Source organism: Apium graveolens, chromosome 4, assembly GCF_009905375.1.
Source record: "Apium graveolens cultivar Ventura chromosome 4, ASM990537v1, whole genome shotgun sequence".
Lineage (NCBI taxonomy): Eukaryota > Viridiplantae > Streptophyta > Magnoliopsida > Apiales > Apiaceae > Apium > Apium graveolens.
Window position 1 is genome coordinate 4694886 of NC_133650.1, and position 72089 is coordinate 4766974.

Here is a 72089-nt window from a genome sequence, read left to right on the forward strand (position 1 = left end):
AGGAGGGCTAATTGTAAATATTTCATGCCTTGTAATTTTGTATAAGTGAAGAAGTGTCAACGGATATTGAAGACCTTCAACGGATAAGAAACTAAGCTTCAACGGATGTCTCTAATGCTTCAACGGATAATATCCATCAACGGATAAAGCTTCAACTGCTAGAGCATCAACGGATAAAGCCATCAACGGATGAAAGCTTCAACGGATGCACTGCTAGAGCATCAACGGATAAAGCCATCAACGGATGAAAGCTTCAACGGATGCTCAATCTCATAGCAGTTGATAGTGACAGTTAACAAAGCTGACAGAGGCACATGGATTGACAGAGATGTGGTAGCCTATTTCAGGAACAACAGAAAAAGCAGCCGTTTTTAGTCTGGTTCATAATGGAAAGTCAACAGATAATTCCATATTACACTGGATAAAAATGGAACAGAAACAAGTGGAGAACTATTGTCTTATTGTACTTTATCTTTGTCTTCACTTGTAAACTTGGTGTTATATAAACCAAGTAGTAGCTAGTAATTAGAGCAGAATTTTCCCTGAGCTGTTTAGAAATATCAAGAGAGAAAATCATCTAGTTTGTACTAGGAAGCAGCTGTGATTTAGTTTTTGAATCACAGATTTTCTGAAATAACACATCTCTGGTGGAACAACAAATCCACCAGAAAAGTTTTTAAGTTCTTTGTGTTCAGTACATTTGTGTTTGAATATATATCTGTCTGCATCAGCTCCAAGCAATTCACACACATTTGATCACCCAAACACTTAGTCTTACAAACTGCTCAAAACTTGAAAAAGTTTTGAGATTTACATTCAACCCCCCCTTCTGTAAATCTCATTGTTAGTCCACTGGGAATAACAAACAGCCCCTTGTAATCGCACAGCGGAACAAAAAACTACCGGAATTGATTTCCGATCACACATAACTATTACAAAATACCCGGAACAATTACAAAAAAAATTGATCTAATACAAAACTAATTTTGTAAAATCTATTCTAACACGATCAACCCTCGTGTAAATTACAACCACGATTAAACCACGTGGAAACCAAAACAAAAATTAACCACGATTAAACCATGTGGGATCCAAACACATAATTAAAATATACATGGCCATAATAGTGGATTAACAACCTGCATCAAAACCAATACAAGCAAAACACTATATACACGCATATATAATTACGACATGGACATTATATCATAAAACGTAGAACCCATTACCAGGCTCTGATACCAATTGTTGGGAACCACGGACTTAGGGTGTTACTACGTTTTACGATAAAGATTACGAAAAGAGGATTACCTTGTTAATGGTTGATTCCACACTCTTCTATTGTATTCCCAAATTCCCTTGAGCGAAGTGTGGCCTCCGTCTTCTCAAGTTATCCTCTCTTCTTGCTCCTTGGTGGTTACAATATGTTTTCACACAATTGCCAAGCAAGAAGAGAATAAGAATATATATAGGCTACAATAGGGACCATGGATAATTAGGTTGGGCCTTCAAATTATATCTTGAGCCTAGCCCAATGTAATTAAATATTAATTCAATCCACTAAAGAATTAATATTTGCACTACCTTTCCTAATACCGTAATTTAATTAATTCGGTTCCAATATTATTTGCTTATTAAATTCCCCATGTTTAAAATATCATATGTCCATTAATTAAATAAATTACTGATAATTTATTTAATTAGTATCTTTTATCCTTGATCATCCACTCAACCTTTATTTAATTATGCCAGAATAAATTCCACCTGCAGGGTTTCACATAATTAAATCTTTTTGAGCTTTCAAGGGGACATCATTAACCCGAATATTATCAGGACATGGATTCCTTCAATAAATAATATCCACCATGTATATAATTCCATCACCCAAAATATAATAATATAATTCAAAAGAATTATTTCATATATAAATCAAAGCATGTAAATAATATACACGTGTCAATTACTATTTCCGGATTAAGAACCTAAGCATTAATAATAATATAGAATCTTAGTTCTCCTTAATCAGTATTAAGGGAACAATTCTAAATTTGATCATGTTCAATATACACAAAGTATACTAGCATTATTTATTAGTCAATATAAACTAATCTAAATAATACTACAACCATAACAGTGGATTGTCCAACACCACATGTGCTGTGACCTTATTATATTATATAACCGTATTTAACAATCTAATATTCTGTATCCCATTTGATACTAGATTGTTCAGAATATATAATATTAGACAACATGTAAACATTCAAATGATTCTCAAATAAACTGGCCAGAAATAAATGTACATACTTCAAATAAATATTTTCAGTATACACTAACAGTTCAACCTTCAGGAAAGCAAATCCAGGCAAGTAACTCTGATTACTTGTGTAAACGGTTATAAAGAGAATGTTGTTCATACCATGTAGAGTATTGAACTGTTTAAGTATGAAACCCTTGTTTTATAAAACCCTGACATTGATTTGATGTACCCTTGTTCTTGATAATCTGTTATTGATAAGCCTATTGATTTCACCCTTTGATAATCTGTCTTTTCCGTTCAAGTTACCTATTAAGCCATGAATTATATTGGACCCTTTGATTATCCTTGTTAACCCTGTTTAATGATACCATGTTTCTCTTGATCACCCTATTGATCCCTAAATCAATGATGATCCTTCTAATTTAGTGCCTTGTTATCCTTGATACAAAATTCTTGTGAATTGTTCCTTGCGTATCTTTGAATTACTCCCTGAACTTTGTTTCCTTAAAATCTGATTTAAGAATGAGTTTCGACTTGAAAGAGTCCGAATGATTTCAAATGCTTGGTAATGATAAAATGAATTTTAGAAAACTTATTTGTTTTTCCAACTCAAGGTTTTCCAAATGAATTCCTGATGGATTGGATTGGGATGTAAGAGGCTAGTGGGACTAGTCCAGTCATGGTAAGAGGCTAGCGGGGCTAGTCCAACTTAAGGCTGAAATTATGCCGATTGGTACCTTAAAGACCGGAATGGAGGTCGATACGGGCTGATCACCCGTATATAATGAAAAGGAAATATAAAGTGATCCAATCAAGGGTTCTAAATGATTATTTAAAAAGGGAACTGAAACTTTCTGTTCAGTAAATTGATTCTTGAAAATGAAAATGGTTTATATTGCTTTGAAAATAGTTGATTATGTTATTGTGGAGCTTAAAGCTCGAGAACCCTGATTCTTGAAATTGTTGATCATATGATTGATTCTATATATATTGAAATACTGTTGCTTTCCTCTATCGAAAGATCTATTCTGATCCTTTAATGATTTGTGATGAATGTCGGCTTTCGTCCTTCTTTGAGCCTTGTTCCTTGAAAGCACTTACTATTCTCCAGATACCTTTCCTTAACCCAAATGCTGGGAATCTGCCACCTAGATCAAATAAAGTAGAATGCCCTGAGTTTGTTAAAGCATATTGTGAAATTGATATTGTAGAACTGCTATATAGTTACTTGCTGAGTTTTATACTCATTTGTTTTGTTTAATCTAACCATGGCAGTTAAGCAAGAAGATGGCCAGGCTTAAGCGCACTGCTCGTAAGAGCGTACCTGGTGGTCCCTACCGTGTTGAGGGCTTCCGGTTGCCAGAGCAGGTAGTGGTATTTATGAGTGAACTCGCGCCTAGAAAGAAGTGTATAAAGATACAATGGGTTATCTGTCGGTTCCTAGCCGGAATCGATGTTGGTTATTTAATAATATTTTGGGTTTGTAAGATATATTTTGTGATTGGTAGTTGTAATCTTGTCTCATACTTTATCCTGTTGATCTTGTTAGTATTTAATCGGGGTTTATGCATATTTAATTATTAGATTGGAGGTGTGTGAGTCCTCATTTTCTAACCCCGAGATTGAGGGCATCACAAGTTGGTATCAGAGCTACAAGATCTAGTCCCTGAGACAAGTTAGGATTGAAAAGAGGGTATTTTGGGAATATATCTATATCACGAGAGAGTTCGACTCATATAGAGTTGAGTTAGACTATTAGGTATAGTCTAAGGAAAGTGTTGATTGGTAAAGCGGAAACTAGAGTTAGGGTGTGAGTTAGATGGAAGCTTTATTTAACTCTAACATTGTTTATTGGTTGTTGTTTTGTGTTTTCTCTCAGGATCCTAGTAGTGGTAGTGACTCAGACTCAGAGATTAGTTTGACTGGTACCCCTGTGGACCCCATTCCACCCTCTCCAGAGGAGCCTGTGTATGTTAGTTCAGACCCAGAGGAGGACCCTTCTGAGAGTAGTGAGATCCCCATGCAGATTTCACCCTTGAGGCCTGATTCAGAGACCCCTGCCACTGAGCTAGAGTCGGAGATGCCTAAGACTGTTCCTGTCAGTGTTGGTGGCAAGTTAGCCCAGGATCGAGACTTTGTGTACTCCCGCATTCCAGAGTTGGGAGCTTTGGTAGATAGGTTGATTCGAGATTCTAGGCAGAGGACTTCAGTGGTGATGGAGGGGTGGAGAGCTAGGATTCAGTTGGTGGAGCAGGTTGCCAGGAGGAGATTGGATGATGGACCATCCATTAGTGATGCTGATGCTGAGGCCTGGAGGCTGCATAAGATCATTCGCTGGATGTTGGTTGTGTTGAGAGAGATTCTAGATGATTAGACGGGACTGTTGGTTGAGCCCGTAGACTGTTGATTTCAGCGCCGGTAGGCTTTGGGATATTTGGTCAGATGTCGGGATCCCTTTTTCATTTGTCTTGTTGTATTTCAGACCAGTGTTGTAGTAGTAAAAGTAGTTGGAAGTTAGGGGTAGATAGGGGGATGTTTTCCAGTTTTTCCTCTGTTTAACCCTGCTATTTATTGTACCTTATCTCAGAACTTATGCTATCCAGAATTATCTCTATGTACCCTTTGTTTAAATAAATCCATTATCTTGCTTTCCTTTTGCACCTTGATTATCTTATAAACTGTTCACAATACCATGTTTTCGTATAACCATGTTTTAAAGCTCATAAAACCCTTTTTGTGCCATGATAAAACAACACTGATATGAGAATTATGTAGTGATAAGGATTGCATGTGCAAAATTGGGTAAAACTTAAAACCCACAAAAGAGATTTCATAAAAACTGTTGTTATATATACATGTCATGACATCGTATTGCTAAATAATTGCTCAATCAGGTTTGTAAGAAATGGCCAACTCACCAGATCACCAAGAAGAAGAAATTCCCACCCAAGACCCAGAAATAAACCCAGAAACCACTATGATGAGCAGACTTGCTCAGCTTTTACAACAACCTGTGGCCCCTAAAGTTGGAAATTTCAAGCACTTTCAATCTTTTCATCCCCCAGAGTTCTTAGGTTTGCCAGACCCGATTAAAGCTCAGTCATGGTTAAGAGAGATGGAAAAAGCCTTTGAGTTAGCAGAAGTTAAGGACGACAAGAAAGCTCAGTACGCAAGTTATTACCTGAAAGATGAAGCAAGTTTCTGGTGGGAGTCTTCTAAGGCGTTGTTGGAAGGCAAAGACTTATCTTGGGAGAAGTTCACCGAGATGTTTCTGGAAAAGTATTTGCCAAGTTATATGCAAGTTCAGTTGGAGATGAAATTTCTGGATCTTAGACAGGAGGAAATGTCGGTAGTAGAATATGAGGTGAAGTTTTCGGAATTGTCAAGATTCGTACCTGAGTACGTGAATACGGAAGCGAAGAAGGCTAAGAGGTTCCAACAGGGACTTAAGCCGTGGATTAGGAGTCAAATAACAATGTTGGAGATTAAGAATTATGCTGCTTTGGTTCAGAAAGCAATGATAGTGGAAGGTGAGTGGGAAGTTGCTCGAAGAGAAAATGAAGGAAGAAAGAGGAAGTTTGAAAGCTCTGAGCAAGAGCAAGGAAGCTCAAAGTTCAGAGGAAAGTTTGGGAAGAATGGCGGAGGTCAGAACCAAAAGTTCCAAAAGTTTAGACCCGGTAATGGAGCTCAGAAGAACCGTTTCCAGAAAGATGGACAACCGGGGAAAGATAGCAGACCCCAGATGCAAGAATGCAGGAATTGTGGAAAGAGACACCCGGGGAGGTGTAATAAGCTGGATATAACATGTTTTAAGTGCAACCAGAAGGGGCATTATTCTTCAGAATGTCCAAGTGGAGTAAGGAAGCCTGATTTGGCTTGTTTCAAGTGTGGCAAAGTGGGCCATATGGCCAAGAATTGCAAGGAGCCTGTTTAGAAGGCTAATGTTCTCAGAATTGCTGGACCGCCGTCTCTACCAGCACCATCAGCTCAACCCAGAGCTAGAACCTTTAACATGACAATGAAAGATACGGTGCAAGATATGGACGTGGTGGCATGTATGCTTGTTATAAACTCAGTAGAAGTAAAAGTTTTGATGAATTCTGGAGCAACTAGATCTTTTATCTCTGAAAGTATTCTTGATAAGTTAAACTGTGTTGCGTACCCTCTTGAGCCTAATATGATTATAGAGGTAGCAAATCAAGAGAAAGTTGTTGTTAATAAGATTTGTCCTGATTATGATGTGTCTATAGAAGGTCGGCACTTTTCTGCTGACTTAATTCCTTTTAAGTTAGGAGAAGTTGAGGTTATACTAGGAATGGATTGGTTGTCAAACCATGAGGCGCAAATAGAATGTAAAAGTGAGAAGGTGAAGTTAAGAACCAAGGATAGTGAGGAAGTGATATTTAAAGGAAAGAGGCAAGAGAAGAAATTTTTAACGACTATTGAGGCAAGAAGATTAATACGTCAAGGATGCGAAGTTTATTTGGCACATGTCGTGGACGTGGAGAAAGAATCTGTGAAGATCAAAGATATTCCGATAGTAAGGGATTTTCCACATGTGTTTCCTGATGAATTGCCTGGACTACCTCCAGACAGAGAGATCGAGTTTACGATTAATTTGGCCCCTGGTACGGAACCAGTGTCGAAAGCTCCCTATCGCATGGCGCCGGTCGAGATGAAGGAATTGGCAGCTCAGTTGCAAGAGTTGCTGGACAAAGGAGTAATTTGACCGAGTGTATCCCCGTGGGGCGCACCGGTGTTATTTGTAAAGAAAAAGGATGGAAGTATGCGGTTGTGCATTGATTACCGTGAACTGAATAAGTTGACGATCAAGAATAAGTACCCTCTACCACGGATCGACGACTTGTTTGACCAGTTAAAAGGAGCTTCGTATTTTTCAAAAATTGATTTAAGATCTGGGTATCATCAGTTAAAGATTAAAGCGGAAGATATACCCAAGACAGCGTTCCGAACGAGATACGGACACTATGAGTTTCTGGTAATGGCATTTGGTTTGACGAATGCGCCAGCTGCATTTATAGATCTTATGAACAGAGTATTCAAGCAGTATTTGGACAAGTTCGTGATTGTGTTTATCGACGATATACTGATTTACTCAAAGACGGAAGAAGATCATAAGGATCATTTGAGGATTTCCTTGGAAATTCTGCGAAAAGAGAAGCTGTATGATAAGTTTTCAAAGTGTGAGTTTTGGCTAAAGGAAGTGCAATTTCTTGGTCATTTAGTTAATAAAGAAGGAATTAAAGTGGACTCAGCCAAGATATAAGCTGTAATGAATTGGGAAAGACCCAAGACTCCGACGGAAGTCAGAAGTTTTATGGGATTAGCCGGATACTAAAGAAGATTTGTGCAAGATTTCTCAAAGATTGTCGTTCTGTTGACAAAATTGACGAGAAAGAACGAGAAGTTTGCTTGGACAGAAAGGTGCGAGGATAGTTTTCAAGAGTTAAAGAAGAGATTGGTAACCGCCCCAGTGTTGGTATTACCAGATGACAAAGGGGGATTTGTGATATTCAGTGATGCTTCATATAAAGGACTTGGATGCGTGTTAATGCAATACGGGAAGGTAATAGCATATGCGTCAAGGCAACTCAAGCCGCACGAGCAAAAGTATCCAACACACGATTTGGAATTGGCAGCAATTGTGTTTGCCCTTAAGATTTGGAGACATTATTTGTACGGGGAAAAGTGCGAGATTTACACGGATCATAAAAGTTTAAAGTATATCTTTACTCAGAAAGAATTGAATATGCGACAAAGAAGGTGGTTGGAATTGATCTAAGATTATGATTGTGCGATAAACTATCATCCTGGAAAGGCAAATGTGGTAGCTGATGCTTTAAGTCGAAAAGAAAGATTGAATCTGTTAACGTCATCGGAAGAATTAATCAAGGACTTTGACAAGATGGAAATAGAGGTGCAGACTCCAGAATATGGAGGTGAGGCTATATATGCAATGCTGTTTCAACCTGAAATTTTGAAAAAGATTCGATGCTGTCAAGAGCAAGTGATGAATCGCGAAAAGGATAAGTTGACGGGAGAAGAAATTAAAGCTCAAAAGGATGGAAAAGGGATATACCGTGTTAACTCACGTATTTGGATACCTAATGTTGTGGAACTAAAGCATGAGATTTTGTAAGAAGCGCATAACTCGAGATTTTCAATTCACCCTAGAAGTATGAAGATGTACCAGGATTTAAAAGAAATTTATTGGTGGCCAAACATGAAAAAGGAAATTACGGAATGGATAAGTAAATGTTATACGTGCCAAAGAGTTAAAGCAGAACATCAAAGGCCAAGCGGATTGCTTCAGCCACTAGACATACCTGAATGGAAATGGGAGCATATAGCGATGGATTTCGTGGTAGGATTACCTAAAACCAAGTCGAATCACGATGCGATTTGGGTGGTAATCGATCGGTTGACAAAGTCAGCACATTTCTTGCCGGTAAACGAAAGGTTTTCATTAGAGAAGTTGGTCAAATTGTATCTGGATGAGATCGTGATGCGTCATGGAGTTCCTGTATTTATCGTGTCTGATAGAGATCCAAGGTTTAATTCGAGATTTTGGCGACAATTCCATGATCATTTGGGAACGAAATTGAAAATGAGTACGGCATATCATCCGCAGACAGAAGGACAAAGTGAAAGGACAATTAAGACGATTGAAGATATGTTGCGAACCTGTGCAATAGATTTCAAAGGAAATTGGGACGATCATTTGCCCTTAATTGAGTTTTCCTACAACAACAGTTATCACGCGAGTATAGGCATGCCGCCTTATGAAGCGTTGTACGGAAGAAAGTGTAGATCCCCTACTTATTGGGACGAAGTTGGTGAGCGCAAGTTAATTGGCCCAGAGCTAGTTCAGCAAACAAAGAAAAAGGTTGAAATGATTCGAAAGAGATTAATTGCAGCTCAAGATCGACAGGCAAAGTACACAAATCAAGATCGGAAAGATGTGCAATTTGAAACTGGAGACAAAGTCTTGTTAAAGATATCTCCTTGGAAAGGTTTAACTCGATTTGGAAAGAAAGGAAAGCTGATTCCAAGGTACATTGGACCATTTGAAGTATTGCGACAAGTTGGGAAAGTGGCGTATGAATTGGCGCTACCTCCGCAAATGCAACATCTGCACAATGTGTTTCATGTATATCTTCTAAAGAAGTATAATGTTGATGCGAGCCATGTGATCGAGTTCGAACCAGTGGAAATCCAACCAGATTTGTCCTATGTGGAACAACCGGTGCGAATTTTTGATCGAAAATAAAGGACGCTTAGAAATCAAATTGTACCTTTAGTTAGAGTGTTGTGGAGGAATCCATTAATCGAAGAATCGACTTGGGAATTAGAAAGCGAAATGAAAGAAAATATCCCCATCTATTTGCTTAGATTAGATTCTGGGGACAGAATCCTTTTAAGGATGGTAGATTGTGACGACTGAGAATTTTGCGACGTAAATAGTCAATAAAGTATGAGTTATGAGATGTGATTATAATTATGTGACTAATTGATGATTAATTGTCTTATATGTATACTAGAGTTTAGGAGCGTGGATATAAACGTTCCAATTTAAAGAGTTAGCTTAGAAGTATAGCTGTGGTGTCGGGCCGTCAGGTAGAACGAAACCCGTCCTAGTAAGGAATTAAAGAATATAAAATGTGAATTATGTGTGATTGAATGAAATGAATGAGTAATAAAGTATTTTGTCCTAAGTGATGTGTTGATCGATAATGAGAATAAGAAGCGTAATCGAAACGCTGAGCGTCGAGCCGTCAGGCTGAACGTGACCCGGTACGCGTAATAGAGGATAAAGATTAAAGAGGGATAAATTCTATGATCAGACCCGAGTCGTTATGTGACTGTATATGTGTGATTGCTTGACTGTGTGCATGACTATGTGTTATGTGGCAGTTTTTGTGAATTTTAATGGAATTACGTGATTTAAATAAATGTTTAATTAACCTTCGTGCATTTTTATAAAATCATCCGAGTAAGATAAAAACATGGGATTTGTTCTGTGATCTTCTTAATGGTCCTAGAGACTTTTTAAAAATGATGAGTGAATTTAATCATTGGTCTTTGCATTTTTAAATTGATTTTATGTGAAAAATGTTATTATTAAAGCAAGTTTGTGAAATTCATATAAAATCAACCGTTCACTCAAAATCTTATTATGAGTAATGGTTAAAAAGCTAATTTCGAGGCCTACGTATTAAAAATGTCATTTTCAATATTTCTCGACATCCCGAGAGAGATATATTTTATATTTGAATTTTGTTGCATTTGAGTAAAAAGAAAAGGAATGTGTGAGCTAAAAAGGAATTAATAGATTACCACTTTGCCCTTGTTTTGGTGGAGTATAAATTCATTCACCCCCCCTTTTTTTCTTTTTCTTTCCGTGCACTCACTTTTTCCCTCTCATCTCTTTTCTTTCCTCTCTCTCTCTCGAATACTCTCTCTCACTCTCTCTCGGCTCTCTCATCTCTCATCTCTCTCACTTGCATGCAACCTTTAAAACCTACTCAAACTTAAAGATATTGCTACCTTTAGTTGTTATTTTCGGTATACTATTCGATTCCTATTTGCATGTAAGTAATTATAGAAGTTTTTTTGGTTAATCACTATGGTGGTGTTCAAGGAAAACTATTTCTTGATGCATAACCATGAGAGTGAATTCAAGCATATTTGGGGGTCATAAACTCGAGAGGAGACCCGTTATGGGCTCTCTCAAGTTCGACCACCACCGGCCATGATCCAAAGGAGAGCCGGTGGAGTTTCCATGATATGATCATTTGATTTTAACTTTGCATGTTATGGTTTCTTGAAAACTTGGAAAAAGGTTTTGTTTCTTTTGTTGAAAATTGAGTATGTGATTGATAAAATGGTTGTATTGATTGTGTTAGGAAGTATATGGATGTGTGTAAATGATTGTTGCTTAGAAAATAAAAAATTAAGGCTTGCATGTGAGTTTATCATTCAGCATTATGCTAATTAAGAAGGGAATTTGATTTTGTGAGTTAATCTTGGTGAACATTAAGTTCATATGGCCTAAAAGTGATTGCATGTTAGTTTTAAAGAAAATCAAGATGTGCATGTTATTGATTAGTCCTTGAGTTGTAGATCATGTTCTTGCCGAATGGAAAATGAGATAAAAGGGGTTAATTGTTGATTAAGTAAATGCATGTTGGTTGAATGAGTTAATTAAAGTTAGAATCGCTAGGTGATGCATGATTTGGTGTTTAAGTGAATGGAATGATCTAGTTAAGGACTAAAATAAGTGGGAAATGTGATATATAACCTTGCATGTTAAAAATCCATTCTTGCATGTTGATTTATGGAAAAACCCGAATGGGTCTTAGGAGTAAAAAGAAGGAATTAAGTTGGTCCTTGCCAATTATCTTAATGACCATGAGAAATTGATTGCATGATAAAGGTTGGATGGTTTTTATGTTCTAATTTTAATAATTAAAAGAAAGTGTTGATTTCGATTCTTAATGTAATTAGGATTCGGATTTTTGATTAAAAAATGATGAAGTTTAAGTGCGTAAATGACTCTTGTGATTTGTATTAGTTGTGTTTGACTATATGAGGTTGAAATTGAGTATACTTGGTTGTGTTTTGTATGTATGGTTCGAATTAAGGAATACAAGAAACAGGAAATTAAATCATTTGTTATTAAGAGCTATAAGTGATAACTATGGTCGTAAAAGAGTTATATTAGTGTGATTTGAGAAATAGCCAAGGTTAAGCGAGTACGCTTTGATTGTTAAGTATATAAGGATATAAAAGTTACGAGAAAGGGATATGCTATGTGCTATGTGCTATGTGCTATGTGCTTATGTGTATAAGCTATATTCGTATACTCGAGTCAAAGATATAGTCGAGTTATCGTATAGAGTGATCATTCCGGGAACGAGAGTTGAGAATCTGATTAAGATTTTGGTTTTATTGTAGATTCGGAGCGTGAGGGCATTCAGGCTAGGAAAGGAAATGATTTACTAGGTGGCAGTAGTTCAACCTTCAGGAAAGCAAATCTAGGCAAGTAACTCTGATTACTTGTGTAAATGGTTATAAAGAGAATGTTGTTCATACCATGTAGAGTATTGAACTGTTTAAGTATGAAACCCTTGTTTTATAAAACCCTGACATTGATTTGATGAACCCTTGTTCTTGATAATCTGTTATTGATAAGCCTATTGATTTCACCCTTTGATAATCTGTCTTTTCCGTTCAAGTTACCTATTAAGCCATGAATTATATTGGACCCTTTGATTATCCTTGTTAACCCTGTTTAATGATACCCTATTTCTCTTGATCACCCTATTGATCCCTAAATCAATGCTGATCCTTCTAATTTAGTGCCTTGTTATCCTTGATACAGAATTCTTGTGAATTGTTCCTTGCGTATCTTTGAATTACTCCCTGAACTTTGTTTCCTTAAAATCTGATTTAAGAATGAGTTTCGACTTGAAAGAGTCCGAATGATTTCAAATGCTTGGTAATGATAAAATGAATTTTAGAAAACCTATTTGTTTTTCCAACTCAAGGTTTTCCAAATGAATTCCTGATGGATTTGATTGGGACGTAAGAGGCTAGTGGGACTAGTCCAGTCATGGTAAGAGGCTAGCGGGGCTAGTCCAACTTAAGGCTGAAATTATGCCGATTGGTACCTTAAAGACCGGAATGGAGGTCGATACGGGCTGATCACCCGTATATAATGAAAAGGAAAGATAAAGCGATCCAATCAAGGGTTCTAAATGATTATTTAAAAAGGGAACTAAAACTTTCTATTCAGTAAATTGATTCTTGAAAATGAAAATGGTTTATATTGCTTTGAAAAGAGTTGATTATGTTATTGTGGAGCTTAAAGCTCGAGAACCCTGATTCTTGAAATTGTTGATCATATGATTGATTCTATATATATTGAAATACTGTTGCTTTCCTCTATCGAAAGATCTATTCTGATCCTTTAATGATTTGTGATGAATGTCGGCTTTCGTCCTGCTTTGAGCCTTGTTCCTTGAAAGCCCCTACTATTCTTCAGATACCTTTCCTTAACCCAAATGTTGGGAATCTGCCACCTAGATCAAATAAAGTAGAATGCCCTAAGTTTGTTAAAGCATATTGTGAAATTGATATTGTAGAACTGCTATATAGTTACTTGCTGAGTTTTATACTCATTTGTTTTGTTTTAATCTAACCATGGCAGTTAAGCAAGAACATGGTCAGGCTTAGGCGCACTGTTCGTAAGAGCGTACCTGGTGGTCCCTACCATGTTGAGGGCTTCCGGTTGCCAGAGCAGATAGTGGTATTTATGAGTGAGCTCGCGCCTAGAAAGAAGTGTATAAAGATACAATGGGTTATCTGTCGGTTCCCAGCCGGAATTGATGTTGGTTATTTAATAATATTTTGGGTTTGTAAGATATATTTTGTGATTGGTAGTTGTAATCTTGTCTCATACTTTATCCTGTTGATCCTGTTAGTAGTTAATCGGGGTTTATGCATATTTAATTATTAGATTAGAGGTGTGTGAGTTCTCATTTCCTAACCCCGAGATTGAGGGCGTCACACATATCCTATGCGGTAAAGTGGAAAGAACTATGCGAGGGACTCTGCCCCATTTTCAGGATAATTAAACCTGTAACATCTCATATGAGGAAGAGGCAAGATCACGTGGCCCTCAAGTTGAAACTGGTCAACGATGCTGGCTAGGATTTCCTGGGTGAGCGAGGACGTCAGGTCACGATATGCCAAGACCTTTAACTCGTCTTGAGCTGAGCTCGAGCTTTCCTCCCAATCTTGAATTATTTGTTTTCTAAAGATGGTTTCGTCTTCAAGCTCGGGCTAGGCAGGTGGAAGATATGGCTCAGGGGAGGCATCGGGGACCTAACTGTAATTGCAGACATTAATCTGAATTGTGACATCTGCCACCTCCTCGCTTATAGGGGATAATAGGACCAGTGCGAGCCATCCTCCTTGCCCTCGTGGCCAAGAATGAGATATTCTGAAGGAATTGGTTTCTTCCCTCTGTCAAGGTCATAGTAAGCGCTGCCCAACTCGTTGTTAGTAGACTGAGGGTCAAGATGAATGGGATCGAGGGAGGTGTCTGTCACGATCTTGAGACGAGCTTCTCTCTCATGAGCCATCTCCTTAAGGATCTCATTGGCTCGCTCCTTGTCAATGCGAGTGGACTCGCATTTGAGAATCTCCTCCAATCCAAGTGAACTGAGAATGTTTAAAAGTTCAATCAGCCGTTTCCTCTAATCATAGATGTTGGTCTCCATGGTATAATTGTGACACCCTTGTACCTCATTGTATTTATATAATTTAATCTAATTAAATACATACTCATCAAACTAAATAGGCTCCAGCACTCAAATTTTAAATTCACAAAAACATATGTATTAATATTACAAACCCACATTCTTCCTTAAGTTATACAAAAGGAGTTAAACACAAAAATTACAAACTACTTCCCAAAAGACTTAACTGCAAGCAGTAGAAGAAGCAGAAACCAAGTAACCGAATTAACATAATTAACTAAGCGAAACAAGATTTAACTTGATATTAAAGATTAAAGAAACATTAAAGAAAGACATTGTTGAGATAACTATTGAACTAACACCTCGTAACAGCATAAGAGTGCCATCAACAGTCATGATGGATAAAGATAAATCATCAGAACACAAAACGAAAGACGATCAATGAGAAAACATGTGATGAGATGCGCCCGAATCCAGAATCCATAGAGAAGAAAATAGACTTGAAGTACCAGTTGACAAAAGAGCTGTTGATAATGAGACATGCATACATGTCGAGATACTGCTGAAACTGAACTCAAACGAAATCAGAAATAAAGTCGAACCCAAATTTAATACCAAATTTAAACTATATCCAATTGCAATCAAGTGACCAAACCTGAAATCAAGGTCAAACTCAAAATAACCTATTCCAATCCAAAATCAAATCTAAAAGTAGATCAGAAACCATATTCACCCAAAATATCATGATTTGATAGTGCACATAGTAATAGTACTTTGAATTTTAAAGTGAACAGAAGTCCCAAATTTATCGATATGGAATCGGGGTGTTACAGTTTATATTATTTTATTTTAACCCGAGACTTCTATTATACTAACCAAGTTAAATAATTCTAATTATGTTTAGTTTTGTCTTTTTAACCCGGATTAACGATATAATTTTAATTTCAACTTGATGAATATTGTATATGATATAGTTTCACTCCGATCAGTAAATCCTTGTTTTTAATTTTTCTTTCATATTCACGTATCAAAATTATTAATTTATTTAATTTGTAATTTACATTTTATTTTCTTTCAATTTTTTTTTAATTTATAAGGTATGATCACCAAATACATTATCAACTTAGTTGTAACTTATACCTAAAAATATCCAAACACCTAAATAACTTATTAGTTACGATATTCATATCAATAAGTATAACATTTTTCAATTGTAAGTAATAAATTACATTTTTTAAGAAATTTGAAACGGCCCTTTATTGTATATTTAGCGAAAAAACCGGAACTGTATCACAAAAAAAGTTAAAAATGTTATTTACAAGGATAGGAAAGTACACAATTTTTATTGGGCTCCCATCTTTGACTGGCCCGCATTGGATCACCCATGGTCTCGTGTGTCATGGCACTGCAAAGGCGTTGCTAAGTATTGGGCCATTATTTAGTAACAAGGCCTAGGTCCATGATAAAGCAATAACAAGGCCCGCAAAAGCGATCAAATCTCGGGGGAAAGCAAAAATCTCAGCGAAAGAGAGAAACCTTCTTCGTGTTCCCTTCTCTTTTCCCCCATCAATCCCCACTCTCTCTATCTCTCTACAGCATCACCATAGTCCAGCTTACTACTCATCTCCAGATACAGGTTAGCCTCAGCCCGTCTCTCTCTCTGCCTCTTTCTCTCTCTCTCTCTCTCTCTCTCTCTCTCTCTCTCTCTCTCTTTCTCTCTCTCTCCTCCCTCCCTCCCTCCCTCCCTCCCTCTCTCTCTCTCTCTCTCTCTCTCTCTCTCTCTCTCTCTCTCTCTCTCTCTCCCTCCCTCTGAGAAGCATAAGGCTGCGCCTTAACCGACTACAATTAGCCATCGCACTCATTTAATCCGTTATTTACTGTTTATTGATGTTAATGTTTTTTTAACTGTTTACTGTTTAAAATTAATTTCTGCTTTTAACTGATTATATAGATCAACTTTGCTAGCAGCTTTGTATTTCAATTTTACACAATTACACTATTGTCACTTAGTTAGTGTTTGAGTACACATTTCGGATGAGTTTAAACTGCAACTTTTTATATATTCGAGAGCATTTGTTGAAGCATAATTCCCATTTTGCTTGGTATATCTAATTTTTAGTATCGGTTAGTTACTTTTCCCGTGATTTTGTATTTATATGGCCAATTGAAACGGACACTGAGAATAAATTGGATACAAGTCTTTGTAACACAATTGTACTAGATACATTATCGTATGGGTAGAAATGTCCTGGTTGGGTCGTATTATCATCGAGCTGTCTGAACTATACCAAGTTATATTTAATTTCAGCTTTGCATGCTCAGAATGTATAGATATCTATATATGTATTATAGTAGTTTACTGCATAAGTATTGTACATGCTCCCTCTTGTACCTCTCAGTACTTATATTGTACCTTACTTTATGTGCTCAGCACCGTAAATGATGAATATTGATTACTTTCGTTTTAATATGAAGGTAATATTTTTAGCATTCTTGTAGCTGTCAGAAACAATTCAAAATGGGTATCATAGAAAAGATCAAAGAAATCGAGGCTGAGATGGCTCGGACCCAGAAAAACAAAGCTACAGGTGCTTTCCGTTACCCATTACATGCAGTTTGTCAATAAATTCTTGTCGTGATCTTAATTTGTTTTTTTTAAGACGCCTTTTAAACTGTCCACGAACCTTGTCACCATATATGTTTGTGCAGTTGTATAATCTATTACACATTTAGTTACTGAGGCATTGTTGTTTACCACCCTCCAATTCTATATGTAGCAATATTGATTTTACCTATACCTTATTGTGGTTTCATATAGACACAAGTCTTTTTTGGGGAAAGAACTTATAATTGTAACCGCTGTTTATTCCATTGAACCATGTATTCACTTTTGGGCCAACCTACGTACATAACACTTTGGGAAGGGCTATCAATGTGCCGGGTTTAAATACATATTAGGTGGGTGAAGTCTCTTATTTAAAAGATGACGATGTAGTCAATATTGCCATAAGTAAAAGCCGTTCCGGTTGTGGATGCGTCTTGGGAGAAGGGGTGCTTTTGGGTGGGTGTTGATGCATATACCAAGTCCCCATTGTCTGCTTCAACATGTAAGGTTTTTGCATCAACACTTTGGATAAGTTCACTTTCCTAAAGAGTTGACCTTTAAGTTGGAACTAAAGTAATGCAAATCTGTGACTAGAAGAATGTACAGTGAAAGGGTTTCCTTTGCATTCTTCCACTTTTTCCATTTTTATCTTTGTCTATTGTGTATCACGTAGTGTCTACGCATTAAGCTTTTGCAGTCAATTATGCATCGAGTAATTTCCTCCTTGTGGGGTGTTTGCATGGACACCATAACCAAAGTGGCGACTTCATTTTTTATTCATAGAATACCATCTGGGTCAGCTGAAGGCAAAGATAGCTAAGCTAAGGACACAATTACTGGAGCCTCCAAAGGTACACAACTTTCTTTAATATTCATCTGCAAATGACTTTGTTAATGCAAGTTGCATTGCTGGATTTCCCTCAATCCTGATAGAAGGATTCACAAGTCTTGAGAAATACATTACATTTGCTAATTTTAGCCGTTAACATTACTTGTACTACCAATATGTAGTATATTACTCGTAACATTATAGTCCATATAATGCTAAAAAATACACTAACATTAGTTATATATAGTATATTGTGCTTTTGTATCTTCTTAACTTCTTGCATTCGTCTGTTATCACACCAAATTGCTTGACCCACGTTATATTTTTTTTGTTCTTTAAGTTACTGCAACATTCTTTATATTTAGCTTATCTTCTGGAAACAAATCAGGGTACTAGTGGAGCTGGAGAGGGTTTTGAAGTTACAAAATATGGCCATGGACGTGTAGCACTTATAGGATTTCCAAGGTCTGCTGTGTCTCTTCTTTCTTATCCTTTATAAGATAAAGTCATTAATATTGAAACATAAGCATGTAAATGTAAAGTTTTCAAGGTTAATAGCAGTTTTGCTCTTCCATCAGCAACCAAGATATTGATTTCTTTTGTTCTGAATATTAAATTTATTATTAGAGTTCTGTTAATTATTTGTGCATTTCCAACGGTTGATTTCATACACAAGTAAAAACCAGTCATTTGATGTCCGTATTGCATATTACATCTTTGTCACAGGTTTATCTTTGAAATGTTGGTTATATTATATGAATAAACAAGTGTTTTGTGTTTAGTGAAGTACTATACCCTGTCTAGTATCTCATAAATGGAATGTTATGTATTCTCATTAGCCTGAAATTACTCAATGATGTATATGTTTTATATGACATTTTTGTTATAGTTTCTCTTTTGACACGTTGGTTACATTTTATCAGTATTTAAAAAAAGCCTAGGTGATCGTACTTTTAGGTGTTTTTCTATCAAAAAAATTTGAAAATAAGGTTTAGGTTGAGACAATCAAGAGAGTTTCAGGGTAGGTAGAAGAATTTTGTCCTGGGCATGGTTGTAATGACGCCCTACTAATTAGTAAGTCGAGATTTCCTGAACTTCTAGGACTGCGCACTTGAGATTTGGAGGAAAATCGGTTGACTTTTATGGAAGAAACTTCAACTACCGGGGGTTGGGTTATCGACTAGGTCAAAATCCAACCCGCAATGAACATTAACTTAACCTGATAATCTCATAAAATCTGTTTATAAAATTTCACTAACCTCACTGTTTTCATAAACTGTTTGTCAACTCTTCCGTTCATGAGCTTCTGAATTTAATTTGTATTTAAATTACTTTTACTGTTTGAATAATATATATTTTATATAATTCAACTTGTAGTTGATGCCTAGTCAGCTAGCCGGACCCCCGTGACTTAATTTACTATTGAACAACCATGGTCCTGGATGAAATTGCTAATTAATTATTATTTGCATTTTTGAATGCATCCAATTAATGTTCCGATTAATCATTAATCACCCTATTAACTGCCCGAGAGTACGTAAATTGCCTAAAGATTTTTATGAAGCTGCATTATGTACCTCTGACCCAAGTGTATTTTTGCCATAGACTGACTACATGTAGTAAATTTTTGTGCCAAACTTCTGAGAGGTTGAAGAGAATACATTCTCTTAGGAGCTTGATAAAATGTTTAGACAAGTCATTGCCTGACATGAAATCAGTCATGGTGTCAGTCATGTCACTAGTTTTGCATGGTCTTGAATGTGGAGACTATCTCTGTAATCCATCAGTAACATTGACCATGATACATTTAGCCACTTGTTCATTTTTTTCAGAATGATATAGGAATCTAATATAGTGAAGGTATGTTACTAAATGTTTGTTTGTACCAATCTGTTAACGTTAGCATATCCTTCCTGTTTTTTTTCTTTATTTCAGTGTTGGGAAGTCTACACTCCTAACTATGTTGACGGGAACACATTCAGAAGCTGCCTCATATGAGTTCACAACTCTTACTTGTATTCCTGGAATTATTCACTACAATGGTACTAAAATCCAATTGCTTGACCTTCCTGGAATCATTGAAGGCGCTTCTGAAGGCAAGGGGCGTGGTAGACAGGTACTTTTTTAATATATTTTCGTACTCCTCGTATATATTAGGTACATAACTGTTTAAATTTTTAGAGCTCAGTTCTCATATAAACCACATTGGACCTGATGAAGTTCATCTTCTTAATATCAGGTTATTGCTGTTTCCAAGTCATCTGACGTTGTACTGATGGTTCTTGATGCTTCAAAAGTAAGTGTGTAAAATAACGGGGTGGGTCGTATGTTTTACTCTTGCGCAAGGTTGATAGAGTTTATATATGGCTAAGTATAGCCGTGTAGCTAGGTTATATATAAAACATATATATCGTGGATTAGTGCATGTTTACCTCTTTTTTTTACCATTGTTTTCATGTTTCACCTCTCATGCCTCGTGGAGGTTGTGAAAAATATTGATAATATGGATAGGGTGGTCATGTGTAGATAGATAAATTGCCATTAAACTATTCCTTGCTTAGTAGCATGTAAAATTTTTGGACTAGGGGAGGCGTTTGGATGGTTTCCGGGAAAGGGAATGAAGTATACGGGAATAGGGTAAATGGAAATGGTATGGTCGTATGGAATCCCACGGAGTAGGGAGATTATGATTTCTCATGTAGAGGGAATGAGATTCCCATTCCATACAACCAAATTACTAATCCAAACACTTACATACGGGCTTGAGGTTCAGGTTCTTGTTAACCGGGCTTATAAACCCTGACCAAAACACCCCCTTGGTTCCATAATATATACAGTACAGCTTGTACCATATGTATTTCAATTAGGCGGTGATGTGTGAGACTTCAAATTTCTTACCCGGGAGATAGGACCTGGTGTAAAACATAGGGTGATAAGCGCTGTTTTAATAATCTATACACTAATACGCCTCAACTTGTAATAGCACAATATTAAAACTATAAATCATCATTTGAGATGAATCGGTGATGTTATTATTATCAAAGTTCAACGGGTGTCATCTGGATTTGCTCTTCCCGCTGTCTTTAGGTAACTTTCGTCTTTTGGAAGTGATGAACTGATGATTAATGTTTTGGGTAATTTTTTTTAGTATCAACCTTTTTCTTGCTTGCTTGATGTCCGAACTAATGAAATTTTTTGTAGAGTGAAGGTCATCGGCAGATATTGACAAAAGAATTGGAAGCTGTGGGCCTGCGGTTAAACAAGAAACCACCTCAAGTAAGTATTATTAGTTCATCTTTAATAACAACTTGCATTCTTTAAATTCTCTGCTTAACAGTTAGCAAATTAATAAAGGGTTCAATACTCCATTTTCAGAGCTTATGGGATGATATCCCTCATATAAGAAAGCAGTCCCCCTTGCTATTTAATAGGAGCTTTCTCCTTTGGAGTCAGCACTAAAGCTTGTTATTATCTTTTTGTCCTTTTTTTTTCTCTTAACATAAATTGTACGTCATGGTTTATGTGCTCTAGTTTCCTTATGAAGCGTATCATCTTCGAATCAAAGACTTGTTAACTTATTCCATTACACTTCTCGTCCAGATATATCATCCTCTTACTGGGATAATATTTTTTAGCTGCCCTCCACTTTTCAAAGATGTATTTATTCTATTTTTTTTAATTTCAACTCTGCTTTTATCGTGGCAGATATATTTCAAGAAGAAAAAAACTGGAGGAATTTCTTTCAACAGCACTGCACCATTGACCCATGTGGATGAAAAGCTTTGTTATCAAATTCTCCATGAATACAAAATCCATAATGCAGAGGTATACAGCATTTCACTCTCTATGTATGAACACTCAATAGAACAGGTTTTGGACCTGTGGTTATATACCTGCTTGGCTTATTCTTTCCTTTATTAGGTAGACCCAGAATTTGTCAAGCAATAAAGTCTTCCATCATTTACCTCAAACGATTAATTTTTAATAAATAAATTTGAAACTAGAATAATATGCGGCATCCAATCAACTTCTAATAGAAATAATTTGATCTCTTCTATCCGGGAATTACTAATGAATGACATTAATTAGGTAGTCACAAACAGAGCCGGATATTGGGGGTCTCTGTACCCACTCTAGTGGCTCCTACATAGACATGAGATATGGGATTACAGCTCAACCTTAAAGAGCCAAATGGAAATGAGAAGAATAGATGAAATTTCTACATAGACCTGTGATATGAGCTTACAGCTCAACTTTATAGAGCTGAATGAAAATAAAGGAAAAGAGATGAATGTATGATATTATAACAAGAATGGTTTGTTGTATCTATGCATGCAAGATGTATAATGGTGATTTTGTGAGCAGATGCGCCAATAAAATGGAGTAACAGAGAAGATGAAATTACATCCGAAGCTTTTTCTTAACATCAGTATTTTATATATATGTATAAAATATTCAGACATGGAATGGGAGAATACTTTAAATTGTTAAAATTATCCTAAAAATATATTGTATATTTGTATGTGAGAAATTTGTAATTTTTTTAGGAAAATGAAATTTGGTAATAAATGCAAAATATCTCTCTTTGCTAAATAAGAGCAAAATACGTTTAATATATTACCTATGTTATTATAGACTCTATCTTTTTTTGATACAGTTGGTTTTTTTAAGTATATACTGGATCCCCTCGAAAGCTTTTCCGTGTCTCCCACTGGTCATTACTTGACTTTATAGGAACTGCATACTATTCCTGTATATTATGCAATTACTACCTTTTTAGCCATATCTAAGCCTTTTGATGCATGTTCTCGATCTGTTTTTACCACGCCCTTCAATATGTGCAAGGACAAAGAAGTGGACTACTGAACTGTCATTTTGCGGATACTGGATGAACATCATTTACACTTTAGAGCATGTACTTTAATACTGAAGATTAAAGTCTTAATATATCTGAACTTATTTCCAAGTACATGATTGAACTGCATTAAGATTTTTATTCCATACAATATTTTAACACAAAAAGTTATTTTTATTGATGGGATTTTGAAATTTTTCTGCACAGATTTTGTTTCGTGAGGATGCCACAGTTGATGATTTTATTGATGTCATCGAGGGAAATCGCAAGTACATGAAGTGTTTATATGTGTATAACAAGATAGATGTTATTGGTATTGATGATGTGGACAAATTAGCCCGTCAGCCAAATTCTATTGTCATTAGCTGCAACTTGAATGTAAGTTCAACACCAGTTACTATTTCAAATCCAAGCCTGCTGTTGAAATGATTATTGATATCACTGTATAATTGCTTGTTTTGTGTCCCTTGACAGACATTTTCGTTTTGTATCTGAAAAAACACACATGTTTGCTAGAACCATAATATTCTCTACTCAGTGTGTTTTATATATTTAGGAGTGTAATGGAGAGAGTTAATTTATGTTATATTCTCCTAACAGCTAAACTTGGATAGACTGCTTGCAAAGATGTGGGAGGCCATGGGTCTCGTCAGAATATATACTAAACCGCAGGGACAGCAACCTGATTTCACAGATCCCGTGGTTCTTTCTGCTGTATGTTATCTTGACGGACATTACATTACTTCTATTTATCTGCAGCCAATTGATCTATAGAAGAGGGATTTACTATGAAGTTCACACTGACCCTGCAAATTTTTGATAATATGTTTAAATATGTAGGATAGAGGTGGTTGCTCGGTTGAAGATTTCTGTAACCATATACATAGAAGCTTGGTGAAGGAGGTAAAATATGTGTTAGTCTGGGGCACAAGTGCGAGGCACAACCCACAGAATTGTGGACTGAGTCAAGTTCTTCAGGATGAGGATGTGGTTCAGATTGTTAAGAAGAAGGTATGTGGATAGAACAGCCTGAATACAGTACTAAAGATTTAAACAACTTATATATCATGTTAACATTCCATTGTCTTAAAGTTTTTAGACAACCCAAGAACTTTTTAATTTCTCCCTTGTGCTGTAATTTATAACGTCTAGTTGCATGGGGGTCTTCTTCTGAAGCTCGGTCCAGTTAATTTTATATAAAATGGTTACCATGGGAAAATTAATTTGCTAATGTTAAAATTGTACATGCCATTGCATTCTGCAGGAGAGGGAAGGTGAAGGTAGAGGCCGCTTCAAATCACATACAACTGGCCCTGCTAGAATAGCTGATAGGGAAAAGAAGGCTCCTCTGAAACAGTAATGATAATGTGTTATCATCTCCGTTCAGCACCAAGATTGATCGTAGCTGAGTATATTGTTTTCTCGAAACCTATTCTTGGTGGAGAATTGGAACTCAACAATATAGTTCCTCTGGCTCGTGTTGTACTTGATAATTTTTGCCTGAATTACGAGATCTTCAATTTCTGCAATGGCATATGTTAGCCAAGATTTACGAATTCGAAGGAATTTGTGTATTCCAAACTGCTGGTATCTGAAAATAGATTTGAGATTAAACTCGTGAACTGTACTTGTGCTCCAGCACTGTTTGTGGGTTTATGTTACGAAGATAAGAGCTAATTATTAGAGATGATATTATAATATATATTCCTCTTCCATATCCCTACATCACCCCTCCCCTAAAAAAGGTGTTTATGATTATTAGAGAAGGATCAAGGATATCAAACTATGACTTCTAACAAACCTAATTACCCCATAAATTGACCTTCATAAGATTATATTTTGTGGTTTTTATTTGCAATTGTTTTGCAGATACATTTTGTTTTGTTCTGATGTGTTCTGCATATGTTTTATTCAAGGAGTTGAACGTGTTTACAGATGGAAACAAACTAACTGTTTCAAAGTTGCTAAGATCAGTAATGTTGTACTAATGAGTTGATCTTCCAGAGAATCAGAAGCAAGGACTCGTAGTCATGATATGAAAAAGATTAAAACAGAGTGGCAACAGAAAGGAAGCTCCATGATTCTAATGAGAGTAGCAAGAAACTCAAATCACAGAGGATCTAAGCCGTTGAAAACAAGAACACGAGGAAAAGCGCAAGCTTAAGGCTGTTGGCACCAGGACTTGGAGCAACAGGTTTTTTCAAACTCTTTCACAACTAAATAGTCCATATTCATTTGAAAGTATGTTTACTCACTGGGGCTTGATAGAAGCTATTCTAAATTTATGGTTCCCATCATTCCGATTAACTGCTTAGATAGCCTGAATGTGCTTAGATAGCCTGAATGTCTTACACAGACTTGAGATATTCTTATACAAAAGCATATGAAACTAGGACGAACAAGCAGAGATGAGGCCATGACCAGAGCAACAAAACAAAGTTAAGTGAGATATATGAAATATACTCTCTAGTAAGAACTACTTTTCTAAATTATCTTTAGAAGTGGCATCTAGTTTTTCTGCTTTAATTAAATCAAAGATCTTTTCAAGCCTCCAAATACGAGCCTCTAGCCCCAACCGTGGTAATTCAGATGCATTATCAGAGCTTTCTTCTACAGTATTGACAATGTTGCGCTCTGGACAACTAGCTTTTATCACAGCCTTATCACTGGCGAGTGCAACATTATTATCGTTCACTTCATGATGATTAGCTTTACTCGAAATTGCATCTTCTTCAAGATCTATAGGTTTCTCGGTAGAAGACTTACTCTTTTTGCACTTGCCAGAAGAAGATATGCTTTGCTTACTCAATTCCAGTTCATCGTCACCACAACCTAGTTTACCTAAACAACCTTTGTTAATTGATTGACTCAGTAGCTGTGAAATTGTCAGAGTATCCTCGTCTACAACATCTTCATCCTCTTGTCTTTCTTTAACACTTTCAGAAGGACAGCCTGGAGCTTCTAATGTCTGAAGTTTTACTTGTACTAATTCAGATGTAGTACTGTCTTTAAAATTGACAGTGTTCGCCTCTGCATGACAAATAGTTTTTCTCACAACTTTATCTTCTTCCGGTTCTGATTCTTTTAGTCTTTTGGCAGCAGAGTGTCTATTCTTACACTTACCAGAGAAACGCGTACTCTGCACACTTGATTTCACAGGTTCAGTCCTGCAAATCGAGCTCATAGAAGTTTCATCTCCATAAAAAGTGTTCATAACCGGCTCATTGTCAAGAATGAATCTTTTCCCAGAATTCTTGGTGTTACTAACCGGCTCATTGTCAAGAATGAATCTTTTCCCAGAATTCTTGGTGCTACTAGATCGTCTTACTAGTTGAGCAATTGGAATATTATCCTCTTCAACATAATCCTCTGATCTTTCCTCAGCAGAACCGGGCACAAAATGCTTCACATTTTGGATGCAACTAGTCGGAGATTCTTCATTGACACCCCGAAGGCCACTCCACCAATCCATATATCCGGAGGAGACATCAGCCTCAAAAAGTCGAGGGGGGATATAAATTTTCATACCTCTAATAGGCCTGCTATAATTGCTCCATGCAGTTTCTCGACTCTGGTTAGATTGAATAACATAAGCAGGAACATCCTGGTCAAGTCCGAATTGCATAGCTACTCTATGGGGTAAGTACTGTTCTATACAACCTAATCCAACTAGCTCAGAAACTCTCAGGCACCGAGCAAATGACTCGGTGTCATCAGAATCAACGATCACCCATTGTTCATAATCTCTACACAACTTACTCAACATACAATTGTTTGAAGCTATACTGTAGGGGCGCCACATGAAAGATTCTTTTCCAGAGTCCAACGCTGCCCTCACATCTTTAACCTTCACGATCTTCACTCTATTCCACCGAGCTGATCTAGGCTCTCCCCTTTCCATGACATTAGGAGTTGGTCTCAGATTTGCAAACCTCTCCCAAGCCCACATGCACACTAAATCTGCGTGACATATTGAAAACCTCAAATTAACAACAGACTCAACAACTGCATTGTGTAACAGTCTCATGTCCCTGTACATGCAGGCAAGAACAGGCAGGGCCAGCGCAATTCTATTACCTCGGGATAAATGTATAGCAACATGGAAAATGTGATCAAAATGGCAAACAAAAACAAACTTAGACAGCCACATAACAAGAAATGCTTCATGCTCTAACTGATCACCTACACACATAAAATACTTCATCCACACAGAAGCACTGGCATTTCTACCAGGATTTCCACAACATTTTTTATAAGCTTTTTTCAGACAATTAAAGAAATCAACATATTCATCAGCTACTGGAGTTGAAATTGGGGAGCCTAAAACAGAGTAATTTCCCAGACAAATAACATCTTCTAAAGTAATACTCACCTCACCCCATGGCAAAACAAAGGTGTTTGTCTCAGCACACCACCTCTCAGCAAGACCTATGATCAAGTTCTTGTCTTTCGGAATCGTGCAAGTTGAGGCCAAAATTGCTTCATGAATACCAGCTTGCTTCCAAATTTCTTGGTACCTAGGCTTCAAACTATTTACCCAAATCTTCCATTTTTCAGAGGGGTTTAACTTGTATGACTGTATCCGGAACTTCTTCACTTTTTCAAAATCGAGTTTTGAGGAGAATAGGGAACAAGGTGGAGGAGGAAGATGTTTATGATGTTCTCTAGAAATGGGCTTCAGAAAATGTGCATTTCTGCGAGTTGGGTTTCCACCAGAGGGTGGATGCATTACATCTTCCCTCTCTTCAACAAGAGTATCAGCAGCAAAGAACAGATGATCTGCCATTAAAGAACCTTCAAGACTTTTCTTGATTTTTTTCTACTTATTGACAGGTTGCAAGTGGTTGATTTTGGTGCTATGATTTAGGCAATTTGAGTAATACATTCACCACACACGCAAACATAAGTGCATGCACTTAGCAGAAACTATATATAACACACACATTTATATTGTAACAATTAATACATGCATGTATATAGGCAAAACTATTGGTATGCATAAACCCTGCAGATTGACCTGTCTTTCAATCCATAAAAAGAAAACAAAACAGAAAGATTGCCAAAAGATACTACTACTGGTACTAATTAGTCATCATACATGATTCATCATGCCACTTTAATTAATCTAGAAGAGTTTTCATTTCTAATACAAGTTAATTAATAATGCTCCCTCTGTTCAATTAGTGCACTTGTTTCAAATTAGTTGTGCACTTCAACTTTTAATTTAACTTTATAAATCCTATGGTTCAATTTTCCAAAATGGACTTATTTCAGGTATTTCTGATTTATATTTCCAAAATCAATCTTATTAATATAGCACATACTATATTTAACTAGTGCAATTAATATTGATACAAGAAAAAATTTCTACCAACATTAACTATTCTTAATATGGGTAATTTTTTGAAACTATGAGATAAATTTAATAAGATGTTATGTAAATTACTAAATTTAATTGATTGAAATATATGTAGTCATAATTCAGAATTCATCATCTTCTAAAAAACACTAAAGATGCTAATATCTTAAACCATATCAACTCCCACAAAATCAAGAGGCAATAGTATGAAAGCTTGATGCCCTCAATACCTTTACGAGATTTCGAGGGTTTGAACCTTGTCTCGTCGGACGAAATCATGTCACTGCATTAGACATTAAAAGGTAAACAACTGCACTCAGCTTAAGAATTGAAAGTTAATTCTATTTTTAGTAGAAAAGGAAGAACATTCTTGATACATCTGGTAACAGGTACATTATATTAATACCTGCAGAATGACTTTACTAATACTAAAGGTGCAGAGTTTCCCCCTTCAGAAAAACAAAAAAAATGATTTTAGTATGCCTCTTCTTTTAATACTAGAACAAATTGCAGCAAACCGATTACTAAAAATATTAATAGGAAATCTTCCAAAACACAAATGTATGAAGTATAAAGAGATATTGACAGAGTCATTGCCATGTAGAAAGCTCAAGAGAACAAATACCTTTGCGCGTGCTGGTAAAACCAAGGAATAAGAATTACTTTGTAGATATACTTGTGCTTAGAACATGTTCGTTACTTGAAGCACCTATAGCAAGAGAAGCCGACTTAAGTTGCGTGTTTCTGTAAACACTAGATCAACTGGCTGTAGCAGCAGTATACTTGCATGATGCATCCCTGCACGACTTCAGCAGATGAGGAAAAGATTTAAGCAGGTTGGATAAAAATCTAGACTCAAATTGCTGAGCACTTCAAGAAAATTAGATACTTTTTACACTTAAAAAGTTTCCAGACAGTGTTGTTACCTTATTTGTTTAGGTATGATCATATTACTCGGCCAGGCAACTAATGCTCACTCTTGAGGATTCATTGATTGCGTAGTGACAGGACTCCTCCTCCCATGACCAAGGAGTCTTCACTTCCTTTTCACCTTGTACATAAGAAGCTGGTGCTTAGCCCGGAGCCATAATGTAATAGCTACAAAAACACTAGTAAAAGAAGAAGAAGGTACTATATACCATAAACACTGAGGTCAATAATTTGTAGCAGCTCGATACACGAAATTCAGTTTAATGTTTCAGCATGCAGAAGTAATGAAACTTATTTAAGGTTTTGAGAATGTCACCGTGAGCATGATCAAAATTTCCAAAAACATAATAAATAGATAATGTGAAGATTGAAATATAGCATGGAACTCTTGTTAACTTAAAGTAAAAGCAAATTACTCTTTTCACTTTCGAGCAAATAGAGTACTAGTAGCCAATAGATAAATGATATGTATGCATCATACCAACAGAGTATTAGACCGACAAAGTTCAGTGAGACAATATGCTACCACCTTCTAGTAAGTGATTTTCTAAATCTTCCTGGAACTAGAAACATATTTCTCTGCCTTAATCATATTAATAATCGTTTCAAGCCTCAAAATACGAGCCTCCAGTCCCAGTTGTGGCAATTGTGATGCAGATGCAGTGTGATCATAACTCTCTTCAAGCATCACAATGTTAGCTTTACTAACAGCTTCTTCTTTTGCGAGTTTGCTAGTATCTTTATTTACCTCTGTATGGTTAGCTTCACTCACTACTGCGCCTTTTCTTGCTTCTGATTCTTTTTTACTTTCAGCAGGAGAATCACCATTCTTACACTTACCAGAGGAAGACAAACTTCGTACATTAGATTGCACAGGCTCAGTCACGCACATTAACTTTGTGGGAGTTTCAATTTTAGAATAAGTGTTTGATAATGGCTCATCTTCAAGATCATTTCTTTTTGCCGAGCTCTCAGTCTTTCGTTCACGGCTTAATATTTGAGTAATTGTGAGACTATCTTCTTCATCATCTTCCGGTCTTTCCACAGCACAACCAGAAATACAACCAGGTATAGTCAATGATTTTAAATCTCTCTTGTGTCCACAAGTCACCATTTCTTCATTGACAGCCAAAATACGTCCCACAGGTTCAGTCATGCAGATCACCTTTTTAGGAATTTTAGTTTTAGAAAAAGTGAATTTTACAGGCTCATGATCATTTCTTCTCATAGAGCTTTCGGTCATTCTTGAACGATTCATTAGTAGATCAATTGCAAGACTATCCTCTTGTCTTTCCGCAGCACAACCAGAAAGACAACCAGTACTAGTTGAAGATTTTGCATTTTTCTTCTGTCCATAAGAAACAAGTGGTAATTGTTTCTCAATTTGGATAGAATCAGTCACCACTTCTTCATTGACAGGCATAACATGTCCCACAGGTTCAGTCATGCAGATTTCCTTTGCAGGAGTTTCAATTCTAGAAAAAATGTTTAATACCGGCTCATGATCATTACTTCTCCCAGAGCTCCCGGTCTTTCTTTGACGACTCAGTAGTTGATCAATTGAAAGTCTATCCTCTGGTCTTTTCGCAGCACAAACAGAAAGCCAACCAGTACTAGATAGAAAACATTCATCTTTCTCCTGTAGATAAGAAACAAGTGGTAATTGTTTCTCCTTTTGGATGCCATTAGTCACCACTTCTTCATTAAAAACTAGATGGTTCCTCCACCAAGCCACATATCCTGAGGAGATATCAGACTCAAAGTGTCGAGGCGGTATATATAGTTTTATACCTCTAATAGACCTGTTATAACTGCTCCAAGCAGTTTCAGAACTCTTATTGGATCGAATAACATTAGCAGGAACATCCTGATCAAGTACGAATTGCATAGCTACTCTATGGGGTGAATACTGTTCTATATATCCTAATCCAACTAGCTCTGAAACTCTCAAGCATCGAGCAAATACCTCTTGGTCATCAGATTCAAATACTAACCATTGTTCATTATCTTTATACAACTTACTCAACACACAATTGCTTGGAGTTATACAGTAAGGGCACCACACAAATGATTCTTTTGAAGAGTCTAGAACTTCCCCCACATCTTCAACATCCAAAATTGTCGCTCCTTTCCACCGAGCCCATCTAGGCTCTCCATGTTCCCTGACATTAGGAGCTGGTCTCAGTTCTGGAAACCTCTCCCAAACCCACATTTGCACTAAATCGTACTGATTTATACTAAACGTCAAACCAACTACAGACTCTAGATTAACAAACTCAAGAATCGAATTGTGTAACAGCCTCATGTCCCTATAAATGCTAGCAAGAACAACGGGTGCTAGCGCGATTCTAGTGCCTCGAGACAGATGAATAGCAACACAAAAATCTTGCGCAGCTATATGATCACGGGAGCAAGCAAAAACAGACTTAGACAACCACATTGCAAGAAATGCCTCATGCTCAAACTGATTACCACTACGCATATTATACTTCATCCACACAGAAGCACCAACATGTCCATTACTACTTCTTCTAACTTTTATATGAACTTTATTTAAACAATCTAAAATACCAACAAGTTCATCAGGTAAAGGCGTAGAAAATGAATCACCTAAAACCGAAAAATTTCCCAAATAAATATTATCTTCTAAAGTAATACTCACCTCACCCCATGGAAAAATGCAAGTGTTTGTTTCACCACACCACCTCTCAGCAAGGCCTATGATCAAGTTTTTATCTTTAGGAATCGCGTAAGTTGAGGCCAAAATAGCTTCATAAATGCCAGCCTGCTTCCAAATTTCTTGGTACCTAGGCCTCAATTTCTCAACCCAAATCTTCCATTTCTCTGATGTGCATCCCTTGTATGACCTTAACTTGCACTTTTTCAGCATTTCAAGAAAAGGGTGCCTCTTATTTGACCTTAACTTGTATCTTTTAAGTTCTTGAAAAGTAGGTTTTGGAGGAGGATGATCAAAATGTTGTTTAAAAACAGGTTTAAGAAAATGGGCTTTTCTCAAAGTTGGTTTTCCACTGCTAGGTGGATGCATAACATCTTCTCTTTCTTCAACAAGACTATCAGAAACATGATCTTCCATTAAAGAACCTTAAAGATCTTTCTTGGAAGAAAAAAAGAAGGGATTTTTTTAGTTCTTGATAGCTTGAAAATGGTTTGACTTTGGTTAGCAAAAGGTTGTTTCAGTACTATGAAGAAGTAGATCACACTTATTCACACACACAAACACATGAGTACAATTATATCATAACATAGGCATGTACATTGGTTTAACTGATGATGTGCATAAACCCTGCAAGAGTGGTCTGTTTTTAGACCTTAAAAAGAAACAAAACAAAACAAAATTACTGTAAACAGATAGTTTTATAACCAAGTTGAGTAACAGAGATGACTTGTACATCATGTCATTGTCATGTGGGAGCTTTTCTCATAAACATACTTGTGGAAACAAAAATAATAATGTTCAAATTGTGTACTTTTTATAATTTTATATCATTTGTTCAAATATATTGGAAATTGGGTTTTTAGTTTCAAATATTTGTAACGTTATTTGTTGGTTTTTTACTAGAAAATGTATAAACGAGAAAAACCGAGACACCTATTAGACAAAATTGGATACTTAGCACTATGTTTCATTCCACCAGGAAATAACATCATAATTTTTCTGCGAACTCTCACCGATAATCAAAAGTTTTTCACTCAAATAATTGGACTTGAGAGGCTCCATATTAGCATCAGTAGATGTCATAAGGTCTCGAATTCAGAAACAACAGCTAAAGTTTCACACAATTTTTCATCTGTAACTTGTTTACTCTTAATTGCAGAACGGAATAGATTAAATGTTGGATATTTGCTGCCTGAAACAACTTCAGTAGCATCAGTATGAAAAACTAGTACCATCATTCCCGTTACCAGATTAAAATCTGATGATCCAAACATACACTAAAATAATTTTAGACTAGACTATTATATATTATGCTCTAAGAAGCAAGGATAAAGGTGCGGGGATGTGGATGCGTAGTGTGAGTATACATGAATTCGAAAACAAAAATAATATGGGGATACAGGTACGGGATACGACACATATACTAATATTATAAAAATATACTTGCTGTTATAGATAATGAAATTTACAACAAAATTAGTATATTTTATGCAAATTAGATCAAATACATGATATAAACATCTAAAACATAAGAATTTAAACTAAAATCACTTTTGTTGGTAGTACAAATATTAAAAAAATGAATTTTAATTGAGATTTTTAAACATCCGAATATCCCCAAGAATCCGAATATACTATACGAGCGTGCGTAGAATACGGGGATTCGTTGGATGAACAAAGAATCCTTGCTTTGTAGATTATGGTGCATACATACATAATGTATCTTTAAATTATTTTTTGCCAAATTTAAAGCAGATTCCATTAATAACTTGAAAGAGATTCAATCGGGACAAACCTCCAACTGATCATGTAACTAGGTTGAAAAACAAATAGAGCTAAATAATTAGCGGTTTTGTTTCCGGATTGCTTTACAAACTGAATACAAATATTCTGAAGATTAAAAATGAATGTAATGGTTTCTCGGACAATTCAGCACGCATCTACCCCGAAAACAGTAACTTTACAATTGACCTTCACATTAATTCAATTAATATTGCAATGCAACAACAGAGTTTAGAGACCTCGTATTATGAACAAATATTTTTTGTGAGAGGTGAGCACATGTGATTCTCACCATCGTTCCAAACACACCACAACTATCAACCTGCCGGACACTAGTTATAAACCTGCCGAAAGTGTTGTTGATGCGAGATATCCAGATCTCTCAATACACCCTCCAATTCATTTTTAACACAACCACCACATCGCACAAAACGAGACACATCGCATAAAGCGAGACAATCAAACACACAAATAATAACTTAAACAGAACAATACGAAAAAACCCAAAATTCAAAAATCTCGGAATAACACCAAATTGTAATATGTTGTTAGACCATAGATTTTGAATCCAAAAACTGAATTTTATAGATCTGAAAACTAAAGTGAAGAATTGTAATAGATTTTTCGAGTTTTGTAAAACAAAATCTCGATTTTATTAAAAAAAAAGTGAATAAAAGGAGAAGATAAAGATGAATATGGAGATAGAGATGAGTAGAAAGGGTGAAAAAAAAGGTAGAGGGGGTAGGGTTAGGTGAAGTTAGGGCGGCCGACTCTCATGTATATCTTTAAATTATTAAATAGAATTAGTATTGTACTGCTAATATTGAAATTCTTTTTTAGATTACTAGATACATAATAACCAGCATGCATCTAATTACATTGCAAAATGATTAATCACAATAAGTAGTCCGCCTTCAGTGTGCCTTCCATTGAAGCCAAGACAGACAAAAATGACAACTAAAATGTGTAGCCCACTGCCAGCCAAGAACTGGTTCCCAACATACACATACATCCAAATTTAATCTGAATTGATCAATAGCAGCACAACAGGCTATTACCTAGTAGTCCAGGGTGTTCATACGCCTTCCGGGTGGCTTCGATGTCTTAATTAGATACAGTCCGGCTTATCTCATAAGTAACTTATAAGTTATAAAATGTACGAGACAGAAAGCTATGTAAAATAAGATATTAAGATGCATGACTTCAACATGCAACCTTGTAACTGGACAAATCAGGAGACTCGGAATTGAGGATTAGAGGTGATCAATGTTGGATGGTGTCAAGAAACTCGGGAGTCGAAGAGTGGATCACGGTCCCCTACCTGTCTGAGCTCTGATATAATGCCAACAAATCAATTACTCTAAAATCTCATGTATTAGAGCATGACTCTTTCATGGATCTTATATTATTCTAACTGATGGCAACTGCAATAACAACCACATATCTGGGTAACTTACAATTAACAATTAAAAAGTGTTCATAGAAAATTAACAAGCATTAAGTAACATATATGAGTCTTATCAAATTATGATCCGCACAGCATAATACTATCTAAAACAAAATACACTTGCTAATAACTCAGTGATTCACTTAAGTAAACCATAAGCTATAGCTCGATTTGCATCAACGGACGTTGTTTCAAACACGGGCAATTCCTCGCTATACCTCTGTCTGCTTGCAGTTACAGCGTCGAGATTATCGAGCTCAAACAGATCAGAACTCGCGCAGCTCTCACAGTCCTCATCTTCATTCATCATCATAATTTCTTCTAATTTCTTTTCATATTTCTTCAAAACTTCTCTCGCACGCCTATTATCGTAATTATGCCTTCCATTGTCTTTGTATATACGATCCTCGTCCATGATCACGCTAGTGACGGGATAAAACCTAACTGATCTTGTCATACCGTCGCTCAATTTTCCTCGTGAAGATGGAGTTTTGGTAAAGCATGACGTCCTAAACAATGAGGAACACGCTGATGAAGCGTTAACTGATGCATGTTTTCTCTTGTCGATTTTTGATTTTTTATCATTTCTCGTGGAAGTACTTATAAATAGCGTACTGAGAAAACTAGCTAGAAAGCCTTGATTTACTTTTGATTTCTTTAGATCGTCGTACGTTTTCAATGCCTTAGATTTCTTCGATTTCTGCTCTGAAACGTAGATTCTGTCATCTTCCTCTTGTTTTTGTAGAGTCAAAATACTAGTTTTAACAGCTAGTTTCGATTGGCAAACTGCATTTGAAGTTTCGGGCTCTGACGAAGTCCAAAACGAAGACTCTGAAGAGCTAGAACATGAATTAAGGCGAGGAGATTGCGGAAAATGATACTCAGCACTGATCATGCTACTTTCTGTTGCTTCCCTAGCTTCTGGTGTTGTTTGATCATCGAAAGAACGATAAATTTCGTCGAGAAGAGACGACGAAAACGACGGGTTTTTACGCCTTACTATCGGTTTAAGATGATTCTGATTTTCCATAGTAAGAAATGGGAATCAAGAAAAGCTTTAATGTAATGAAAATGTGATCAGTAAGAAGGTGAGAAGCAAGACACTGAGATGATTTGCAGGCATGCAATTATATACCACTATAGGTGGCCAATTGTGCGGGCTATGCGGTCCGGGTCGGGTTGGTATAACTCAACTTGTATGTTTTTTAAATTACTTTTTAAAAAAATAATGGATACTAAGTCTGTGTCACTGATTCTTTACATACTTTTACGTCATACGTCATGTTTGACAAGTATTTTAAAATTATTATAAAATATAGTTATATAATATATTTTTTTAAAATTTTATTTTATGTATAAAAATTTAAATATTATATTTTTATCTAAATAAAAAAAAATTAAAATTATTTTATGTTTTACGAAAATTTTAAAATGTGCGCCGATTTTCGTCCCCACATTCCAATGGACAGAGAGAATATAATTTTTTATGATTAATATCGGGGCCGCAGTGACATTTATTTATGATAATATATTGCATAGAAACTTTGGTTTTTAAGGAGAGGGAGACAGTCCGTATATGTACACGTGAAGACGTGATGATGTCACGTGATCCTTTTTTTGTGTATATAAAATATTAATAATATAATAATGAGTGTAAATTTGAAAAATACTCTGACATATGAAAGCTACATTAGGTGATTTGGTTAATAAAAAATGGGGTCTATATTTTTGGATATTAATGTTTTCATCCAAAATGAAAGATATGTTGGAATTAATATTATTATTTATTTTAATATTAGTTTGCTTTAAAAAAATTAATATTTCTAAGTGCGAGTCTTTTTATTTAAAACTTTTCATTTATATAATCTTTTGTATTTGAGATATTTCACGTTTAGATCTTCTAGATTTCACCTCTTACTTGTCATTATTTGTGACCTATGACTTTTTAACTATTTTGGAATTACAAATTTTCACTCCGATAAAAGGAGATCTATACCATTCTTTTTAGGAAGACAAATAAAAATCGTATTCTCATATTGTATACATATATTTTGGGCAATGCTTAAAAGATGTTCTTAATCTATCTCTACTACACCGGATGTCGTGTAAGGCTAATATAAAAATAAAAATTTGAAAGAGAATTTGTGGGATCGATGTAATTTCATCATTCTAAAATAAAATAATACATATTATCCATTCGGTCTATAAATAAAATAATAATCACCCTGGGCTAAATAAAATTAAACAAAATAGTAGATATAATTAGTTGGATTTGGTTGATATAACGGGGCTCAAGCTAATATAATTTTTTTGCCAATTACACATAAAATTTTAACATTGATTCGGGTTTAAACATATTAAATTAACATAAATCTGAATATAGTTAGCTGCATTTAGTCGGTTAACAGACTAACGACAATTCATATACTATTGATCTCAACTAAAATTTACCTTTTAATTAAATATAATAATCTTCCGTAAAACACACCTATAAATATCAATAAAAATATAAATTCCAATTATTACATTTTAAAAAAAAATGTAGTATAACTAACTTATACATCTATATCTATATTAATAAGTATTATCAATTCATATTATTAAAATTTCAAATAAATAAATTTCTTAACTTAAAATTTTTACTTTAGATTAAATTAGAAAAATTATGTAATATTAAAAATAATCGTGCGGGTTTCAGGCGACAAGAATATAAAATATTGGGTCTGGCTCCGTTGGTTGCCCTGGGCAGGACTCAGCAGTCCTATAAAACAAATACTAACCAGTCTTGGGTAATTTAGTTTGTTGAAGGGACTTTGAATATGGGCAACGATAGCAAAAAGATTGTGGTCGATATTAAGGCCGATGTTTACGTCAAGTTTAGTGATTTGAATATTGTTTTAGGAGTCTCTCCTCAGTTTGCAGCGGTGGTAATGGCCGGATATGGCGTTTACCGTGCCATCAACTGGTTCTTTGATAATTTGGACAACCGAAAGCGTAGATAGATATTTCTAGTTATCATTGTTTGTTTTAACAGTTAGTAATAACTACTAACTGGGATTTTATATGTAATTGGAGGGACGTATTTGAACGATTTGTTTATGAATGTTGATTTTGATATATTAGTTTTCTGTTGTTATGTTTTCTTATTTTACATGGATTTTTCCCCTACCTGCTTGACATATTGTCTCGATCGATTACTATTAAGTAAAAACATGGCACAGGACAGGCTCTTTCAAAACCCTAGTTTCAAAACCCTAGAAAACAAATGGTTGTTTTATCTCAAGTTACTGATGCTACATTGTTTGCGTGTTTATAGCAGTTGCACGTAAGTTTCTCCCTCTATTGTAATGTTGATTTCCAACAGAATGTATCATCTTATATTATCATTAAAGCGAGTCTTCTGCTACTGTTAAGTTCTCTATAGACCCAATGTTACAACAATGTCCTTTATCATGTTATTCAAGAGTTCAGATCAGACTGTCCTATTATATAAGATGACAAGAATATCCTTTTGTTATGCTTAGGAAAATGGCTTGGCTACGTTGTAACTGGGCGACAAAAGGTGCTGGTATTACGGATGAGAATCCAAGTTCAGATGCCAAAAGTGTTGCAGAATTGACAAACACATCTGCAGGTAAGTTTGCCGAAAGATGCTAATAAGGCTTATAGAGCCCATCCCTGCAGAGAATAACTAAAGACAGAACCTAGTACTTGAATGTATCTTGTGTTGATTTCCAACAGAATGTATCATCTTATATTACTTGTGTTTCTTAAGACATTATTTAATTACTTGAAAAGATTCCTACCTTTGAATTTTGCATGTTGCGTATATGTAGTTACCTCATTGATTCCTTAAATTTAAGTTGCTTCATAATATCTGAACACTATTAAGAAGATTTTATTGCTTGTATACTTGTTGATAGATAAAGTAATATATTTAATTAGAAAATTTCTAATTACATAAAACGATTATTATGAAAAATTAAAATCACTTGTAACTTGATGTTCAAAGATCTCCCTAAAGGCATGTTCGTAGCATTAGTAATACAGTAAGCAATAATCTGAATTCCGTCCTCTGCATCAATGATGTCAGTAGAGTACCGGATAAAATTATTTTGGCAAATAATGAGGTGCCTGAGAACAAACCACAGTACACGACTGACGACTGTCTATGGTTGCAACCTTCCTCCAGAGGTAGAGAAAATCAGTCTGTTTTCCCTCTCTTTTATTCTCTAGATGTTCCTAGTTTTAAGACTTTTAGGTATAGTTGGTGGTGTACTCTATTTTTGGTAGTGAAGCTAGGTTGATCCCTGCAGTACTCTGTAGAAACCACGACTAATTTATCAGCTTCTCAACTTTTCAAAAGTTTAAAAGTTTGATTAAGCACATTAAAAGAAGTGTGGAGAATTAAATATGAAGGGTTTGAACATGGAGGTCTGTATAGGAGTTCTTCTCTTAACTGTGCCCTAATATCAACATATTGTAGTCGCTTTGTGTTATCTTATTGGATTAGTGTACTTGGTAAAGAAGCCTAGTACAAATGCTAACCCTTGCTAGAATATGCAGAGAAAACCACGCTTGTACTTGCTCAGAATATTCCATATACTTTATAACATGCTTCTGAAAGGTTCTATTTAAGTTGCTGCGTATTAATGAGTCATCTGGTCTATTACTCATGTAATTAACTGTATTTTCAGGCACACAGATAGACTTGCATTGCTTCTTCCATGCTCTCAGAGCTGGAGTAATTGAGGAAGTTCGTGTGCAACGTGATAAAGCTTTTGGATTTGTTAGATACAGTAATCATTCTGAGGCAGCATTGGCTATTCAGCTGGGAAATACTCAGTCAAACCTTCATGGAAGACAGATCAAGGTTAACTGTTGTTTTTGCAAGCCCTCGGCTGTTTTCCTGAATTATATTTTTAAATATAATGAAGCTCAAATCCGCTTCCTCCGCCTGCACCAATGCAAGGCCTCTATGAGCGACAATTAGCTCTGAGCAAGATAGGTGGTGTGCATGCCTTGATGCACCCTCAAGCGCAGCTTCAAATCAAACAGGGATATCTGGGAATGAGTACTGCTGGAGCAAGCCAGGCCATATATGATGGAGGCTTTCAGAATGTTGCTGCTGCTCAGCAGCTCATGTATTACCAGTGAAAATTTTAGGACTTCAGTTTTCTTTTCTTCTTTATGCACTGTATTGAGGTTAATATTTCTGGATTCATAAAATGATACAAGTACAAAGTTATGAATTCCATCCTTGCCTGAAGCCCCAACTCTACAAAATATTCTGTATGCCTTACAAAATATACTAGAATAATAGCATATTTTATCATTTACGGTACTTGATTAACTGGAAGCAAGGATTTACACAAGGTTCATGGTGTGAATTACTAGAGCAACATTTACATAATAACTGAGAATCTATAAAGAAATGTATGTGCCAACTATTTACTATATGCTCTATTCAAGAGTGCCACTAACAAAATATACAAGCAAGAAAAAGGAGACTCTGCAACAAAATCACATCAAGGTTTCAGAACAAGGGCCAGACCAAATCTTGGAGTCTTGTCCAATGCCTTGGTGTCAATCTCGCTAGCAAGGCTCAACAAGGATTTTGGAATGACCTCGTGTTGCAAGAACACTCCCAGTTTCCCGTGATTGTTAATCTTCGCTTTAATGGTTGTCAAGTTGTCAACCGCATATAACCCTCCAACTGTAAAAGTGTTTTCATTTGTTGAAAACCTTCTACTAATCTCCCCAATCGCCGCGCTCCTTTTCAAAGAATCTAAATGGTGCACATACGATGCCTTTATTGTGTCCTTATTGTCGCCCCTAAATGAGAATGAAGCATCAACGAGCAGAAGGTAAGTCATTTAACTTCTCTAAAAAATGTTATTATCTATAAATAAACAGGAACTGGTATACAACATAACATCATCATCTAAACCATTTAACTTTGCAAATTGCAATATCATGACAGGATTATTCAACTTAAAAGAGACCAATATGAAATACTAATATATACTTTCTATTTGCTAAATTATTTAATGGAACTCTTAGAAAGACAAAATTTTTGGATTAAGTTTTGTAATGTTAATAAATAGTGGACAATGCAGTAGTTACTTACAAAATTATCGAAGCACACGCATCCTTTTTTGTAAAATTTATGCCTAAACTACAATTTGTCACCTTGCTCGAAGAAGTCTCATAACAAGCTTCTGCACCAATGCTGCCAATGGTAGCTGAAACATCAACTACAGGAAATATCTGGTTCAGCTCAACAGCAGATGTTGTTATTTGATTTAGCACAATAGCAGTTGTGAAGGTTGTTGAATGGAGGAGCAATTGAACTTCTAGCTGCACGGACAAAACATATAATCCGTCAGACAACGAAAAATTGTAATTAGTCCATGTTACTAGTTTGGACTAAGCAGAAACATCTACCTTTCCAGAATTGTAATCGGGAAACTTAAACGAATCAACAGTTTTTTTTGATTGAACATGCTCTGTAAAGGTTGAAGTTGTCGCGATCTGTACACAATAGAGTATGAAATAAGAAGATTAGTATTGTAGAACATAATACCTCGACATTCATATGATATGAGAAAAATATAAAATAGTGAGATAACCTCATTTGATTCTTCATCAAACTTGATATTAATTAGTGCATTATTGTATTCATTATACAGTGTTGCGGCATCTCCGGTTGATAGTCCTTTTTTCTTCAATGAAGTAGAAGTCAGTACATGTAAGAGGGTAAATTTTTCAGATAGAAATAGAATCATGTCATAAACTAAATACCATTATTTGTATATTTATGTGCAACAATAAAAAACAAATTGTTATACCAAAAAATATCAGAATAGTCCTAATGCTAACATATTTTATCATAATGAAATGGAATCAAATGCTGTCATCGGGTTCTATATTACACTCTATCTATCATGATGCTAGAATAAAAATTCATAGATATAGTTGATAAAAAATGTACTTCTACTCTAACAAAATACAGTAAAACCTCTGTGAATTATTAACCTCGAGACCATAAATTTTAATAATTTATTGGGACAATTAATTTATGGAGGTTAAACATACACTATCTCTACTATTTTTATTTAATTTATTGTGGGTTATTAATTTATCGAGGTTCTACGTAGATAGTCAATAGCCTCCAAGATTATTATAATTAGATTTTGTATAGTGTATACACTTGAGTTGAGCTGCCTCAAACCCCCTAATGTCATTATAATTAGTAGTTACAGTAAAACCTCTATAAATTAATATAGTTGGGACCGGAGAATTCTATTAATTTAGAGAGGTATTAATTAATCGATAAATTAATAATTATTAATTTATAGAGAATTTTTGGTAGCAAACAAAATTGATCCAGGAAAGATTTTATTGTGGGTTATTAGAAGATTATGAGTTGGGACAATCTGATCCAGGAAAGATTAATGTTTTGGATGCTATCAATTATGCAGTCGCGACGTGGACGACAAATGTAAAACAAGAGTCAATAGCAAGGTGCTTTCAACATTGCAAAATTCGTTCCATAGATGAAGTTTCGAGCAATTTAAATGAACATACAACTCCGGAAGAATACATTCATGAACTTGAGATGATGATTAAGGATCTAGGTTATCGTAATAAAATGGATGTTAATAATTTCTTAGATTATCCGGGTGAAAATGAATCATGTTCCGAGGTCCAGAGTATAGAAGAGATTGCAAACACCATCCTTGAAAATAGTGTTGAAGATGATCTTGAAGACGATACAACACCGTTGGAGCCGGTTACACATAAAGAAGCACTCAAGGCATCAAAAATGCTTAATAACTTTTTGATGCAACATGAAAGCACCACACCTGAGCTTTTGGATGCAATAAGGAAGATTAGGGATGAGTTTCATGTTGATTTAAATTATATGAAAAAACAAACTACAATTGAATCATATTTTACAAAGATGTAATAGCTATATTTTTATGAATATAAGGGAATTATTAATTTATAGTTTTATTGGAACCATATTTTTATACAGGGTTTTCAAAAAAATTATTATCTTATTATCTTATCGAAATTGATCATTTTTTGAACTGGCCCAAGTCGGGACCGGACAAAATTATTAATTTAGAGAAATTATTAATTAATCGAGTATTAATTTACAGAGGTTTTACTGTATATACATTTAAAATACAAATCTTACATCAATCTAGTTAGAAACAAAATTAGTGATTAGTAGTCATCTTTAACTAGAATCCAATACTTCAACTCACCAAATATCGAATCAACAATATATGCTTAATTTCAAATTGAGATCAAATCAATTAATACAAAAAACACATCTAAATATACATATCCAACGTAGACGAAAATTATACAAATACATCCATCCATGAAGCTTCACATAATAGTGATACTTTACATAACACAGATTAGGTAAACGATTGTTTGTTTGTTAATTAAATATCTCCGTGGTTAGCGTTGTTCCCAATTTTTTTGAGTTTACTTGACAGGGTTAATTAGGACAGAAGTGTGTGTTTACTTGACAGGGTTAATTAGTATCCTCGGCAGCTGTGTCTTCATATTTAAATCGGTAAATTTTTTAAAAAAACCAATTGAGCGGGGAATTGGAACGGGGCAGGGTGCATGTCACCGCGAGATGAGCATGTCATAAAATGAATTAGCCAGATATATTTTTTCATATATTTTTCATGATTTGATAAATCTTTTTACTATTTTTTTTATTTTTAATAATTATTTTAATATTAGAAATATTCAGAAATAATTTAGGTAATTTGATTAATCAAAAATGGCTTAGAAGTTTGACTCCATGCGTGTGTGTAATAAAAAAATATATTATGTAATTTGAGTTGAATCTATATTTTTGGATATTAATATTTTCATCCAAAATGAAAGATATGTTGGAATTAATATTATTATTTATTTCAATGTTAGTTTGCTTCAAAAGAAAATTTATATTTTTAAGTGTAAGTCATTTTATTTAAGACTTTTCACTTGTATAACATTTTGTATTCGAGACATTTCATGTTTGGATCTTCTAGATTTCACCTCCCCCTCGTCATTATTTGTGACCTATGATCTTTTAATTATCTCGGAGTTACAAATTTTCACTCCTATAAAAGGAGACCTATACCTCTCTTTTTAGACAGACAACCAAAATTCATATTCTCATACTATATACACATATTTTGGGCAATGCTCGAAAGGTGTTCTGTATTTGTCTCTCTATACTACACCAGTGAGGCGGATGTCGTGTAAAGCTGAAGGTTGATTATCATGAGTCCGTGTGTACGTAGCAGGGCAAATTCAACTTTAGCGTAATGATTAATTTCACGCCACAACGTTTATTCAGATAAGTAGTCTTAATTTTTATTTGTTATAATCGATTCTTTCGTTATTATTACTTTTATCATTCGATGAAGAATACTTATGATTTTAACCACATGAATAAGAGTTTTAACCTTATACTTCTTTAGATATAAGGTCGAGATCTCGAAGATATTGATTTTTGAACATTTGAAAAATATTTCATCTATTTGTTGATTTATAATCTCCGACTTAGACAGTATTATTCTTTCTCGTATAATGTTAAGTTAGTATAATCTTTTTAATAATTGGTCTACCGTTATGACTTAATAACATTTCCAACAAGATAGCCCTATATTAGGTTGAAAGACCCATCACCCATGAAGCCAATAGGACTAAATGTCTCAAAGATCACTACAAAAGAACATAAAGCTTTTAACAAAATTTAATGCATTGGTTTGTAGATTTGGTTTTTGTTCTGATAATAAAAGAGGGGAAGAGGGAGGGGGCTTCTAAAGACATCTTCTCTTTAACAAGACTATCAGAAAATATGATCTGTCTGCCATTAACGAACCTTCAAGATGTTTAAAAAAATGGGGTTTTTCTGGTTCTTGACAGCTTAAAAATGGTTATGGTCAGCAAAAGTTGTGGTTTAGTACTTTAATGATGAACTTGTAGATTACACACATATATGTCATAACTTAGGCGTATAAATTTGCATAACTAATTTAATACATAATATAACATAGCTTGATGGATCCTTTCATAAGTAACCAAAGAATAAATCAATTGGTGTGAAAGCAATACGATTATATTTTCATCCAAGACTTCAAACAACCAATTTGGAACTGAAAATTATGTGGAAAGCAACGAGGATTCTTATATATGGACCGTTACAACTTTCATATTTTTATTGATAGTAATGACTAGCACTCTGCACAAATGTTACTTTAATTTGCGCACATTATATATATATATTATATGACTAAAAAGAATTTATGTTGTTAGGTAATGAATACAACACCGGAGGTGAATGTGTTTTGGATATTTTTAAGGCTTTTTGAATGCTTGTTACTTGGTTAACGAAGCAGATTAGAAATGCAGTAATATTATGTTAATTGAAATTAAAACAGTGCACACAATATTTCAAAACTCACTTAGTTTTATATTAAAATTAAGCCAGTGTCTTGCTACAAATCTTGGGTTCTTTGTAAGTAAAGAAAAAAAAAGAACTCAGCTTCTTCCTTGAGAGAGTTACAAGAAAACTAGATCTGTTTGATGCAATTTAAAAGCAAAGGATCGGTGTTTACTTTATAGATTAGTAAATACAGATTTACACAACATGCAATAGAATGTACTAAACCCTACTTTAAGTTATCTCTAAAGCTTTCCATTTCTGCCTTAGTGTATCTTTGCAAATCCTGTGAATATGTGACTTTCCTTTGTCAGTTAATCTTGGCCTTTGATCTTGCACTCTTCAAACTATTTTTGTAGACTTTTCAATCTAACTGATTAGATCGTTTGTTGATTGATAATCTTGAATATTTAACATTTCTACATTATGTACTTGAGGTTCATATCGAGATCTCCAGTTTGTTATATAGAGAACTAACATCTCGATAAGTATAATGGCTTATCGAGATCTCTTAGATCTCTACAAGTGTTTTGACTTGTCGAGGTCTCTGAGTTCTCTATAAGTGAAATTGACTTATCGAGGTCTCCAAACTTCTGCATGTAGAAATGACTTGTCGATATCTCTGAGATCTCTATAAGCATTTTGACTTGTCGATATCTCTGAGATCTCTAATGAGAAAATTGGCTTGTCGATATCTCTAATCTTCACATCTTCATTTGACTTGTCGATATCTCTGAGTTCTCTAATGCATAAATGACTTGTCGATATCTCCGAGATCTCTAATGAGAAAATTGACTTGTCGATATCTCCAATCTTCACATCTTCATTTGACTTGTCGATATCTCTGAGACTTCTCTATAAGCTGTTTTGAACTTCTCGATAAGTCATTCTGGAGTTCTCGAATGACTTCTCTATATGACTTGATCTGTGACTTGTAGATATCTTGACTTAGAATATTTTTTCCTAAAATAGATTTATTCAACTCCAAGGTTCTTCACAATCCCTTTGAGGCATGATCTTCTTGATCATCTTCCAGAGTTTATTCTTAGGCTTGAGACTGTTTACATAAAAATACTCCAGTCTAATCTTTTACATTTTTACAGACTCAAGTAATACAATATATAATACAAATTTATATTATCATACAACTAATTCTTAGGGCTGTCAATTTGACTTAGTCTTGTTATAGTACATGTATGTCTTGCACAACATATGTACTTTAATATAATTCATAATCATAATTTCACCCGATATTTTTTTGAAAAATATACTTGATATAATTTAGCTTAATTTGAATTCGAAATCTGATTCATTTTTTGAAAAATATTCGTTATTTGGCTATATCAACCGATATACTATATAGGTTTAGTCAATTTAAATTACGAGTTCGACGAAGACAACTGATCAATAAGACATAATGCTTGTAATGTCTTATATTAATAAATTGTATTTAATTGTTTTTTTTACAATTTTAATTTAAAAACCAATATTGTATGCATTAAATTTACTAACTTGAAAAAAAAATATAGGTTGTTATTTTTTGGATTTGACATAACACATGTTGTTACAAAATCTTTTGATCACCCAGACTTTCAAGATATGTGTTTGCCGACAAAAACTATGGATCCAATTGATTTCGATGTGGTCTCGAACTTATCAGACCAGATTAAAAAACCCGGGTAGAAAATAAATAAATAATATTATTATTATTGAATTAGTATATGGAAAAGGTAGAAATAATTAACGAATAATAGTCGACAAATATTGTATTAATCCTAATAATATAAAACAATTCATGTCTGGCCTATATCAACACATCCAACACTATAACATATTCTAAGATACATAAATCTCATTTGACATATATATTATTGAGTCCTTAATACAACTGTAGGGGGGGGGTGAATACAGTTATGCAGACAAATCGAATTAACAACTGAACAGATGAAACGGTTTTTATATTAACTGATAAAAACTTATTACAATACCCTCTCAAAGGATGAACAAATATCCTTGACAGCTGTTAGGTTATATGATTGAAATTATAATTCATTTTACTATAGAGTAAACCTAATCAATGCTTATATACTGCACAACTACACAATCAAATAAGGAATCCTATTATGTTATTATAAGAAATCCTAATACATATCTTATATTGATTGCTACAATATTAAGTCCTACACCGACTGATATTCTGCAAATCTTTCCTTCTTCAATTTCTCCTGACTTTTAGATGAAGTGACCTAATGCTGATGTTAAGTACTGATCAGCAAATGCTGATAACAAATGCTGATGACGTCACCATTGCTAAACTCTGATATTAAAGACTGATAATAAAATTTGATAGTTTATATACTGATATCATCAAATTCTTCTAACAATCTCCCCAACTTGTGCAATATGAAAATATGAACAAGTTTCTAATTTGATGATGTTAAAACTATCTAAATGCAGAGATACAAATATATATTCAATCTTACAGTCAGTGTTTGTCAGACTTTATCTTCAATCTTGAATCCTTGTACAATCATTAGCTTCATCAAGGAAATTCTTGAGTAGAGTATCTTCAAGAACATTCACATACATTTCCATCCTCTGTTTGATATTCTTGAGCTGTTCTATAGATTCATCATTCTGATATACAGCTGCTCCGAGGTCATGTAGATTTGCTCTCCCCAGTGCCAAATCATCAAGTTCCAGAAAACCAACAGCCTTTCCTTCAGGATTGAAAGTTAGAACTTCTCTTCCAAGAGACTTAACCACTTTGGATCCTCCAATAGGCATATCAACAGAGTGTCCAGATTCATCAATGTATTTTGGAATGTAATTGGACTTGTATATCATTCCTCTCTGTTTCAAGTAAACTTGATTCTTCAAGAATTCAGACCATCTAGGAGTTATAAAGTTGGTTACCTTTAGTAGAGTAATAACAAATTCCAACTCCTGCCATGATTTTCCTTTCAAATGCTCTTCAGTAAGCCTCAATTGTCTTCCAAATTCCAGAAAATATATCAGTTTTTCACCAATTCTATCTTTGACAATTTGTACCGATATTATCTTCTTCAAATCTTCAAGCTTTGTATTATTCCCAATCCCTGTCAAATTTACAACATCCCTTAGTATCAAAGCATCAACAACAACAATCCTTCCATGTAATATTCCATTCTTTATCAGCAGATTTCTTCTCATTTTTAACACGCACTTCAGCCATCCTTTTCTTTTTTTCTCTTTCAGATAGACCTTCAGGATGAAAGATTTCATTAAGATCTTCATTCTCAGCCCTTCCATCACTAGGTACATGTTCATGAGCAGATTCATCATGAGCAATCGGTTCCTGAATATCTTGCTACTTCATCTTCAACATCAGAGTTTAGTAATGTATGAGGAAGTGGAACAATATGAGATCCAGCTGCTTCAGAAACTGCCATACCCTCAACATTTAATTCAAGATCTTCAAGAATTATGCCATATTAAGTGAAGCTTCAGTGTTTTTCTCCAAAACCTCAGTGCATGTTGAATGCTGGGGTGATTCTGCAATGATGGATTCATGTGGAATAGACTATTCTGCTTCTACATCAACATCAGGAACATAGAAAGTAACAAATACTGGTGGAATAGATTGAGTGGAGTACAGGAAAGTATCAGTACTTAGACCTGCAGGGAGATTATCAGCTTTTGGTACATCAGAGTTTATCCGAGGGTCTACAGACTATTGTTCAGCGGCTGTTTCTTTTTCACTATGTGCACCTGTAAAAAATGGAACAAACACACCTAATCTCTATATTTTTTTTAAGTAGTCCCACTACTCCTCACACCACACATCTCATGATTTTAAAGAATCAGAGTTTCCTCACAGGGATTAACTAAATCCTGACACTCTTCAACCTCTCTTTTTTCCAAGAAGGATCCTGCCTCTCTTAAATTCTGTTTTTCTCTAATCTTTTCTCTCAATCTCACATGAAAGGCTCAGAAAAGTATTATCCTATAGAAATAAGAGGTGGCTAAGAGAAGTTGTCTGTGATCACGTGAATAGGGGTTCCTTTAACTAAAGGTCTAAACAGTGCAAATAAATACTGAAAAGACAGAATCAGTATTTAAAATAAATGCTGATAAAGTTAGTTCAGTATTTATACCTTGTGATTCTGAAGGATCAGCTTCTGTATAGACATTTAAAGGAGAAACTATAAATAGCTCGGCTGATGTGGGAAATGGATGAATCCTTCCTTCAGGATCAATAGCCAGTATCAGTGTTTCAGGAGTGAATCCTGCACTACCACTTTGAGGTAGTGGTTCTTGTGGGGCTGGAGAGTCAGGAGTTGCTGAATGACTTTGACATCCAGGTTCTTGTGTACTCCTCTCCTCATACATATAATCTGACTCCTGTTGAAACCTTTCTGCAAGAGTCTCTATATCTTGTACATCCCTTTGAGATGTAGGTTCTTGTGGGACAGGATCATGATTTAGAGTTGTAGCTGCTGCATACCTTTGAGATACAGGTTCTTGTGTGCTTGATCCTGGAAATAGTCCTTACTGAAGCCTCTTCACAGATTGTTCTACTTGCTCATGAATGATCTTCCTCACTCTTTTATTAGAAAGCTTCATTGGAGAATCAACAATTATCACAGGTGCATCAGTGATTTGGCTAGTCCACTAATTAGTACTAATAGTTGTACCTTGTGTCTCCTTAACAATTTCTTTCTTGACCTTCTTTAAATTTTGAGCAATATAGGTCTTGACCAGTCTCTTCGTCTTGATCCTTGGTCTCAGGCTTGAATCAGTATTTACTGGTTCAGTATTCGTTGAGCCCTCATCAGTTGATAATACAACTGGACTCGGAGAAGATCAGCTTTTAAGTTCTTGAATCTTGAAGACAATGGAGCATCATATTCATCACTTGATTCTAATCCAGCAAGTACATCTTTTGCTTCACAGATTCTGAAGGTTTAGAAGACTGAGAAGCTTGCACTTGTGAGACACCCTGTGTAGCATAAGTAGTTCCAGCAATAGCGTTGGCTCCAGTGTACTGAGCAGACTTCAAAACTGCTCTCTGACCATAAGGATTGTCAGACTGAAAAATCATGTCCTGAGGGTTCTCAATAGGGGCTTTAACCTTAGCAGCTGTTAAGTGGCATTTATATCCACTTAGAACGCTTCGTAAAGGCTCGAACTGGTGTTTTGTACTCAAGTTATTTGTGTATTTGATGTGTTTTATAGTATTTTTGCATTTCAGGGCATAATCGGAAGAAGGGCTGAAAATTACATGTTATATGCTTGAAAGAGTGTGAGGATGAAGCCTTGGTTGTTTGCGAGAAGAAACTAGCAAGAGAAGGCAAGAAATAAAGAAATAATAATTTTTTCCAATAGCTCAGCGCGGCCGCGCTACACTTGGGAGCGGCCGCGCTATACTCAGCGCGGCCGCGCCGGATCCCAAGGCGGCAGCGCCAGGTCATTTTGCCAGAATCTTTTTTCTAATCGAATATTGATCTGCTGGACTTCTGGACGATTTGGGCTGCTAAATAATGACTCTTTGAAGACGTTTTCCACAATGAAGCCCAAGGAGAAGACCTATTAGCACAAATTCAATGGAGAAAAAGAAGAACTTATTTTACTTGTGATTCTTTGCTTAAGTTGTAATCTTGGATGCTCGTTTTCTTTATTGTTGAACCTATTACTCTGGATTACATACTTTGTGATTTCTTTGGAACCCGTGACGATGAGTTCGGTCATGAACTAATCGTTATCGTGGGTTTCTAACGAAATTAATTATGGATTCCTTTAGTTAATTTGTTTCAATATCTTAGTGTGTGGTGATTGTATGATATCCTAGTATTGGTTGTGCTTATTCGTCTTATGTGCGTCACGAACATATAAGATAGTGTGTTAATCTCTATTGAAGCGATAGTGAATATAGAGATTTAGAACTTGCCATGCTAGCATAGGTTCATGTATTTATTATGCATGATTCGTAGGTAATTTTAACCATCTTACTTGCTCTATGTAATCAAGATACATAACTTGTTATTTAAATCTTATATTTTCAAATTCTATAGACATATAGGGACTCAACATATTTGGTGTATATTCAGTTTCTATCTCTTTTGTGGATGTCTGGTAGTAGGGTATTCGTACAACGAAAATCAGCGTTTACTAGTTTTGTGTTATCTGATTAGTTGTCATCACCATTGCATGCTAAGGTTAAGAACAATGACTTTGAATGAAGTATTTAATGAAGTTAGAATTTCATATTTGTCTCATATAGTTAAATCAACCCTTTTAATCTCTTAGTTATTTGCATGCTAGTTAATTCGTAGTTATAAAATATCTCAATTTGTTATTCGTCTTAGCATTGAACAATAGCCATATCATTATTTCATAAGTACATAAATCTTAAGTTAACCAAAAGAGTCTATGTGGGAACGAACTAGAAATAATTCTAAATTACTTGCGAACGCGTATACTTGCGTGAATTTTAGCGCGTGTTTTCGTCCTAACAACAACCAACATGAGCTTCTTCCTTTTTACAACATTTGTCTTTTATGAGGCACCTGAGGTGGATTGCGTATCATATATATATATATACACTTATTTATATATATTTCCAACTAATTCATGTGTTTTTCTTCTTGATTTAAAAATTAGATGAAGTAGTCGGGCAAAAATACGGTGAATACCTCAGATCCTGATCTTCATTTTAGGTTTCGGTTTTTTTATAGGTTTGTTCTTTTTTTTGCTTGGGCTTTTATTTCATTTTTTTTGTCATGACCTTTTTAGTGCTTGACCTTTTTTTATTATTTGGTCTGACCTTTTGGTCTTGTTCTTTTTTGGGCTTGGGTCTTTAAATACGATTTATTGGGCTTGTCCTTTTTTTGGTTTGTCCTTTTTTTGGGCTTGAGGCTTTCAATTCGATTTTTCGGGCCTCCTTTTTTTAGCACTTAGGGGCTTGTCCTCTTTTTGGGGTTGGGGTTTTCAATTCTTTGGGCTTGTTTTGGGTGTGGCCTTTCATTTCCTCGCAATTAACCGCAGCTTCTTCTACATTTAAACAATCTATTTTACGTTAAAACCCCTAACAACTCAAATTAAGTTGAAATTGTTTATGCGGATTAAACTAATATTATTAAACTAGTGATGTCAACGGAGGGGTGCCTAAGAATGTATGAGATGTGCAGTCACATATGACTTACTATTTAAAAACTCATTTTATTTTACGATATTTGTAATATTAAGTTTTGTAATTAAAAAATATAAATTTGTAAATTTTACCGTTGCATTCACATGTAAATATCATACATTTACTGCACATGTCATTTTTCATTTTAAAAAAATATTTTGTTTAGTGAATATATTGAAAAATATTGATTGCAATAAATTTTCTTAAACTAACATAATAATTTAAGCATAAACTAATATTATTAGTTAAAAATTTCATTTTTGTTGTTAGTTTGTCAATCGCAATTAACCCTCCAACTGTAACTGTGTTATCCTTTCTTTTAAACCTTCGACTAATCTCCACAACAGTCGTGCTCTTTTTGAAATAATGAAAATGGTACATATATGGTACAAAAATTTATGATTTAAATTGATAATATAATAATCGTGCATAATGTCGTACACAATAGTTTCACAATGATGTAATAATCGTGCATAATGCAACACATTTTTTCAGTTTTCCAGAATCATAACTAGCTTCTGCACCAATGGCAAATGTGGGGGTGCCAATATTACCTGAAATATCAAATACATGGATTATCTGATTCAGCTTAACAACACTTATCATCTGATTCATTCTAACAAAAGTTGTTATGGTTGAAATGTGACGGAGCAACTGAACTTCTTTATTTGGAAGCTTACACGAAACATTAATTTTTGTTGATGGAACAAGGTAAAGGTTAAAGTTGTCGGGATCTCGACACAACAAAGTAGAAACAAGAAAATTATTAGGTGTAAAAGATAATATCTCGATACTCATATGAGAAAAATATAAAGTAGTAAGATAATCACACTCAATTTTTTGTCAAACTCTCCATTCTTCACTACAGAATTCAGTACCTAAAATAAAAGGGGTAAATTTTTCAGATAAAATCATAAGACAAGGTGTCCTTCAGTCCTTGACGTGAGAGAGGAGGAGGATAATGATACTCTAGTAAAAAATCATAAATCAAATACCATTATTTGTATATTTATGTGTAGTAATAAAAAAACATTCATTATACAAAAAATATAGTCCCTAAGTTGACATATTTTATCCAAATGAAATGTAATCAAATGTTATCAGCGGATTCTAACTCTCCATAGCCTCGAAATCATTACACTCTATCATGATTTCATGATTCTAGAATTAAAATTCATAATTATAGTTGAAAAATAATGTACTTTACCCTTACAAAATACAATACAAAAAAATCTTCATAAATTAATAACCTCGGGACCGTAAATTTCATTAATTTATTGAGATAATTAAATTATCGAGGTTAAATATACACTATTTTTACCACTTCCATTTCATTTATCGAGTTTTAATTGTAGATAATCAATTGCCTTCATTAAGCCTGTTTTGCTGGGGCAGTTGACAATCTATATTTATATTGAGAGACAAAGGAATAAAAGAATATATTACAGCATGTAGAAGACAAAATGAAAAAAAATATGATTGCTTACATACGAAGAGAGTGATAAAACAAACAAGCTCGGACGGTCATACAAGACTCTTTGCAACATGTGATATAAAACACTCAGACACATAGTTTAACAAATAATTTCCTTTTAGATATTCATCATTCGTGGGTTGTTTGTTTGCCAGGTTTTAAAATTACATCAAATAAGTATTATAAGAAAAGACAAATATTATTTACTTCTCAAACCATTACATCATACATAACGTAAAACCCCATAGGGGTTTCTATTCACAAGACATTACAATGGACTCACAGAATTTAAGACTGTGTGTTCTCTGAAAAACCGATCCTCTGAACTAAAAACTTAACTCCCCTTTTATAGACTAAGGCAGAGGTCCTATTACAAGACTAGTTGTCTCTTAATAATTTATTCTGAGTTAAAGGATAAGATTCCTCCTCTTTTCTTTCACTATTTTTTCATAAAGTAGATGCCTTCTGCTTTCTTCTTTCCTACTTTTCATAAAGTAGATGCCTTCTGCTTTCTTATTTCCTACTTTTCATAAAGTAGATGCCTTCTGCTTTCTTCTTTCCTTTACCTTTTCATAAAGTAGATGCCTTTTGTTTTTACCTTTAGAAAAAGATAAAATGCTTTACTAAAATCAGCTTTCCGATCTTGCATTGAGCAGTATCCCTGTTTCTGGAAAAAGTACTTTGTCTTCTGCTGTACTGGTGGAATCTTCAGTAGTGGAGGGTCCACTGTTGTCTGCGACAGCTTTGTCTTTTGCGTCGACAACTATCTTTTTCTCCTTGGAGTTTGACAGAAAGAGCAGATTAGTTCAGCACTAAATTATTCTTTTTTTATTATTCGGTTTATGTCCCTACACAAAGGCGAATAGTGGGTACCGAACATTTCTCTTCCATTCATCATTTTCTTCTGAATTTTTGAAAGAGCATCTTTTTCTTTAGTGGTCATTTTTTGATGAGACTGTGAAGTAATCAAGCAATTATTAGCTGCATAATTGATCTTGATCTTTTTCTCTTTGCTAAGACCGAGGACTTTTTTCCATTATTCTAGCATATTTGTGAAATGCTAACTCTTGCAGGTCTTCTTTCTTTAGAGAAACCGACATGGATTTACTAGGGTTGTAAAACTTTTCTTTTCCTATCCCGATTTAAATATAGTGAAAGGGTTTCACTAATCCATAGTCCTCATCCCAGAACAGAACTGTAGACTGAATCTTGACAAATATCTCTTTGTCTGATTTTTTCAAGCACTTAGTCCTGAACTTTTAAATAGCTTCTCTAATTCCTTTTGGGATTTCAGATAACTCTAACAGATTTTTTAACGAATAGATAGTGCTAACCAATCCGTTTACAAAAGCTTCATAAATCATTTCCATATTTGTATTTGGATAATAATTAAAATAGCTAATGTTATTTTTTATCACTTGTGAAAAACCTGTGTTCCACGAAGTGTTCTTCAGTTGCAGTCCTTCCTAATTCGTAAAAATACTTGAAATTGTCGTATATGGTGTCACTGTTATCTTCTTCAAGGTTGATGATAGAACTGTCGGTTGACTTCTTACCTAGAACTGTCATTGGTTTGTCAGTTATTTTCAAAGCTTGTTGATAAGTGGGTTTTAATCCTGCGGCCGTGTTAATTAGCTGACTTGGTGGTTTCATCATTTCCGTGGTGTAGAGATTTGGTGAAACCCTAGCTTCTTGAAAGTTTTTGAACTTCTTGTGAGAGACACCTGAAATTCCTGAACCGCTTTTGAAGCAATACTCCATTTTTTGTAAATACAGGGAATTGGACCGTTATAAACAATATAGAAATTTTTAGAACCTAAAGTTCTAATATCCTTTTGCGAGGTAGCTAAATATTGCTCTTTAGTCTTTACAGGGATTTGAATTCCCCTGTTAGGTCTTAGATTTAAATCTAAGGATTGAACTAACGTTGTTGAGGTCTGTACCTCTGACTGGATTTTCAGTAAATCCGCAACTTTCAACGAATTTGTTGTTTCTTACCTGGAGCCGTTTGCTCAGGAATAGCTTCATTTTTTCTCTGTGAAGAGGAATGAGATGAAATGTCCTTTTGTTGATTCTAAGGAAACTTCCTTAAGAATTCCATTTCTGCTCTAATAACTTGTAAATCATTATTAAAATTCTCAATTCTTTTTAGAATAATGGTCTCCTGCAAGAAGAGTTTCTCCATAGAGGGTTATGGGGTCCCAAAGAAAGGGATTGTTTTTATACCTACAATGGTATTCGTTTCTTTTGAGAGAAACTTATATATATGAGAATGTTAATGTAAGGAAAGGTGTGCTCTCTTTGTTCTAAATTCTCCTGCATTTATAGGCACATTATGCCTTAAATACCTGCAAAATACAACAATTATTAACATTATTGCCGGTATTCCATTGTCAGAAAGTCTGCCAAACATTTTTTGACCCCTTCAATGTGTTCAACATCAAAGCTATATCGACTTAACCATTGCTGCCAACAGACAAGTCTTCCTTACTTATTATCTCCCTGTAACTTAATACGAAGAAAATAAGTGAAATTTTTATTATCAGTTCTAACCAAGAATTTGATAGGGGTTCGATAGATAGAAAATTTATTGATAACTCTAATTACTATAAGATATTCTTTTTTGTTGGAATGATAATTCTTTTCATCGTCTTTGAAGCTACCAGGAGCGTATCTACATACTAACTCTTTATCATAATTAACTGCCTTGAGAACTCCTCCCCAGTACTCTCCTGAAGCATCAGTTTCAATGATAAGCTTGTCATCCGGCTCTGGATGGTAGAGTTTTGAAAAACCCTTGAGATTCCTTTTTACCTTAACAATGTAATCGGTATCTGAATCTTTCCATTCCCATGGAATATCCTTTTTGAGCTTAACCTGCAAAGGTGCACGAATGGCTGCAAGTTTAGGGATATAATCAGATGCATAAGTTAATATACCTAAAAACCTTTACAACTGTTTTTTGTCTTCAAGTTTGTCTGGGAATTTATTGATATATTCCATAATATGAGCTTGAGGACAGTGAGTTCCTTGATCAATTTCTAATCCTAAGAAATTAATCTTTGTTTTGAAGAGTTGTGCTTTCTTCTTGGACAATATTATACCAAAATGTTGACATCTCTTTAAAACTCCTGCTAAGTGTCTTAAATGATCCTGTTTATTATCACTAAAGATTAGGATATCATCAACATAAACGCAACAAAATGATTCAAATAACCTAAATTCATCCTGCATGTGTCTTTGAAAAATGGAAGGTGCCTGTTTAATACCAAATGGTACGACGATCCATTGATAATGTCCTTGGGGACATGTAAATGATGTCAGTAGCTGTGATTCTTCGTCTAATAATACCTGCCAAAAACCAGATTTACAGTCTGATGAACTGAACATTTTCTTACCACGAATAAGGGTGAGAAGTTCATCCTTATTAGGTAGGTTATGGTTGTTTCTTATGTAGCATCATTGATTGCTTTATAGTTGACTACCATTCTCTTTTTTCCTCTTCTCTTTTCAGTTTCATTTTCTACAAGGAATGCTGGAGATATGAGGTGATTTGCTGTGTATGATGATCTTCATATCCAGAAGCTCTTGATTTGTATGCCAAATTCTTTATGATCTCGTGGGCTGTATTTCATAGGTCGAACCTTGATTACAGTTTTAGGATATTTGAGTTTGATTGCTGCTTTCATCCATTTCTTGGTCTTTGTCGGGTCCTGTAAATTTTCTGAGCAGACAGAGTCTAATAATCCTTCGATTATAGCCTTCTTTTCTATGTCAAGAACTAAATTTTTACAATCATTTAATTCTTTGAATTTTCTAATAACATCATTCCCCCTCTGTAAAAGAAATTTTTTATTAGTGCTGATATTAATAGCATCATGTTTCTTGGTTTTATAATTCTTTTTCATTGATTTTAAAAAACCTGGAACTCCAACTTTGTGAGTTGTTATTTTTCTGATATATAATTCTTGACCTGAAAAGGTTAGTATAATCATTTTTATATACTGAGTGAATGGTTCATATAATTGGCAAAAATTATTACCAATTAAGAAAAATTTAATCCAGTTTCATGTTGGTAAACAATTGGAATATGAAATATTTCACCTGCTATCGGTATATTAAGGTCTTTACATTGTAATGGTGCTCCCATTAGCAGTTTTAGCCTGTATAGGTCTTTATGTGTTAATCTAGTGTTCTGGTGGGATAACATGTTTACTTGTTATGCAAAGGTTGGAGCCTGTATCAACATAACAATGTAATTCAATCTGTTTATATCCTGTAAATTTTAATTTACCTGAGATATAAGTAGAGTTTGGATTAGTGATGTCGGTCATCACTTCTTCTTCTTTAGTTCGGATTCTGAGGAAGTTGATTCATTAGAATCTGACTCTATTGGTCCAGGGTCCAATTCTTCAATTGAATATACTTATTGAGTATCTTCATAAGGGTCTTCAATAGGAATATATCCTAAAGAATAAATTTGTTCTAGCATTTGGACCTTGCCGTCATGCGTCTTCCTATTAGGGCATTCATTTGCGTAATGTCATTTTTCGTTACAGATCCAACACCTGCAATTTTTCTTACCTTTTGGGCAAAGCTTTTGCTTAGCGTTAGAAAATTTCTTGGAAGATTTTTTCTTGAAATACTTACCTGGTTTATAAGGCTTTTTCTTCTTGATAAACTTGTAATGATTCTTATGTTTATAAGACTTCTTCATGTAGGGATTTTTGTAAGAAGATTTATGTAACGCCCCTAAACCCGGGGTCAGGAATCTGGGTCGTCACGCCATCCTTCACTCATGTGTAACCTGTATTGATTCAATAATCCAACAGACCCCAATCTCACGCACACACACACAAGTTATAGCCTTGGAAACGATGTACAAAATGTAATCTTCTTTTATTACATTCAAATGTACTTTACAGGATCTCAAATAATTATTCGTAACCTCTACATGAAGTTACAATAATTACTACTAACATCTTATACCTATCTAGATACTCTGGTCCACTTGAGACAAAGCTATAAGGGATTCTCCCCACGATTTCAAGTGACTAAGTCTCACGCCGGCATACTGGTAATCTGTTGTGTTGTGACATTTAAAAGAAAGCAAGAGTGAGCAATAATGCTCAGCCATAATAATCAACAGTATGAAATGACTGTTAAAGGAAATTATATTAAATCGTACAAGGATACATATTTATTCAAAGTAGTTTTCTTGGTGATACACACCTCTTTTCAAAATAATTCTTTGATTGACTTATTAGTCTGCAAGTACCTTAATGGTAAACCTAGCACCTAGGCTTGGGTTACGGTATTGCATCTCAATTCCAATTGGAAGAATATAGGACATTCACTGGAGCCACCGCATATGATGATCAGTCGTAATATGGAAAATAGTAACATTTTCTACTAGTAGAAGGACGATTCCCTTTTTATTATACGTTATCACCATGGCCACATTCGGGCCTTTTATGTGTTCATCCCTCTCAGGTACACACTTCGTGTCTATTCCTCTCAAGACACGGTTTTGTGTCCATCCCTCTCAGGTACACATACTCCACATGTTCATCAGTATATAAGTTACCTTCTCATGTGGTAGTAAATTGGTAGTCTCCCCAGTCCACGAAGTACTGAGTCTACCCCTCCTTGTCCTTGTAAGAATCCCATCATATATCTGGAACTTATATTGTTCCCCAAGCATATTGCTTGTTGATAGGTACACTTTGATTTGTATGTATATATATGTACTTCCGAGAATTTTCGGAGGAAGTACTAAGGATGTGAGTTGACCGTTGTCAACAGATAATTAAATAAGGGGGGTTTCTTTCGAAACTATATTCAAAATATTTAAAATACGTCGAGATAATATTCTTTGACGATCTCAAAATATTAATATGAATTTCTGAAGCTCGGAAAATATTTTTAATTTGGTTTTATGATTTTAAATGATATTAAATCATTTAATAAATATTGAATAATTAAATAATAATTATTAAATAATTAAACCTCGAATAGTTTTTCTTTAAAAGAATATTTGAAATAATATTTCTCAACTAATTTAAATTTAAGTAATTATATTAATCTTTAATATATATAAAATAATTGGTTTTAAAATAAAATAAACGTTGTAGAATACTTCTCCCTTTTTAAATGAATACCTCAAATAACATTCATTGCTCGGTAATTAAATAGAGTTGAGGGACTACGATCTTTAGAAATTATTTTTAAATAAAATTCGAGGTACTTTAATATTTCGCAGGAGGACATCGAGTCCCTTGGAATAAAATAGCTACGGACTTTTAATCATCCCAAAATATCTCCGGGATAATTTCAGGGTTTATACTTTATAAAAACTGACTGACTCTCGGTCTTACAACTTATACATCACGCTCTACTGTAGCGTTAATATTCTTAAATAAAACACCTCTGGAATACTTCTGGGTTTTCATCAAATTATACTGACCGATCATCGGTCTAAAATATACTCCTCATATATACAACGCTACTCTCTAGCATTATCGATTGAAATTCGGTAATATTCATATACCAAAATCATTATCATATCGTATGATATTATATAACATAGTTCATAAAACATCGTAAATATAGCATCATGTATATATCGACATTATTTGAAAACAAATACAACACAACAGTTTCAAAATGGTAGGGTTTGAAAACTTGCCTGGAGTCCAAGATATGTTTCCCGACTTCCTCTGGTTTCGGGTTTTCTAATCAACAAACATCACAATCTTAATCAGTATTCCTACTCTCATCACCAACTTATATTTCTAATAAGTTCAATACTTCATAATTTTCATTATTCAACCAACTCGAAATAAGTATCACTCCTTGGTCGAAACGGACGGTCAAAGTGGTCTTCTAGATTTGACTTTACCGAATATTACTATTACGCGACTCGCACTCTAACATTTTTATTAAATTGTAAAAATAATATTTTAATACGAAACTACCTCGAGGAGATTCTTGAGTTTTTTCAATATTTATCATAAAAGTTTCATTTTGATGAAATGAATTTAATTAGGTCAAAAGCATTTTAAAAGTTCGGTCAACTACGGAGTTTTACTATTCAAACCGCTTTCACTAAAACATTGATATCTCTCAAACCGTTAACTCAATTGATGCACCGTTTCCGCGTGTGCGATCTAGACAAAATTTAGAACACATTATGTGAAAATTGTTTTCTGGTAACATGGATTAAAATCCCGAAGTGGCAGTTTTCCTAACGGGGGTTATTTTTGACGTTCGTACTCCGCGCGACCTCGGCTCCGACATTTTAAAAAATTGAAAAATTAATATTTTTACTTGAAATTTTTATGGAAGCTAATAAACTCTATTTATTACTCTCTGTAAAATTTTCATAATTTTTAAATATTTTTAAGTCGATCATTTATATTTACGAAGTTCGTAATTTGTAGCAGTTTTGTCGCGTAAATCCCTTTTACTAAAATAGTCATAACTTTTGATCCGTAAATCGGAATTAAGCGATTCAAGCACCTAAACGATCCTTATAACATTGTCTATAAAAGTCAAGTGTTATTTTTCAAGAAACTACATTTATATCTTCGTAACATTCTGCAGAAACTTAATGTTATGTTTTGTTCGTTTTAGCGAGATTACGATTACGATCTGAGTTTCGTTTACGCCTTAAATCTTTATACTGCCACCAAAAATAATCAAATCATAATCACCACACTAACTCCTCTCAAGAACATCATGTTCTTGAGGCAACAATCATCAACCTTAAATCTACTTAACTAAACATCAAGATTACAACAAATCATTCACCAAAACTATGTTTACAACTATGTTCCAAAAGATTCTTGAACTTAAACCTTAAATAAAGATGGGTCAAAGATTTATACCTTTCTTTAAAGCTTGAGATGTGTTCTTGATGATGGTGAAGTCTTGGGAGTGCTTGATAGGGTTTTTGGAACCTAAATCAACCATTAAAATCAAGAAACCAAAGAAAAGTTACTATTCATACTATTCACTATCATCTTTCTTGAATTTATTTCACCCATCAAATCTTGATAAAATGAGCTTAAAAATTTATCTTACCTTATTTTAGGATGTATAAAGCTTAGGAATTAATGAGGGATTTTTGCCATGACTAGAGCTTGGAGTTTTGAAATTGATTTCTTGCTCCTTTTTGGTTAGAGCCGAATGGAAGAGAACGGTGAGGGAGAGAGAGAATTTTGTGTTGTTGCTTGGATGCTTCTTGGAGAAGTGATGTCTTTGTGTATATATCTCATTCTAATTATGCATATCTACTACATATCTTTGCTAGCTTGCACAAATTCAAAGCTAGGTTATTAGCTAAGCTACTTGGTTTAGGTTTTAACTCACTATTTCTTAGCTTTAGGTTATCATTCCTATATAGCTTAGCTTACTATTTAATAAAGTAACCATGGTTAATTTTCTACCATAGTTGGTTAGCGTGATACGTTTATTTATTCGTTTACGCGTTTGTTCGGTCGCTTAATCGTTTTCGTAATAATTTCTCGTAAACGGTTCGCGGCGTAAATCCTTTCATATTTATTCTTTATGTTTTGAAGTATCGTTCTTGGATATAAATTCGTAGGATTTTAAATTTGTAATTATATTTTGATTCCCGTAATCCTTGATGGATCATAGATACGGTCATTTTTCAAAGTTCGTTTTTTTCGAAAACTAATAGCGTTTACGTACACTCATTTGGTATGTAAAATCATAATATCAACTCGGAATCTTAAATTAAAAACTCGTATATGGTGTGGTCGCAAAATTTTTTATTAAACCGCAAGATTACTATTCATAAAGGTCTTTTACGGATGTCAAAATTTTGGGTTTTTACAATTTCCTAGATCCATACTCAAATGGTTTTTCAATAATCGTTTCACAACATTGTTTGCTAAAAGATTTCAATTATATTTGTTTCTTTGTTAAATCACAATTTTTTGAGATTTCCTCTTTAACAATTCTTTGAGCATAAGCTAAACTATACTTTGCTGGACCTGTAGCTTCTAGATTAAATCTTTCTATAGCTTCCAATCCTAGTAGTGGAATTTTGAGGAGGTAGTATTTAACATACTTCACATATTCCGCTTGGTCATCTAACTGGTATAGATATTTTTCATAATCACGTAAAAATTGATCTTGGAAATATATATCGCAAAGCTGTATATTGGTAATCCTAGTTCTTGTCTTTATTTTTATCCTTAATAACTCCTGCAGCTTATCAGATGCTTGATTAATTCCTAAGAACGTTATATAAATGCCATCTAATACATTTTCACAGGCTGTAACGGGACTCATGACCGGTTCCCTAGTGGTGTTTTTAATAAAAGTATTAACAACACCTAAAGTCTTATGTTTGATCAATAATAAAACCGTGTTTTGATCATCATAAATATCTTTGTTAGTCTAAATAATAAGACTAATTTCTTTTGCCCAAGCGTCTATGAGCTCTTTCCTGTTTGGCTTTCCATCAATATTTAAGATATTATTACCAAAAATATTAGAATTTCCTTTAGCCTTAGAATTATTAAAAGGATAGAAATTATCTTTCCTTTTTTTGTTTTCTTCAGGTTTCTTTGTACCTGATGTTTCTCCTATTTCTCTCTTTGGTGTCGGAGGTGCTGAAGTATAATGAGTGTCCATCATGAGGTTTTCTATTTCCTCATCTTCAGAACTATCAACTTATTTTTCTTGAAGGTCTTCATGTTCTTCAGAACTGAAACTTTCAATTGTGTTAAGAATGTTGTAATCATTAAAACCAAATAAAGATTTTAATTCATTATTGTCTTCTATTTTTTGGTTGGCTTTAGATTTATCATCTAACTCCATTAACCTGATTACTTGTTCGAGGACTTTATAGTTGTCACCGTTAACCTGCAATTCTTCTTCTTCTTCTTTGTTATCCCAGAAGAATTTTTATACTGTCTTTATGTAATTCATGTTGATTTTTTGTCAACACCGAATGGTCATGTAAGGCTGTCAGGATTTTTCCATGTTCCTAGCTCTTCGTTCCCGACACTATAGTTGGGGTAACTATATATCCAGATTCTTGATTTGTGCTCTGGATCTTCATCTGTTGTGATGATTTCTTTTCCTTTCTGCTGCCTTTCTTTGAGGGCTTCAAGGATTTCATGGTTGCAAGGACATTCTTGAATTGTTGCTTTTAATTCAGTAATAATCTTTGATGCTGCTGCCTCAATGTTATCTGTGACATGATTAGCCTACTGATTTTTAAGCAACCTAGGGATTTCTCCTATTTGTGGCTTAATATTTTTACCGAAATCTTCTAGTAATTCCTTAATGCTCATCCTAAGATTTTCTTAAGGTATTCTATGATTTCTTTGAACTTGCAGTCAATAACTTCATTATCATACTTAGTGTTTCTAAGTTGTGACAACTGAACTTCTAATTTTTCAATGTTAGCGTTTTGTTTTACTAAGAGCTTTTTTATGTCTCTTAGAATTTCTATTTCCACATTACTCCCCCTTGAAAAGAAGTGGAATATGTGTTGAAGATACTAGGTGATTTTGAAAAATTTTCACTGGGATCTTTACTTAGTCTGAAGTAGGACATTAAGTTGTAGATTCCTAGTAAACACCTTCCTGTAATCTGGTTAAGATTATTCGTTGGAGAAACAATAGTGTTATTCTTAGAGAACTAACAATGAGATTTACAGAAGGGGGGTTGAATGTAAATCTCAAAACTTTTTCAAGTTTTGAGCAGTTTATAAAGACTGTGTGTTCAAGATGAACAAGTGTGTGAATTGCTTTAAGCTGATACAGACAGATATATATTCAAACACAAATGTAAAGAACACAATAAACCTTTAAAAACTTTTCTGGTGGATTTGTTGTTCCACCAGAGATGGTATTTCAGAAATTCTGTGATCTAAGAATTTGATCACAGCTGCATCCTAGTACAAACTAGATAATTTTTCTCTCAAGATTTTTCTAAACAGCTCTGGAAAAATTCTTATCTAATTACTAGCTACTACTTGGTTTATATATTACCAAGTTTACAAGTGAAGACAAGGATATAATAAAATAATAAAGTAAGATCTCCACTTGTTTCTTCTCCAGTTCACTCCAGTACTTTGTTGACTTAATGTCTCTTTATACTAGAGTAGAACGGCTGCTTTTTCTGATGTTCCTGAAATTAGGCTGCCACATTTCAGTTATCTCTGTTCACCCACGTGCCTCTGTTTGTAGGTACAACTACCACTTATCAACGGTTAATCAACAGAACATCCGTTGAAGCTTTCATCCGTTGATGCACTCATCCGTTGAAGGATGTTATCCGTTGAAGCTTTAGAGACATCCGTTGAAGCTTAGCTTCTCATCCGTTGAAGGTCTTTAAGTCATCCGTTGATACCACTTCATTTATACAAAATTACAAGGCATGAAATATTTACAATTGGCCTTCCTATCTGCATATCTTCTAGTAGTCAACATGACTCATAGTTTCTCTCAACTTCTAAGAATTACATCTTAAATACAGAGACTGAAATATGCTACAACACTAGACTTATTTCTAAGTAAAGCTACACCATCAACGGATAGCCAAAGTGGTCTTATCCGTTGAGGCTACAGACACTGAATTTCTACTTAAGTGTTTTGTTAAACATATCATCAAACTAATGCACATATATTCCTAACAATCTCCCCCTATTTATGTCTATAAGAATTGTAGGCATAAATTCAGGGTTAACTTGATGATAACAAAACACTTAACAGATATATGAATTGAAACTAAGTAGAAATTTGAAAATGCTGCAAAAATGTATGTACTAGGAGGAAATTGAAGATTTAAAGTATTTCCAAGGATACTCCTTTAGCCTGAGCAAATCATCTTTTTCTTCTTTGTTCCCTGGTTTTCTTTCCTAGCCCTTTGTCATTTTCCTCAATTTGGAGTTGGAGTTGTCTGAAGAATTCAGCTTCATCTTCAACACTGATATCCAACTTAGATTGCATTTCCTTGAGAGTTTCATTGCTGGAAATCTTGAGTTGGTCTTCAAGTCTGAAAAATCTTCTGACTCCTTTATCATCTCTAAATTCCATCAACCAATGAGGTGATTTGTGAATTGTAATTCCCCTTTCTTGAATGAGTAAAGTCCTGGGTAAAGCATTGGGCTCCCTCCAAGTTTTCCTTATATTGGCAATCTTGTTGAGAATTTCAGTCTTGGCAGTTCTGGTAAAGCCAGAATCCTTTTGTATAGCTAATAAGACTCTAATCAAGGTAGAGTAGCCTTCATTCAGAATCCTGTGGAGAGGCCATGTTCTTTCCCCAGCTCCTTTGTATCTGAACACTAATCTCTCTGGTAGCTGTCTGTAAGCAGCTATTCCTCTTATATCCTCCAGCTCATCCAGATAGAGTTCAATGTCTGAAATTTCTTTTATGTCACAGATGTGAACATAATCATCTTTAGAAATGGATGGCTTAGGCTTAGGCTTTTATTTTTGAGTGAATTTCTTAGAGGTTATGGGAGGTGTAGATTTGGGTTTTCTTTTCTGTTTCTTTGGTAGTGGAAGAGTGGTTAGAAAGGTAGGCAATTTGATGGTGTCCCAATCAATAGGTTCCTCTTTTGGAATGATTGGTTCACCATGGATGTTTATAGTGGGATTAGCAACAAGAGGTTCAGGTATGGAAGGTAGTGGTTTAGATATAGATTTGGTTACTTCAGTATTATCTTCACTCCTTCTATGTGCCTTGGCCTTTCTTCTGTTTCCCTTCTGCCATTCCTCTCTTTCTTCCATACTCTCACCAAATATACTCCCAAAAACCTCATCTAGGTTTGCAATCTTGTCTTCACCCCTGACTTCAATTCCTTTCTCTTCTTCAACTTGACTTGACTTTAGCTGTTGTTCAAGCTTTGCTTGTGCTCTTTTGTCAGCCTTTAGTTGCTTGACTTCTTCCTTCTTGGCTATTGAGAATTTGGGATGTCCTTGCATCACACATATGCTCTTTCCCTCTCTAGAGATAATAGTCCTATTTCTCCTTACAGCCTTATCCATGGTCTCTTTGAGATAAGCAATACTCCTACCTAAAAGCTTGTTCTCATCAGCTTTTGGAGGAGGAAAGTCCACTTCTTTTAAAGGATTCTTTGTAGAGTCCTTATTGGATCTTTTATTGGGCTTGAGAATTATAGCTGTAGTTCTTTGGAAGAAGCTTCTCCATCCTTATGTCTCCCTACTGGCTTGAGCTCCATGTTGATTGGTTCAATCTTTGTGCTATATTTCACAGATGTTGATTTATCTTGTGTAGAGCCAAACAACAGTTGCAACCTTTCATCAATTCTCCTCCTTTGCTCTTTCACTTGAATTTCAGCTGCTGCTAGCTGAATCAAATCAATTCCATCAGGCTTTCCTTTGATTTGAATGATTGGAGAAGTAGTGATGGCAGGAACTAGCACTTTAGATATTTTGATTTTTGTAGATGGCTCTCCTTCCCCTTCCCTTTTACTCTCCCCCTTTTTGTTATCATCAAGGAGAGGGGTCAAGCCTTGTGCTTTTGCCAGCTGCATTAGGAGACTGGTTTGAGATTGTTGGTTGTGAAGAATGGTGGCCACAGAATCTTCAATAACTTGAACTCTGTCTTCCAACTTGGCCAGCCTTTTCTCAGTAACTGATTCCTTTTTCAATCTCAAAACCAAGTCCTGCAATGTACCATAGGGCATGACTGAATCCAATTTTTCAGAACTGTAGGATTTCAAGTCAGCAATATCCTTCCTGAGATCATCCATACTCAGATTCTGCTTTACTTGCTGCAACTTCATGAGATGCAGTGAGTCCAGGTGAGCTTGAAGGATAGCCTTGATACTTGCATGTGAAGTGTTCTGAATGGCCTGTTGAATAGTGTTGATTTGTTTGACTAAGGAGACATTGAATTCCCCTGATCTATACTCCTTTGTCAAAGCCCATTCAGGTAGATTTGGAATTGAACTAGGGCCTTCATCTCCCCCTAAGTTCATGCTTCCATCAAGAGAAACAGAGTCATCATCATCAGAATTTACTCCAAATTCCTCAGATGGCTCACCAGCTGTAGAAGGCATTTTGTTAATAGCAGTTTTATCCCTTTGAAGAGATTCTGTTGTGTGTACTAGATGTAGTGTCTTTTCTGCCTCCTCATTGCCCTGAGCAGCCAACATTTGATAGGCTGACACAGGATGAGTAAAAGTGTCAGCATCCAAGGAAATGTTATCAATTACAGCTTTGTAATGTTGCTGAAATTGTCTTTCCTTTTCAGCATCATCCACAATCATTGACTCACTAGCAATGGCTGGTTCCACCCTTATATCTACTGTACCTGCCTTTCTCTCTTTTTCTCTATTTTCTTGCATCAGGGGCTCCCCCTGGCTCACACAACTCACTCCCTCACCTTCACCTACTAAGGTGGTACTCCTCTCACTTACTTTTGCCATGCTGGAAGAAATAGCATGCATTTTTGAGCTCTCAATCTCTCCTTTTGCCTGGGAGCAACCCAGCCTCTCACTCAAATTTTCACTCCCTTCCCTCAATCCTAAGAGTGATTGCACAGTATTCATGTCTTCTACACTTGGAATTGATTCAGTTATGTGTGGAGAGACTATCAACGGATGTGGAATATCCGTTGAAGGTGAAACTGATGTTATCAACGGATAACTGCTGTTAAGCTTATCCGTTGAAGAGCAACCACTTGTCAACGGATGAGTGATATCCGTTGAAGAAGGAAAAGAAGTTGAAATTGAAAGTGATATAACTGTTGAATCTGTGTAAATTGATTTGAGATGTGGTGACACAGATCCTTCAATTATATCTGAAAGAATTTGCGGGTGATCCAACAAATCATCTAAGAGATGATGATCACCTGTATTTGAGTGGGGCTCCTCCCTGAGTTGTAAAGAGGGAGAATCAGGAATTGATGGGAATAACATATCCACATCCAGAGATGGTGATGAAGTGTTTGGTGATTGATGTGTGATTATTGTGAGAGAATGGGGCTGTGACTCCACATTTATTGGAGCCACAACAAACTGAGTTTGAGAAGGCATAGATACAGATGGATGTATCTGTGCAGTGTGTGCATCCTGTGTAGAAGATTGGGTTCTAGCCTTCTTTCTTCTAATAAAAGCTTTTGTTGGTGAGTGTTTGACTTCAGTGTCCCTCCCTCGTTTGTTCTGTGTTCCTGGTTGGGAACTATTTTCAATAGTAACATCCTTTTGGGAGGATGCAACTAGGGATGTGCTAGATACCTTTTCAACCACCACAGCTTTTTGAGAAACTGTGGCTTGGCTAGCTTGGGAAGCACTTAACTCTCCTTCCTTATCCTGGGGGTTTCTTTGATGTTCACCCCTCCCCTCACCACTCACACCCTGTTCACTCCCCTCAGGGTTAATGGTTGGTGTTACAACTGTTGTCTTTTGAGAAACAACAGAGGTGGTTTTCTTTGTCTTTGATTTTGAAAGTTTAGTTTTGGTGACCTTGGTAGAAATCTGTTGGGGCATTGTCACAGATTTCATGGCCACACTAGAAGATAAAGAAATAGAGGGGTTGGAAGAAGTAGGAGTTGTAGAAGCAATTACCTCACCTACCTGAGGTGCATTCATGATTGGTAAATATACCAATGGCACACTGCTGTTGAGATCCATTCTCAATAAATCTGCAAGAACTCTTTTCTCTTGTGCCCAACACTTGAGTTTATTATTCTCATTGATTATGACCAAATCTTCAGCAACATGGTTAGCCAATAACATAAAGAATCTAGCATAATAGATGTTATTAGGTCTATTAGCTTTGTTACCTAATCTAGTACCCAATTCTAGCATCACATAGTTGCTAAGGTTAAAATACCTATCAGAAACAAGCATATAGAGCATATTAACAAGAGATGAAGTTATGGCATCAAAATTACTAATTTTCCCAGAGAAAACCTTTATAAAGGCATCCCCAAGAAAACTCCATTCTTTCCTAAGGCCTTTTCTTCTAATACTCCCTAAACTAGCAGAGTTAAGAGAATAACCTATGGAATCTAACATGCTGGATACATCATTATCAGTGTGTGGTGTCATGGCATTGTTCTCAGGTAATTTAAAACATGCTTGTAAATCATCACAGTTAATACAGTGATTTTTACCTTTGAGAGTGAAGGAGATAGTCATATCTATGGAGTTGAACTCAGCAGTTGTCCAAATCTCCTCAACTACTTCACAGTAAATCGTTGGGGCTTCCAGCATTGCATAGCTAAGTTTACAGTTTTTGATGAAGTCCATCATTTTGTGATAGTCTGAACGGGCTTCATTCTTTTCTACCAAAGCTATGAAATTGTTCTTCTCATAGATGAACCCAGATTGAGACATAATTTTCACGACTGGTGCCATTGTTGTGAGTAGAAATTGCAGAGAATAACTTGAAGGTTTTGCAGAGAGAAAATGGTAAATGCTTGAAATTTTAAGAAAGCGTAAAGTAAAAATGAAAAATCAGAAGGGCTTATATGCTTTCAAAAAAAAAAATTAGTAAAAGATTAATCAATAAGTATATGTTAGTGAATTTCAGCCGTTTAAGAATAAACTGTAAGTATTCTAACAACTACCTTTAAAACCAATACATACAGATGTATGTATGAGTATCAACGGTTAAGAAAATAGAATCAACGGCTGTGAAACACCTGAATCGACTGATGTGACATTTCAACGGATAAGGCAAATTGTCATCCGTTGAAAGGTACTTCAGTTTTATCCGTTGACGGATAAAAATTCCAGAAATGTATTTGTCTTTCAACGGATAATGAATATCCGTTGATAGAGCAATTTTGACTTTCAACGGATAGGAAACATCCGTTGATGGTATAAACTTTGTTAAAAGTCAAATTTGTTCTAGCAACTAATATATTTCAGGCTTCAATTCAAATTACAATAAGGACATGAATTTTAAGAGTAATTAAGCATACCTAGCTCACTTACTAATCTTGTGAATGTTGATTCATCAAGTGGCTTGGTAAATATGTCTGCAATTTGTTGTTCACTTGGAACAAAATGTAGTTCCACTGTACCATTCATGACATGCTCCCTAATGAAGTGGTACTTGATATCAATGTGCTTGGTTCTTGAGTGCTGTACAGGATTCTCTGTTATGGCTATGGCACTTGTGTTGTCACAAAAGATAGGAATTCTATCAACATGAAGTCCATAGTCAAGGAGTTGATTTCTCATCCATAACACTTGAGAGCAGCAACTTCCAGCAGCAATGTATTCAGCCTCAGCTGTAGAAGTAGAGACTGAATTTTGCTTTTTGCTAAACCATGATACAAGCTTGTTTCCCAGGAATTGGCAGGAGCCTGTTGTACTTTTCCTGTCTATTTTGCAACCTGCATAGTCTGCATCTGAATAACCAATTAGATCAAAGCCAGATTCTCTAGGATACCAAATACCTAAATTTGGTGTACCCTTGAGATATCTGAAAATCCTTTTGATAGCTATTAAGTGAGACTCCCTAGGATCAGCTTGAAATCTAGCACACAGACATGTAGCAAACATTATATCTGGTCTGCTAGCAGTTAAATATAAAAGTGAACCAACCATGCCTCTATAACTTGTAATGTCCACAGACCTTTCAGTCTTATTTAATTCAAGTTTGGTGGCAGTGGCCATGGGAGTTTTTGCAGATGAACATTCCATTAAGTCAAACTTCTTTAAAAGATCATGAATATATTTAGTTTGACTAATGAAAATTCCATTACTAACTTATTTAATTTGTAAACCAAGAAAATAGGTTAGTTCTCCCATAAGGCTCATTTCATAATTACTTTGCATTAGCTTAGCAAACTTTTTACAAAGTTTATCATCTTTAGAACCAAATATTATGTCGTCTACATAAATTTGAACAAGTATACTAGAGCCATTAACATTCCTAAAGAAGAGAGTTTTATCAACAGTACCTCTAGTGAAGTGATTC

General features: G+C 34.9%; 5 protein-coding genes across 7 annotated transcripts; 1 reads left to right on the plus strand and 4 right to left on the minus strand.

Annotated features, from left to right (window-relative positions):
- The first annotated feature begins 16027 nt into the window (after positions 1-16027).
- Positions 16028-24536, plus strand: LOC141717544 (developmentally-regulated G-protein 1). Of its 2 annotated transcripts, none has more exons than XM_074519665.1 (12): positions 16028-16183; positions 17047-17135; positions 17936-18003; positions 18370-18446; positions 19917-20097; positions 20221-20277; positions 21183-21257; positions 21687-21806; positions 23044-23214; positions 23437-23550; positions 23677-23847; positions 24101-24536. In XM_074519665.1, exons 2-12 carry the CDS (start codon positions 17066-17068, stop codon positions 24194-24196), a joined length of 1200 nt encoding a protein of 399 aa, XP_074375766.1. In that variant the 5' UTR covers positions 16028-16183; positions 17047-17065; the 3' UTR covers positions 24197-24536. The 2 variants fall into 2 exon arrangements, with proteins under 2 accessions (XP_074375766.1, XP_074375765.1); XM_074519664.1 differs by having other exon boundaries at positions 16030-16183; positions 17023-17135.
- A 616-nt stretch (positions 24537-25152) lies between these two features.
- Positions 25153-27347, minus strand: LOC141717547 (uncharacterized). The gene is made up of 2 exons (XM_074519668.1): positions 27209-27347; positions 25153-26796 (listed from the first exon to the last, which is right to left on the minus strand). The coding sequence occupies exon 2, from the start codon at positions 26783-26785 to the stop codon at positions 25313-25315; it is 1473 nt and encodes a 490-aa protein (XP_074375769.1). The 5' UTR covers positions 26786-26796; positions 27209-27347; the 3' UTR covers positions 25153-25312.
- Positions 27348-27479: 132 nt separating this feature from the next.
- On the minus strand, positions 27480-32369 carry LOC141717545 (uncharacterized). Of its 2 annotated transcripts, none has more exons than XM_074519667.1 (5): positions 29122-32369; positions 28821-28993; positions 28602-28644; positions 28426-28478; positions 27480-27615 (listed from the first exon to the last, which is right to left on the minus strand). In XM_074519667.1, exon 1 carries the CDS (start codon positions 32217-32219, stop codon positions 29673-29675), a length of 2547 nt encoding a protein of 848 aa, XP_074375768.1. In that variant the 5' UTR covers positions 32220-32369; the 3' UTR covers positions 27480-27615; positions 28426-28478; positions 28602-28644; positions 28821-28993; positions 29122-29672. The 2 variants fall into 2 exon arrangements, with proteins under 2 accessions (XP_074375768.1, XP_074375767.1); XM_074519666.1 differs by having other exon boundaries at positions 28821-29001.
- Positions 32370-35170: 2801 nt separating this feature from the next.
- On the minus strand, positions 35171-36112 carry LOC141718213 (protein BIG GRAIN 1-like A). Its single transcript, XM_074520593.1, has one exon. It carries the CDS (start codon positions 36059-36061, stop codon positions 35171-35173), a length of 891 nt encoding a protein of 296 aa, XP_074376694.1. The 5' UTR covers positions 36062-36112.
- Positions 36113-40537: 4425 nt separating this feature from the next.
- On the minus strand, positions 40538-48688 carry LOC141718214 (mitochondrial outer membrane protein porin 4-like). The gene is made up of 5 exons (XM_074520594.1): positions 48025-48688; positions 41664-41827; positions 41479-41565; positions 41162-41391; positions 40538-40866 (listed from the first exon to the last, which is right to left on the minus strand). Exons 1-5 carry the CDS (start codon positions 48686-48688, stop codon positions 40560-40562), a joined length of 1452 nt encoding a protein of 483 aa, XP_074376695.1. The 3' UTR covers positions 40538-40559.
- Positions 48689-72089: the final 23401 nt, after the last annotated feature.

Coding starts and splice junctions, on each gene's coding strand:
- LOC141718213 (XM_074520593.1), bottom strand. CDS start 36,061: ATGGAAAATCAGAATCATCTTAAACCGATAGTAAGGCGTAAAAACCCG.
- LOC141717544 (XM_074519665.1), top strand. CDS start 17,066: ATGGGTATCATAGAAAAGATCAAAGAAATCGAGGCTGAGATGGCTCGG. Junction 18,004..18,369: donor AATTACTGGAGCCTCCAAAG/GTACACAACTTT, acceptor GAAACAAATCAG/GGTACTAGTGGAGCTGGAGA. Junction 23,551..23,676: donor ATCCCGTGGTTCTTTCTGCT/GTATGTTATCTT, acceptor TTAAATATGTAG/GATAGAGGTGGTTGCTCGGT.
- LOC141717545 (XM_074519667.1), bottom strand. CDS start 32,219: ATGGAAGATCATGTTTCTGATAGTCTTGTTGAAGAAAGAGAAGATGTT.
- LOC141717547 (XM_074519668.1), bottom strand. CDS start 26,785: ATGTGGGCTTGGGAGAGGTTTGCAAATCTGAGACCAACTCCTAATGTC.
- LOC141718214 (XM_074520594.1), bottom strand. CDS start 48,688: ATGAGAAGAAATCTGCTGATAAAGAATGGAATATTACATGGAAGGATT. Junction 41,566..41,663: donor TTGATGAAGAATCAAATGAG/GTTATCTCACTA, acceptor TATTGTGTACAG/ATCGCGACAACTTCAACCTT. Junction 40,867..41,161: donor GCGTGTGCTTCGATAATTTT/GTAAGTAACTAC, acceptor ATTCTCATTTAG/GGGCGACAATAAGGACACAA.